General features: G+C 50.8%; 4 protein-coding genes across 7 annotated transcripts; 3 read left to right on the top strand and 1 right to left on the bottom strand.

Annotated features, from left to right (window-relative positions):
• Positions 1-229: 229 nt before the first annotated feature.
• On the top strand, positions 230-9268 carry ANXA4 (annexin A4). Its single transcript, XM_088537863.1, has 13 exons — positions 230-376; positions 3709-3765; positions 4691-4766; positions 5508-5602; positions 5889-6002; positions 6145-6235; positions 6689-6768; positions 7176-7232; positions 7391-7484; positions 7908-8003; positions 8425-8483; positions 8795-8917; positions 9184-9268. Exons 2-13 carry the CDS (start codon positions 3763-3765, stop codon positions 9241-9243), a joined length of 948 nt encoding a protein of 315 aa, XP_088393989.1. The 5' UTR covers positions 230-376; positions 3709-3762; the 3' UTR covers positions 9244-9268.
• A 1546-nt stretch (positions 9269-10814) lies between these two features.
• On the top strand, positions 10815-28853 carry GMCL1 (germ cell-less 1, spermatogenesis associated). 3 transcript variants are annotated; one of them, XM_010212327.2, is made up of 14 exons: positions 10815-11029; positions 11137-11260; positions 14026-14122; positions 14593-14690; positions 15572-15684; positions 16387-16452; positions 16618-16702; positions 16914-17004; positions 17449-17589; positions 21797-21866; positions 26102-26177; positions 27016-27161; positions 27370-27457; positions 28716-28853. In XM_010212327.2, the coding sequence occupies exons 1-14, from the start codon at positions 10830-10832 to the stop codon at positions 28842-28844; spliced, it is 1524 nt and encodes a 507-aa protein (XP_010210629.2). In that variant the 5' UTR covers positions 10815-10829; the 3' UTR covers positions 28845-28853. The 3 variants fall into 3 exon arrangements, with proteins under 3 accessions (XP_010210629.2, XP_088393979.1, XP_088393980.1); XM_088537853.1 differs by lacking the exon at positions 16387-16452; XM_088537854.1 differs by lacking the exons at positions 10815-11029; positions 11137-11260 and adding an exon at positions 13453-13560.
• A 3819-nt stretch (positions 28854-32672) lies between these two features.
• On the bottom strand, positions 32673-50818 carry LOC104565631 (hexokinase-2). 2 transcript variants are annotated; one of them, XM_088537811.1, is made up of 18 exons: positions 50738-50818; positions 44699-44861; positions 41347-41495; positions 41115-41234; positions 40086-40181; positions 39855-39954; positions 39186-39369; positions 38278-38433; positions 37877-38110; positions 37347-37651; positions 36731-36879; positions 35854-35973; positions 35504-35599; positions 34928-35027; positions 34632-34815; positions 34167-34322; positions 33691-33924; positions 32673-32888 (listed from the first exon to the last, which is right to left on the bottom strand). In XM_088537811.1, exons 1-18 carry the CDS (start codon positions 50798-50800, stop codon positions 32744-32746), a joined length of 2754 nt encoding a protein of 917 aa, XP_088393937.1. In that variant the 5' UTR covers positions 50801-50818; the 3' UTR covers positions 32673-32743. The 2 variants fall into 2 exon arrangements, with proteins under 2 accessions (XP_088393937.1, XP_088393938.1); XM_088537812.1 differs by lacking the exons at positions 36731-36879; positions 37347-37651; positions 37877-38110; ... (3 more) ...; positions 40086-40181; positions 41115-41234 and having other exon boundaries at positions 50738-50812.
• A 4550-nt stretch (positions 50819-55368) lies between these two features.
• On the top strand, positions 55369-56620 carry FIGLA (folliculogenesis specific bHLH transcription factor). The gene is made up of 4 exons (XM_010212325.2): positions 55369-55575; positions 55661-55813; positions 56344-56451; positions 56600-56620. Exons 1-4 carry the CDS (start codon positions 55369-55371, stop codon positions 56618-56620), a joined length of 489 nt encoding a protein of 162 aa, XP_010210627.2.
• Positions 56621-58617: the final 1997 nt, after the last annotated feature.

The raw sequence follows: 58617 nt of genomic DNA, 5'->3' as shown, positions 1-58617 counted from the left end.
ATGCCCAGTGCTGCACAGTCAGGAGCCCCAGGGACTCTCTGTGCCTGTGGATTTTGCAGACAATACTGGAGAACAGAAGCCATCCCAGCTTTCCAGGCCACCTTTACTGTGCAGGGCCTTGGTGGAGCCCCACGTGCCTGTGCCCTAAACGTGCCTGTTGGGGCGGCTGCCTAGGGAATTCCTCGGTGCTCTGGACTACATCCAAACGTTTGCGGAAGGGCAGAGAGGGGATTGGCAATGGACTGACTTCCTGCGAGCTGTGCGAAAGCAGCTTTGCTCCCAGAGAGTCCCACCCCACTCCAGGGCGGGGACTCTCTGCTTAAGAGCAGAGCAGAGCTGTCCCCATCACTGCCGTGGCCCCTGCCTGGGACAGCAGGTGAGTGCCAGTTAACCGCAGGGTCCTCCTTGGCGTGGGGAGGGGGTTGTGTCACTAGCGCTGCTGGGGGCAGCGCCAAGTCCTAGCTCGGCTCGTCACCGCACAGGCGGCCACTCCCAGTGCGGCTGTGCGGGAGCGCGGCAGCCTCCGGCTGCGTGGACACCCCGTTGGGTGGCGATGCCAAGGCCTGGCATGCGGGGTGGGTCTGGGCTGAGGGAAGACAGGGAATGGGCAGTGGGAAGGAAGAATATGGCTGACTCTTTCCAGGCAGGAGGATGCAGTGTTTGCTTTCCCTTTCTGCTTGTGCTGTGCCCCATGGCAAGGCTGGCATCCCCCCTGCTCGCTGGCAGTGGGAGGGCATGGAAGTGCTTTACGGTGGCTCTGGTGTGTGCACAGGGAGAAGTGAGCAGTACAAGGCTCCAGCTCTAACTCGGGATTAGGTTTAATTCCTTTTGGAGCAGCAGCAAGACCCAAGTGTGGGAGGTGCTAGGGCACTTCAGCTGCCCTGGGGCTCCTATGCAAAAGGAAGAGCTGCAAACTCCGGGCTGGGGGGCTGGGATCGGTGTCACCCAGCCCGCGTGAGGCAGAGGCCTCCAGCAGGCCCTGCTGCCTTCCCAACACGCAGCTCGCAAAGGAGGGAGCCGCCTGCATCCAGCTGGCAGTGCGGGAGCTGTGGAAAAGCTGACTTAGCGCAGGGTGTGGGTTTGTGTTCTAGCAAACGTGCGCTGAGGAAGGAACTAGTTGAACAAGTCTAGTGCCTGCTGTCCCGGGAGGTAGGTCCCAAATTAGTCTTTTCCCTTTCAGATTCTGGGACCATCACAGTGTTTGTATGTTCAGGGAACTTGAGGCAAAGCTTCTGTTGAAATGCAGCTTATTGAGAGCTATGTGTGCTCCGAGTATGGTCGGGGAGGCTATGGTCAAAGTAAGCCCATATTGAAATGGCTGGAACACAGGATATAGTTTATGTTGCTTCCTGACAGCCGATCCAGGATCAGCTCAGTTTGAGGACACCACTGAGTACATAACTACCCGATTTACCCGAGAAAGCCAAATAGGAGGAGATAAATCATAGAAAAAATGGCTAGCGGGAGGAGATGCCCACTATACCTGCACTCTACTCTCTTGACAGAGTGTTTAGAGCCTGCTCTCAGCCAGGGCATGGAGCTTATTGCATTAGTGAGCCCAGGCCTTTGCAACTGTTTGAACCAAATATAATCAAAGCAGGTTTATCCAGGGCACTGCAGCACAGGCTAGCTGGCTTTCTGCATGCATATTTTAATTCCTCAAATAGTTGTTTTTGTCCTGAAGCTATTTTCTTTCCTGTTGGAGCTGCAGGCAGGGAATTCTGTTAAAAAGCAGAGCTCTGTCAAATCTGAGTGAGCTCTCGCACTCCGAGCAAGGTTTGTCTCTATCATCAAACAGGGTGGTTAAAGTCTTTAACAGCATAAAGTCCCAGCCTGAGCTGTCCATGGAGACCCTTTCCCCTGTGACTGGGGGAAATAGTGCTAAGCAGCAGGGACTATTGCTAGAGAACCTAGTCAAAGTGCCATGTGCTTCTAATTCCGCTGTTATGACCACTGCCAGCTTCCTCAGTGGGACCACATGCATGGCAATATACTGGGAGCAAAACAGCACATTTGCCCACAATTTGCAGATTGTGGGGTGGGCTAAGCATTGCTGCTTCCTGTTGTGCACTACTCTCCATGTTAGCAGTGACTCTTAAGCTGGATGAAGAAATTGGAATCTTACAAATGTCATACTCTAACTAGACTGTGTTTAATGGCTCTAATTTCATGTTCAGTGCCATTTGCCCTTAGTCCCATAGGCATATTCTTTCCTCATGTTATTCTGCTGCCTCATTTGCATTCAAAATTTTTCCTGCCTGCCTCCCTCTTGTTTTGTTTTGCCCTCTAATCCCCTTGCAAGCCAGCTCCTCCAATATCCTGCTTCTGTGTACAAACAAACTGAACAGTGAAACCCACATGAGAAACTCTGAAATTCTAAGCCATTACCCATTGTCTAGCTAAATCAAATAATAAAGCTGATTATTTGTGTAAAAAGCTAGGCTAGATCTTTTCGCTGAGGGTCTAGGCCAGATTTGTCCCACTAAAATCTATATCCTCTGAAAAAAATAACTCCACACTGACTTTAGCATGTGCTACTGAACTGCACGTATTGCAGATATTAACTGGGGAGTACTTGGGAGTGCCTGAGTGCCACAGAACGACCTGTGGTCAATGTGATGCTGAGAGCAGCTTGCCCCAACAGCACACTGAGGTGTTTGGAGTTCACAGGAGTCATGTGAAGCATGAGTAAAACTCCTGCTGCTGTTGCACAACTGGCTGGGCTCACAGCAGCCTCTGAACAGCATGAGTAAGTCTAGGGGGAACATCTGTCAGTCATCAAGTGCTCTATAATGCAAGAACACTTGTATTAACTTCAGTTGCAAGGAAATAAAGATTAATCTAAAACTTAGTACTTTTCCTCTCTTTTCTACTGTGGACTGACTATGAAAAAGACTTGGCTGGGGGATGGAGGTGAGAAATAGAGAGGTGTTTGTAGGGGAAGACCCTTTGCATGAAAACAAATGTATGGGCAGAAAAAAATATACACCTGGGAGATGACAAATAAGCTCTCTTTTTGAGAGGTTAACAGTCAATCTGCAATCCTACAAGCAATTACATATTGCATCAAACCAAGCAGATGCTGAATACTGCACATCTTAAGGAAGAAGGAAGTTAAAAGCTTACTATCCCATAGTGAGGATGGCCTCTGCGTGCTTGTCTGTGCCCTGCTGTTGTCCCTGCCTCCCAGGGAAAGCTGGAATTGCAGCTGGAGCTGTGCAGGTGTCCTCCCTGCCTGACCTCCAGGCTCTGACCAGCACAAAGTTAGCCATGAGATGTGGAGAGGATGGCCACTGAGTTCATCTTCTCGGGCTCCTGTGGTGATGATATTTGCTTCTCCTTGCAGCCTCAGCTAAGCTATACTGCTAAAAACAGAAGTTTCTTAAATACCAGTGATAATCATCTGCTTGTGCATCACATCCCTTTTTCAAACAGAGCCTTTGTGGAGCAAATCCTGGACCTCTCCCATTATAAACCAGGCTTTGTTAGTACGGTTCAAAGCAGGACTGGGAATTCTGAGCTGCAGTCAGTGTGAGTGTTCAGTAGGGCTGTCAGTGCAGCATTATTATCCTTAAGCCTCAGAAATGAGGCGGATATAATCCTGCTCTACAGTATCGGTTACTTAGCCAGCCCCATTAACTGACAAGGGTAGGTATATTCTGTTAATTATTTGCTAGAAAGCTAATAGTCCCTGTGTTTTTATTACAGTTGTCTAACTGCCTCAAGACTTGGGTAATAACAGATTGACCAAATACTGCAGGGATGGTGAGTGTGGTTGTTTCCTGTACCATGTTGTGCCACTTGCTCTGATCAGATAAATGGGAGCGTAGCTCAGATAACGATACAGACTGTCATTGTCTGTGGGGGACAAGTTTCTCTCTCCTCTCCGTTTCCTCATACTGGGCAGAAGGACTCACACTTCTGGGTTGCTCCCCTTTGGGAGTTAATGTAAAATCCAATCAGATATTGGTTCATGAGGGACAGTTTTCTCCCGACAAGCTCACTGGATATATTATTCTCTACAGGTTCAACCTGCAAATTCATCTTCACAGCAGTTATCTCTGTATATGTTATTGAAAGCTTACCCAGCACTAGCATTAACTGCTATTAGTATTATTACTATTACTATTATTAACTACTGTTACGTTCTTCAGAATGCAGACTGATACATAAGAGATGGTGTAGTCCAGCAGGAGTGGCTCAGGACAGGAGAAACTTGTCTGTGAAATACTGCTGTGAGCAAAATGCTGTATTTGATGTCACACAATTTTTTTTTTTTTTTTACAGAATAATGATTCTTGTCTGCCACTAGTGAGGTCAGGAGTAGGGTTTTGTGATCAGCAGCTTCTATGATTAATGTGGAGCTGGGAAGAAGTGACAGCTGGCCTGAACAGAGATGTCAGGTTGTCAGCCTTTATTTAATTGAAAAACAGATGTTACACAGGTGGCAATGAGGGGGTATTTTTTCCTTTTAGTCATGCTACTGTGGCTTACTTGTGTAACAGAGAAGTCTCTTTAGAACAGACTGTTTCTCTTCAGGGTAGAATGGAAGCTTCATCTAAAATCACTCAAGTTTGATGGGTAGTTTTTATTTTGTTTTGCTCTTGCTATGCTTTTTTGTTATTCAACTGTACCATATACTTGCATAGCTCTGAGTCTGCATTTGATAACTCTTCTCTTGTGAATCCAGGCAACAATCAAGGGGGTCTCAAGTTTTAATGCTGAGCAAGAAGCACACGCTCTAAGGAAAGCAATGAAGGGGCTTGGTAAGTTGTTCTTCCCTCTTAGCCTCTCATTTTTCAGACTATTGGGAGACTGTTCACTCTGGTAATTTGCTGAGAGGCAAGTCTGGCCATAAGCATTTGCCCCACTGCATCTCCAACAAGATCTGTGCAAAGTGAAAATGGGGATCATGCTTCCCACCTGCTGAAATGCAGCCTCTTGCTGGTGTGGATCCTGCCATCTTCTGTGTTGTAAAATGCAAGGAGCTGCCTGATCAGAAATCAGGGGTCACTTCAGAACAGAGGTGGAAGCAGAGGAAGGAGTGTAAGGAGAAGGAAGGTGAAGAGCTGAAGAGACAGGACTGATTACTGTAGTGAGAATGACTTCCACACCCACTTCCATTCATGTAATCTATGTCAGTGTGGTCTCCAGGCTGTTTATAGATATTAGAATATTAACACAAGAAAACTGGGACACGATGTATTCTGAAGTGCTGCACCATCTTTGCTGATGCAGCATGAGGGTTCAGTTTCAGATTATCAGTTTCAGATTATGCTGAAATCTCAACCCAACCTGGAATCCAAATCTTGGCTCTTTCCTTCTCTCCTGCAATCTGGTGCTCCCATCCTGATGGGTAGAAGTACTTTTGTGCATTGATTTAGTCCCCTGTCAAGAACCAGGTTGTGGAAGGGACAGAAAATAGCTAATGGCACATCCACACAATGCCAGAGCACACTTCTGGTTTCCTGCAAGCAGTCTGACTGGCTTGTGTTTGTTTCTCATAGGCACGGATGAAGATGCCATCATCGAGACCTTGACCAAACTGAATGTTTCCCAACGGCAGCAAGTTCTGATCACCTATAAATCTACTATTGGCAGGGTGGGTAGGTGGTCTCAGAGAAAAGTCACTGTGTCTTTAACATGTTGAAGTTATAGCACTTAGGTGAGAAGTGAACGGCACTCCAGCTGCCACTACAGTGAGGTTAGCACAGGTTTTGGTTATTTTTCTGGCTATGCAGCAAAGCTTATCTTGATCTTGTTCACTTCAAAGATACCTTTCATTAGGGAGAGTTGAAGCACGTGAAAATGTGGTGAATGAGTCAGTTCTTTCTGTTCTCAAGGGCTGTTTCTTCTCCCAGTTCATTCATTCTCTGCTGGCCTTTTAGGATCTGATTGCTGACCTGAAGTCTGAGCTGAGTGGGAATTTCGAAAGGGTGATCGTGGGGATGATGACTCCCACCACCTTGTACGACGTGCATGAACTGAGGAGGGCTGTGAAGGTTTGGATGACTTCCTGTTTACATCGCTAAAGTTCTGGTCAAGTTAATATGATGTGGCCTAATTAATTAAAAAAAAATGCTTGATAGCACATTAGAAACAGTTGTCATCAGCATCTTGGTTCTTTTCTTGACAATTCCACAGGGTGCAGGAACAGATGAGGGTTGCCTGATTGAAATTCTGGCTTCTCGCACAAATCAAGAGATCCGGTGGATTAATGAGAACTACAAACGTCGTATGTAGCGCAGCCTGCAAGCGGCTGCAATGTTACTGCCTGGAAAGTAACTCGTGTGTGTGCATGATGTGGAGGAATGAGAGGGGCTGTTGGTCTTTGGCTTAGCTGGGCCAAATCTAGCAATTCAACTAATACTGGCTGCCTAGAGAGAACCTCTGAGTGAAATGGCTGCCAACAGCAGTCTCAAAAACTAGAATGTCCCCCAGAAACATGGGGGCAAGGGGACTATATCAGTTGCATGTGCACCCATGTATGGATCTAGTACTAGTTTTATGCCGATTGTACTTAATGTGGATGAGTAGCACTAGTTATGATGGCTGGGTTACAATAATTATGTCTAGTGTGCTGAGCGCTTTCTTATGTTCACCTGGCTACAGCTAACACATATGGACAAACAATTGTCCAAGTGTTGGAGCTGTTGCAGATGCCAAATGTGTGTGTTTCCCCTGCTAGAATATGGCTGTACCCTCGAAGAGGACATTGTCTCCGATACATCTTCCATGTTTCGAAGAGTTCTCGTGTCCCTCGCGACGGTAAGCCCCAGTCCAAGGAAAATCCCTTGCTTTTGCCTTGCCCTTCCTCTCAGTGATGGGGTCCCTGAGGCTGGTTTTCAATTTGCCCCCTACCTTCCGTGCCACCTTGCCTGCATTTCCTTCAGGAAGGGGAATCTGTGCATGTGTTCATGCTTTGTGTTCTTTTAAAATGGTCCAATTCAAGTTTGCCATTAAGTTCAGGAGGAGGCATAAATCATGCTCAAGGCAGTTTTACTGATTTTTTTTTTGTCTTTTATATATTTGCCAGTTTCTGTTAAATTTTAAAGACTCTTCAAAGTGGGCCTCATCACAAGCCACCCGTAGTTTGTTTTAAATGGGGAATTTCCAGGCCTTGTTTCCATTGGTTGCTTTGGTGGGCTGAGTGTTTCATCCTTCTATCTCTGCAGGGAAACAGAGATGAGGGAACGTACGTGGATGGTGCCCTTGCACACCAAGATGCTCAGGTGTGTAGTAATTTTCATCCTGTAAGAACAGTCTGTTTGGAAATAGCTGTGATCTAGAGCAACCACAGGCCATCAGTGCTCAGGTATCAAGGAAACAAAAATCTCATATACACTTGAGCTTCTCAATAAGCCTTGCTTTGCCTACTAATGTTTTTAAGAAACTGTATGAAGCTGGGGAGAAGAAATGGGGAACAGATGAGGCCCAATTTATCTCCATCCTCTGTACACGGAACAGAAGTCACCTACTAAGAGGTAGGGCTCTACAATGTCCTATATTCTTTGTTTTCTTTACTTGAGGGCAAGACTTTTGTAGGTGCTTTGTGCTTCCTCAGTGACTGATCATGAACTTGGCCAGAGACAGGCAGATATGTAGAATCAGTCACAAATACTTCTTTCAGATGGTTTCATTCCATTCCGAGTTAAAAGGAGACTTGAGACATTAGAACAGTTCTCTGCTGCTTGTCTCTAAATCAGAGATAGTGTGACTCCTGCTGGGGGAAAGAGGAAGTTGTTACCTGCTTCAGCTTCCTAACAAGACAGTTGAAAATATTCTTTCTGGGGGACAACCCCAATTCAGCATGCAACACAGTGATAGCAGAACAGTATTCATGAAGAGAATGAAAAGCTTGATTTTTGGAAACTTTTTTTCTCACTATCACTGATTTTTCTCCTTAGTTTTTGATGAATACAGAAGGATTGCTAATAAGGATATAGTAGACAGCATTAAATCTGAGATGTCAGGAGACCTTGAAGACGCTTTACTAGCTGTGGGTGAGTGTCCTGCTTTTAAACTTTGTCCCCAAAGTAGGGAAAAAGACAGAATAGTTAGTAAACAGCAGCCCTGCCCTGCTGTTTATACAGCTTCGGAAGGCAGATGTGATATACATCCTGCTGCAAACTATACTGTTTTATTCTCTTAAATGTCAGGTAAGAAAGCTCTGTGCTTTATCTCATTGTTTACTTTGTCAATAAATCCTTTGACTGACGACTGCAGAAAGGGAGCATTAAACAAAAGTGCTGAACATGGAGAAAGGGGACAGCAGTTCACGGCGGGTCGCTGTGGTTGTCTGTGTTGTACTTGCTGTTGGTCAGCCCTCAAGCTCTTCATCGCAGAAGAGACAACTACACCAGGAGAAAACCTCCTCCTGTAGTTTCCATCAGCCTTAATTCTCTTGTTCTTGCCTCTTTACAGTAAAGTGCACACGGAATAAACCTGCATATTTTGCTGAAAGATTGTATAAATCCATGAAGGTAAAGAGCTTTCAGTATGAGATTGCTTTTTCTTTCCTTGCCTTTCCATGCTGGAGTCTGTAATGTGCCAGCAGTTATTGCATAGAGAGGAACTCCACTGTTAACTTGGGAAAAAAAGAGTCTGAGCTTTTCCTTCAGGAGGCTCAGAGCAATATTCTTTTCAGCAGCAAGATGCTAGTGGATCACTGTTAGTGTGAGATTGCTCTAAAGGGGAGCTGATCCCTTGTGAGACCCAGCAATAAAACCTTTGTCTACAGCAAATGATTTATTCCAAATTCCTCATAAACACACCTGGCTGGTTGCTTCCTTAGGGCTTGGGAACAGATGACAATACGCTGATCCGAGTGATGGTTTCCCGCTCTGAAATAGATATGCTGGATATCAGAAGGGAATTCCTGATCATGTATGGGAAATCCCTCTACTCCTTCATTAAGGTAAGCTTTTCCACATTAGAAACAGAGCAGGATTTGCTAAGTGGCTTAAAGAGAGAGATTCCCACTTGGCACCTCTAATACACAAGTTAGAGAAGCTGAAATTAATTAGACATTCATGTACTAAAAACACTCCTGAATGTTCTTAATTCATAAGCTGCCAGAAAGGATACAAACCCTAAAACAAATTATTTGTGCTGGAAATGACCCAGCCTTTTTGTATTTTTAGCTGTAAAACTAATAATGTGTTCCTTTGTTCTTCTCTGCAGGGAGACACCTCAGGAGATTATAAGAAAGTTCTGCTCAAACTCTGTGGTGGGGAGGATTAAAGGATGCCTGTTGTACTGCCTGGGTGATGGGAATCAGATCATAAGGATTTCTCTAGATAGCTTTGCTTATTGCTATGAGTATTGACTTAATTCATGCTCTGATTAGATAACAACAATCAATTTGACCCTTATGATATGCTTTTATGCTTGGCACAGCCACTTTTTTCTATAAGTTTGGCTGTTAAAACCTGACTGAATAATCATATTGAGCTCTGCAAGAGCTAAACATGTTTCCTGACAAGCTGCCCCTCCATCGCTGCATTTGCTAGCAAAGCTTGTTGAGCAGCTGAAGCAAAATTAGATGCAGAACATGGGAAAAATTAACCTAATCACTATAGGGAGGGTGCGCAGTGCAGGCTTCCTTCAGGCTGGCAAGATGATTCTAATGCAAAATCACCCCTTTAAAATCTAAGAGTTTAAACCTGCCCTCTGTTAATGTGGAGCATTAACAAGCCTGATATGCTTGGGTATATATATGTGTATATGTATATAAATGTTGCCTATAGATCAGCAGGTAAGGGAGATGTCACTGGTGACACTACAAGAAATAGGTCAGCCCTGTACTCTGGGTCCTACCAACTCAACACATGGGAGCAGGACTTTTCCTGGAGTTACTGGGATTGCCAGCCTTTGCTCCAGATAAAGCCGTATCCCTGGAATGGTGCCTTTTCGGGACAGGACCTGTCCCCTGTGGCCTTATCCCATCCCTGGTGCCTTACACGGAGCGGCCTGCTGTGTCTCAGCAGCGCTGGCTGCTTGCAGGCCTTGGTGACACGGTGGGGCTGCAATTCCTGCAGGGATTTCCAGGCTGTTCCTGGGTGATCCTGCGGCAAAGGTTAGGAGTTCGTACGCCCAGGCCCCCTTCTGCTGCCTGCTTTGCTCAGAACCAGGCTCCTCTCAAACAGCAGATGTGGCAGTGCCTTCTGCTGCGGATCACTGTGTTTCTCTCCTGCGTTAACGGCTGGAGATGGGAGCTTGGGAAACCCTCAGCAGCCTGCTCCAAGGAGAAGTCTGATCCACGCTGGGGCTTTGCGTCCAATAGCTTTGTTTTACCTTGCTGACTTTTAAAAATCCAATAAACGAGCTCTTTCTCTACCTCCTGCTGCCGAGACCAAATCCATGGGGAAAGTATCCCTGTTTTATCTCCGCTCCCGGCATCCCGGGGCTGCATCCCAGGGGCGGGAGCACAACCCGTGTGGCGGCATGCGCATGCGCGGTGCGGCGGCTCGGGCTTCCCCACCGCGCAGGCGCAGCTGGCCCCCTCGCCCCCCCACCGCGCAGGCGCAGCTGCTCTCGGCCCTCCGCCCCCCCACCCTTCCCCACCGCGCAGGCGCAGCTGGGCCCACTCCGCCGCACCCCTCCCATCCCCGCCGCGCAGGCGCAGCTGGTTCTCCCTCCGCCGGTGCCGCGACCCGCCGCGCACGCGCAGCTGGCGCCGCTCCGCCCCCCCCGCCGCGCAGGCGCAGCGGCGCCGTGACAATGGCCGCCCGCGGCCGTTGCTGAGGCACCGCCGCCGTCCCCGCTGCCGCCCCGCTCCGCTCCGCGCGGCCCCATGAGGAGGCGGCGGCGACCGGGCGGCGGCGGCGATGGGAACGCTGAGCAGCCGCGTGCTGAGGCGGCGAGGGGGCGGCTCCCCGCGCGGCAACGGGGCGGCTGGGGATGGCGGCGGTGGCGGCGGGGAGGGCCGGGGCGGCAAGAGGAAGCGCGGCAGCGGCGAGGGGCTCGGTGACAGCGACAGCGACGGCGAGGCCGAGCGCGAGGAGCGGCTGCTCAACACGCCCCGCAGGTGCGGGGCCGGTAACCGGGAGAACCGGGGGGCGCGGGGGGAACCCCGGTGTCTGCCGCCGTCGTGGCCGTGACGCGGCCCGCGCCGCCTGTCTCCCCGCGCCGCAGGAAGAAGCTCAAGAGCACGTCCAAGTACATCTACCAGACCCTGTTCCTCAACGGCGAGAACAGCGACGTGCGCATCTGCGCCCTGGGCGAGGAGTGGAACCTGCACAAGATCTACCTGTGCCAGGTACGAGCCTCCTTTTCCGTTCATTTTCTTATTTTCCTCACTCGCAGCCAGCACTAAATTTAATGGCTAGATAAGGAACTAGTGTGTAGGTGTCAAGTGTGAGATCGTATTTTTCTCTTATCCTCCTCCTTTTATTTTTCTGCTGCGCAGTGGGCACTTCATGGTTCAGTTCCTCTGGTTCTGCTTCCCTGCCCAGCTTTAGAGCCGGCTTCCTTTAACTTCAGCTTATCTTTTGTAAAAGTGATCCTGGAAGCCACCTTCGGATGGCCCCGGGACACCTCGGGGAGCCTCCTGTGACATGAACATTATTGCAGAGCAAAGAGAGAGCTTTGGGAATGGCCTTGGGAAGCTCGTGCCAGACTCGCTCAGAGTTGCTCTCCACAGAGACCCAGGAACCTGAGTTTGTTGTTGGTTTGTTCTTCGCTGATACAAATAGCTGTGGTCTTCTCTGTGCCCTGGTTCTGTGCTGACCTTCACAGTGTTACTTTATTTACTTTATTTATTTTTGGCCTGAATAGATACCGTTATCTTAACAGTCTGTTATCAGGCGTAATGCCCTGAGCCAGTCACAGTACTTTATCTCTGAGCTATCATAGATTGCTTATTGCTGCCTCCTTATATTTGCTTTGTAAATATAACCCAAAAATGTTTCAGAAACCATAGACATTATGGAAGTGTCCCTAGAACAAAGTATGGGATTAGGAGACTTGGATCCTTAAGTTTTCTCCAAGCACATGCAGGAACTGATGTTGTATGATCAGTAGTTACGGAGGCGTCTGGTAAAGTCAAACCATGTCTATGTGTCAAATAGTTCGTATTTGTCTGGCTTGTCCAGCAAGATATCATTTAGATCCATCCAAAAAAGCTTTCAGGGTCATCAGAAATGGATGTAAATGCAGCAAGTAACTTCAGATGCTAGACCTGGAATGATGTGCACTTCTTAGTTAGTTTTAGTCTAATGCAAAGTGTAGTTTTATGAGCCCTAAGATGCAAATGCCAATGCAAAATGCTCAAGCAACTGGTTGAATGTGGTATCCAACATCACAAATGACAGCAGAAGTTAATATTTGCCTTTTTTAATTGTTATTTGTATAAAGTTGCTGTTGTCTTTAGTGTAGGTTAAAAACTCTTGTACTAGCCATGGTGGGGGAACACTCACTACTTTATTCTAGGACGAAAAGGCCTTTTATTTGACTGACCTTAAAGCATTTTAAAGAATTTAAAGGCAGAATAGTCATTCATATAGTAACAATTTCTAGCCAGACATCAGTGCATCTGGCTCAAAGTGGGTGGGTTTTATGAGGAGAGAGAGCTGGCAGATGCAGTTATAATTATCCCTTCATCCTTGACTCTGTATCCAGCAATGGGAGGATGCGACTGAGTTGGACGGTTGGACTTGTATTATACAACTTAAATAAAGCAGGGAAAAAAATGGTTATTCCCTAGATTGCTGATGATGACAACATTTTTAATTTTCATGGTGATTTTATTGTTGCTACATAACCAGTTTATGAAGCCAGTGGGTCGATGATTGAATTTAATATTAAAGTGCTTCTGTGGGTGCTTTTTAACATGGTTTGAAATTTTTAATTTTGTTATGCAGCGGCTTCCTTGTATAATTATGTTCACGTGCGATGAAATTTCTTAGTTAAGATGCTTATTGTTAGAAGTCAGATTTTTGTTTCACTGATATTATGTAGTTATAACTAAAATATTGCCAGGCATTAAGAAAAAAGCCTCTATCCCCAGATTACTTTAGTAATTCTCTGAAATCTCTAAAGTTCCTGTGATTATTTTGCTAAATGAAGGAAAGTGCTACAGTACATGTGCATGGCAGCTGGGAGAAATGGAGGATTAAGGATGTTTATTAAAATATTAAACTCATCAAATAGAGGAGCTCATCTACGAGTATATGGGTGATGACAAAACTAGTAGCCTCGTGAGGTAAAATTAATAAGGTCCTGGTGTTGAGGGTAGCGTGATATATTTGGTCACAGCGAAGGAAAGTGTTGAAGGAATAGATTTCTTTAAATAATCAATTAAATCAAAATTGGATTTTGTACTTGCTGTTGCCCTGAGTTGAAATGCTGAGTTAAGAGGTTAGGGAGTGTGGTACTGTACAAATAGACTTTATTTTTTTGATCTCTCAGGTAAACTTCAGTGAGTGATAGCATCTCAGAAAGCGCGCATCCTCTGCTGAGATGGAAACTCATGGTCCTAATAGAGCAGTGTATTTCACTCCCTTTGGATGGAAACCTATCAAATTCTAGTTTTATATGCCTTTCACTTTATTATCAAAGGTATATTTACATAAATGGTGTATGTGTATGTGTCCTTGGTATGAGACCACAACTTTGTACATTAATTTGTATGTCTTGCATGCATTTTTATTATCCAAAATGGCATTTTCCTGTGCCTGCAGGATTTGTTGTCAGTAACATTAAGAACTTCATTCTTGGACTAATTATATCCCATAGGTGGTGTGGTTTGTAGGAAAAGAGCTTGTGCAGCTATTTTGGTCATTTAAATCTCTTTACTTAATCTGATTATAAACAGGTAGTCTAAATTTTTATGTGTAGTTCTAGTTTCAGAAATAAAGTATGTCAGAATATTTAAGTTTATGAAAAGTTACCACTCCCCTAATAATTTTGTTCTACAATAAAGGTAAATATTAACAATCCTGGATTCCATGTGCTTCTTTGGGTAGTCTTTGTTTGAATTAAATCACTTACAGGAGTTCTTTCCCCTCCTCTTCCCTTATACAGTCAGGCTACTTTTCCAGTATGTTCAGTGGTTCTTGGAAAGAATCCAGCATGAACATCATTGAGTTGGAGATTCCTGACCAGAATATTGATATAGAAGGTAAGTGGGAACCTTTTATTTGAACATAAACTCTGAAGGCAAAGGCAAAGCCTAATCTGGCATAACCAATTCAATATAAAATGGTTTATTAAAAGAAAACAAAAGTTCTATTTTCAAACTAGTAAATAAGAAACTGAAGAGAATGAGTTCTGTGTAAAGTTTATTTTCTTTTCATCTGGTTTTATTGATCTCCACATTGCTTTGTGGAACAACTTTGCAGCTTTTTTGGGATGAACATTTTGTTCATTTCCATTCAGTGAAATGATCTGTATTTTACTAGTTAATGTTGTGTTCTGTGTTTATTGTGTGTGTATTCTTGGGCTGATTAACGTTAGCGTTTCCTGCCAAGATCAAACAGGTATGATTGTAGAGAATGCATGCACTGAAATGGTTTAGTTGTATTTAAGAATTCTTTTGGTCATCCAAACTCAGTCCCAGCTTCTCTGCTTGACACTAGTGCTTCTGTTCAGCTCTACAGGTGGCTTTTGGCTCCCTGTACAGAGATGATGTGCTAATAAAACCCAGTCGAGTCGTTGCACTTCTAGCAGCAGCCTGCATGCTGCAGCTCGTAAGTATTAAACACAAAATATTTAGATATACATCTGTCTATTTGTATAGATGTGTACATAGTTGTATAGTTTAATTTGCATAATTCTGTATTTACTGCATATTTCTATCAGTGTATATTCATTAAATATATATATATGTATAAATATTACAGTGCATGCATGTTCCGACACTATGAACTATTTCAGCTAGATAAATGAATCTTCTTTCTATAGGAAAGTGTGACAAGAACCCAACATAATGCAGTGGTTTTATCTGAAAATGCTATGATTAAGATTCTGTTCTAATACCAAGCGATGTGTTGGGATTTATGTCTAGAAGTGCATTAAAATATGTTGTAACAATCTGTACTTTACTGTTAAATCCTCAAGCTGTACCATTTGTTCTACCCAAAGGTATTGGCTGTTTTTCTTGAGTGTGATAGATGACAGGAATGACCTAGATAACTTTTTAAAGAATGTTCATTTAATTTTTCTAGATAGGAGTTTGCTGAACTTTGCTCTTTCCCCTGAAATACTTTATATAATACAATCTCCTGGATCAGAGTAGATTACATTTAATGTCCTTTTAAATTCATTTCTGGACGTCCTTGGAAATATGCAGGACGTTCCAAAGAGACGGTTGTGCTTTTGTGGTGGTGGCAGTGGACTGCATCATGCAGCATGAGATCATCTTGTTCTTTGCACTCCAAGTATCTCTATACTTTTGACTCCCTGCTTGCTAAATACTCTGCAAAAAAGATATTGGCAAATTTAACAGCGTGTGTAACCTCACTTATTGTTCAGACATTGGAATTTGTTTGTATGAACTGCGCTATCTTTTACACAATACTGTTTAGAAATGAAAATATTAAATGTTTGTGGTATTTTTTTTCCCCCACAGGATGGCTTAATTCAGCAATGCGGTGAAACAATGAAGGAAACCATTAATGCAAAAACTGTGTGTGGTTATTACAATTCAGCGGGGACGTATGGGTTAGATTCTGTGAAGAAAAAGTAAGAATTACTCTCTCCAAACTGCTTTGTATATTGTTAGTAAAAAATCTGAATTTACAAGCAGTAAAAAATGAACAGGTTGATTACATTTTTAATTTGGTTTGATTTGTGTTTTGCCTGACTTGAACTCTGCTCATGATACTATTTAGTTTTCCTGTTTCTACTGTAATCATGTATCTTAAAATAGATGTAGATTATAGTAGATATTGCTTATGCTGTAAAGAACTGTTAACAGAGTGTATTGATAACAACAGCGTATTTGGTCTTCAGCATGACAGTGACATAAATGTTGTAGTTATTGTATAGCTCTAGGCTATAACTATTTAAGCTGAACATTCCTTTAAGTGGAAGGAATAAATACACTATTGAGAGCAGAGAGTTAAGGTTAGTATTGACTGCTTCCATCTGCTGCACATGAGTGCACTGAGCTTTTCTATGGCATTAATTGGAATCTGAGCTTAGTTTTTCATTGCAGATTAGAGAGAATATAAATGCAACTTTAGCCTAGAACTTTACGAAACTTTAAAGTAAACTTCATGTTTTTGAAATAGTGCATAAAAATATTAAAACAGTTCATGTCAGTTTAAAGCAGTATTTCACAATGATATTTGACATATGATTGACAGAGGAGCTTGAGCAACTGCTGCAGAAATGTTGAAATATGCAGAAAACTGAGGTATTAATTCCTTGCTTTTAACCTAGGTGCCTTGAGTGGCTTTTGAATAACCTAATGACCCATCAGAGTGTTGAACTCTTCAAAGAACTCAGGTATTCAGGCTTCAGTTGGCTTTAGTGGCAGAGAGGTGAAGTACAACTTCTCCCAAAGTGTGTAGCTTACCACAAATGAGCTTCTAGGCTGTGGATGTCTGCTTGCTGCTTGTGGGTGTCTCTGTCTGTGCTGTCTCACAGAACTCTTCTGTGTTTTTCTTTCAGCATAAACCTCATGAAGCAGCTGATCAGCTCTTCTAACCTGTTTGTAATGCAAGTGGAAATGGATGTGTACACTGCTCTTAAAAAGGTACTTGAAGAGGGTCTAGCTGTTGCTTTGTAAAGTTGTACTGTTGAGTAGTATGTGGTTTGTAAAAGGATGAGAATTGTAGGCATTTTGGTATTGCTTGCAAATATTTAATAGAACATCAGAAATTTTGTAGGAGTGACTGCGTTATTAAAATAGCAGTATGAACATACTATTTGCATAGTCTTTTAATAATGTTATTGCCTTTACCTAGTGGATGTTCCTTCAGCTCGTGCCTTCTTGGAATGGGTCTCTGAAACAACTTTTAACTGAAGCTGATGCCTGGTTTGCCAAGCGCCGGAAAGGTAGGATTACTGGCATGGCCTTGGACTGTGGAGGGTGCAGGCTGGCAATACAACGTGGATGCCTTCCCCAAAACTCTGCCCCATTTTCTCTGTAAAGACTTGCTTCAGCTTCATGTTCCTCTGGCATTGATTTAACTATTTTGTCTACCTGCTCTGAAGTGATCAGGTTATCTTCACTGAACAGCTTTTGCATGGTTAGATTAAACTGTTTTTTGTCCTCTCATGAGAAGACACGATGCATTTCAAAAAAAGGTAAGTTTAGTCTAACATTTCTGCTGAAACGGTTTGAACGTAAGTAAGTTTGAGATTTAAACAAAATCTATCAGTTATTTTAAGCTGCAAAATGTAATTTTCCTGTCCATAATAACTTCCCCCAATGAACAAGGGGAAGTTCTGGAAAATATTTAGGAAAATAAATTGTGACACAAGTATGCTGTCTTGCAGATTTTGAGGGCGACATTGCCTTTCTGGAATCAGAACAAGGGAGTGCGTTCCTGCCGGTGTTCAAACACTTGAGATTGCAGTACATCATCAGTGACTTGGCATCGGCCAGAATTGTTGAGCGAGATTATCTAATACCCTCAGGTGAGCAAATATGCAAACACTCAAATTTTATGTGTTTTCCTAGTCTGATTTATCCTAGAGTAACTGGGAGGAAAACACCCAGGTATGTATAGCAGCTGTACAGCTACCTGATCACTCACATACTCATCTCTAAAGTCTGACTGGTGGCTGAAATTCCAAGAGGAACTGAATATTAAATTTACACATGTAAAACGCTTAGCACATGCACACAGCTATTTCTCCAAATACTCTATAATCAACACATAGTATGTTACCAGTGTTTAAATAACTCCGCAGACCCAGACACGCAAAAACCTATCCTTTTAGGAGAACAGAACATTGTGTGATTCAACTTGTATCCTACCTCTTACCATTTTTTAAAGAAAAAGGTAATTCTAAATAAAATTTGGAAGATACCTGATAACGTAAGCAAAAGCACAAGATGCTGTGAACTCTTTTCCATATTGAAAAAGAAGTGTCTACTTTGATATTTAGGATATTTTTGGAGGTGACTGGATAGTTAAATAATCTGCTTGTGTACCTTTTATTTGCATTTCACATTGTATAAAATACATTTTCCTCATTCTAGGTCCTGGTATTTTTTCCCCATAGAGTAAGATGCAGCTTAATTTTGCCATTGATTACTGTTATTAAAGAAATAAAAAGCCCTGCTCTCATCTTGATCCTTGTGGTCCTTGTGCTCTGTGTGCTGACCTCTTGTGCCCTGCCTTGGTTCCTTTAGGATTTGGCTCCTGTTATCTTTGCTCCATACCTCACTAAGGATGCCCTTATCGTGGCTGAATCTTGGCTTTAAGAATAGAAGTTGTGTAAATGAAAGGTAGACAAACCACTCTGAGAGAGTCTGGATGAAAAATTCAATGCTATCACAGTTGAACTATCCCTTCATCTGCATCTCCAAGCCCCTTATTCATAGGTGTAATTGCCAAATGTCAATTAAGGTGACTGTTACCGAGCTCTTTATTCATTATTTATATCTTCTTGATATCTGTCTTCCTCCCTTTGTCCATCCCTCTAGCTTTGGGCTTTGATTTGGACTCTTGCTATACGTAAATATTTAAAACTGATTTTGATTTCCACGACATTCTTTCTGTAGAGCTAAAATTACTTTTCATTTCACACTTTTTTCCCCCCAATGCCTTCCAAGCCATTAACATCATGATACTGTAATGACAAAGCAGACTTGTCAGGATCTTTTCTTTGAAGCTTGCTAGTCTGATCAGCTTGTTTGATCATTTTTAAAACCATTTCCTTGCCATTTTGATTACATAAGAAGTGTTGTTTTATTTGGCTTCCTCCTTTTTCTGCCAGAAATAATGGTTTAGCTGCTCAGCAAGTTGCACCCTGAATAGCCTTGAGCAATTCTCCCTCCCAAAGAATGCAGCTGATGAGAGCTGAATTATGGTTATGATAAGGATCATGAGTACATGTAGATGGGTAGGGTCTTTCCCTCCCTTTCTATAAGGACTCCAATTTGTAAGTTAGTATAGACAGTTACTACTGTTTAAGTGCCTTGGCTATCTTTATTTGTAGATGTGATATGAATTAATATCTAAATAGACTGAGGCAATATGAAGGAAATTTGATTCTCCTGTGCCCTAAATGTCTCTTGAAGTGTTCTTTGAACAGCAGATGGAGCCAGGACATAATAGACTGAGTGCCTGAGCAAGAGGCACAACTGACTCTTGCCTGTGGCTTGGTCAGTTATATCCAGTAGGTGGAGCAGGTTGGGACAGAGAGTGAGGATATTGTTTTATTTTACATAATAATGCTTGAAGAATAGGTCTGTTTTGTGACATGTGATATCTGATATACCTAAGTGATTTAAAATGTCAATATAACCAATTTTAGTAAATGCCTTTAAGTTAGATTTTTGGTACAAATGTAAGTGCAAAGGTGCTTTAATTTTATAATAGAAAATAAGTTAGCTTTGGGAAAGGACAGTTTAAATTCTTACCTGATTTAATGACAGGATACATGAGAATCTCAATCATTTCTGTATCAGCAAGTGAATAAGATATTGCAAAATGGCAATTTGCCAGTACTAGACTTGAATTACTCTTCTGCACATTGCTGCTACTGTTTTTCAGGACTGTACTGAGTAGACTTTCTTTAACATCCTACTGTGAATAAACAGCACATAGGCACGAAATCAAAACCCACGTATCTCTGCACATACAATAAAGGACAACTTCTTAAATCATTAAGGAATGATTGCAACTTTGAGGCTGATATATTTATGCTTAATGGCAAAGAGTGAGTAATTTCCACAGAGTTCAAAAGAGCAGAGAGCAAAACTTTCATGCTTAAGCATTTCATAAGCTGTGAAAAAGCTGAAGTAGAGGCATGGACACTTTGCAGTGATAGAGGGTGAGTAGATTTACAGGAATTGTTGCACATGTGACTGATGTGGGTGACTAGAGTGTCTGAGGTTTCAGCTCCACTTGTTGCTGCTGCTTTAAAAAAAAGAAATAAAAGCTTTTAATTAAGAGAACTGCAGTAGCAGAGAGAGAAGAGAAACACAACATGGAGATCTTTGAATGTTTAATGACATTGTGCTGTTAGGCTTCAACACTTGATCGCTTTTGTAATCTGCTGATTTGTGTTTGTAGCCAAGAGCTGTAGTAAGATCAGGAGCCTGCCTTGTCATGTAGAAGGAGGTGTAGATAAATGGTAACAGTGTGTTTTTTGAATGGATTGCTTGTTTGCCAGCTTCAAAAATCTGAGAGTACTGTGTAGTAAATGTAGGAGTCTGTGGGCATGGAAATTTCTGGGTAGCTTGTGTGGTAGCTTAAACCTTTTTGATTAATTTAAATGAAATTATTCTCTAACAGGATAGAAAGAAAGTATTTTAAATAATTGAAAGAAAGGATGTTGTTAATATTTTATGTTCTGCATGCACATAGCCCCTGCAGGAGGAGCAGAAAATAGTAGACCAGAGGTTCCCACTGGAATATTTTTTCTTTTTTGTAAGTATGTAAAAGATGCATGGGGCATCCATAACATGTCTGTAAGTGAAAAGTTCATTATTCTTCTTCACCTGATAACCTGTGGACATTTCCAAACACTCTTTCCCTTCTGGTGCTTCCAGCTTAAGAGGTGAAATACAACTGAAATGTGAAATGAAGAAAAAAAAAGTGCATGTGTGTTTGTGTACGTGTATGTATACATGCACACATTTATTTTATGCATACATACATATATAAATATATATGTATACAAAATGAAAGGTACTTGACCGCCTGTTTTCCCCTCACAGCACATCTGGTCTCTATGCCTTGTGTAACTTTCCTTAAGTCTTATTGCATAGCTTTACTTATATTCTGCCTATTTTTTGTTTTTGTCTTATGGACACCTGAATCTTACTCCAGAAATGAGCAGCGCAAGCGTCAGTTTTACATTCTGTGTTTAGAACTGCCAAGGACATCTCCATACTGTGTCCTCCCTTCTCCCCCCTTCTACCATCCTCTCTGACTCCCTGCTTAGTTTCCACTGTGATAGAGCTTCTCCTCCTCTCTGTCATCCCAAACCATCTCTTCATAAAGTTTCTTCTTGTATGCCCTTGCATACTTGCCTTTTTTTTAGATGAAGAGGAACATCCCACTGTGCTTTGGCTGCTTCTGAGTTGTTCTTGTTTTGAATTTCACCTGTTGGCTGCAACTGTGTAATTTTTGTAGCAGGTCAAAGCTTCATGCTGTACTCAAAGGCAAACCTGATATACGTTTTCTTCTAGTAGAAGACACCTCCCCTTTGTTATTAGAGGACCTCTGATAAGTCCTGGTTGCTTTTCCCCATCCTTTGATTTAATTTACTTCTTACTTTGCTCGTACAGAGTTTTACTGGAGATGCAGAAAACAGGATCTTCTTCTAAGGGCTGCTTGCCAGCTCTTAGTTAACTGAGTTTTGTGTGCAGACAAAATAATCTCTTGAGTTGCATCGTTTGGAGGAATCATGAAGGCTTCATGAGATGAATATAGTGCCGGGTCAGTGCTGGCTGTTCAGTTTTATCTGTGTTGCCTCTGTGGTTGAGGCTCAAAGGTGAATTAACCTTCAGCCTTCTAGATGGGTTTGCATAGGCTTTTCAGTTAAAAAGTATGAACTCGTTACTACAATGTAACTTTATTTCTGCATTTCAAATGTTTATAAACATCGCTGTTCCCAGCTCCAAAGAAAACATCAAGCTTATTTATTTATTTGTTTTTAATTTTAGAATGGCTGTCCTCTGTTTACAAACAGCAGTGGTTTGCCATGCTCAGAGCAGAACAAGACAATGATATTGGGTAGGTATATTACAGGCTTTCCTTTATTTCTTTCTTTAAGTAGAAACCTTCCTCTGACATGAACTCCAAATGTTAAATACAGAGTTTACATTAGAATAGGACGGGGGAAGCAAATCTCTGTGGTTTTAAACTTTGTTGTTCTCTGTGGGGCCGCCTTCCCTTGGGCTGGCTGAGCTCCTGTCTTTTAAACCATAAAACTCTAGAAGTCATCACTTTTATAATGTGACAAGAGGTAAATGTTGTTTGTTTGTTTGTATATATGCTTTTATATTGGCTAATTCTTACTTCTGGAACATTGATGTGTTAAGGCTGTGAAATAGTAACTTATTAACCTTTTATTATAAAGAGCGTATTAGAAAAGGCTTATTGTTGGTCTGTAGTGCTTTTTTTTTATCCTGCTTTCTTCCTGTTTGGAAGGGGTAGGCAAAAGATTGTGGTGTGGGCAACTGTTGTGTTATAAAAGGCAATTTGCCATTTTGGTTTCTGCAGATAACTGTGCACCAACCTTTGCCCCTGCCTCTCCCATGCTTGGGGCAGCACCTGGAGCTTTTCCGATGCTGCGGATGCTTCCACTGCTACCACCTCGTTCCCTCCATAATCCTCTTATTTTACATCCCATCTTTATATCCCATTGCACAGCTACCCGGGAGATTCCAAGGCAGCTACCAGCACGTGTGCTTTGGCTTTGCACCCTCCTGAACATCTCCACAGGCCTCTATGTCACACAGCAGCCTGGCATATATATATATATATATATATATATATATATATATATATATATATATATATATGGCACGTTAGGGCTTCCTGAGCACGTTCCAGACAGGGCTGCAGTGATGGTGGCTGCCCTGGGTGCGGTGTTTACTCAATGCATGCTCTAGGCACATGATCAGAAACCGTTTCGCTTCCTTCCTCTTGCTTTTTGCCCCTTCTGAGTACCGAAACCAAGGCAAAATGTGGCTGAGGAAGCTGCTGCCTCGTTTGCCTTAATGTTTTAGCATGCTTTGTGGGAGATACATGGCAGGTTAGAAAGCTGTGTTCTTTTTATTGCCTCTAAAGAATTCCATAAAGTCATTCCTCGATTTTCTTCGATCAATTCTGTTAGTCCAATATCTGGCATTCGGGGAGGAGCAGGCTCCATTGCAGTGGTGTGCTTAATTTACTAAATGCAACCTGAAAAGCCTAAGAGTTGCTGCCCTGAACTGGACCAAAGGGCATGCAGTCTATGACAATGCCTAATGGTAAATAATTATATATGTCCTATCGCCTTTATGTGTAATAGAAGGGAGGATGTTCTCTCTGTGTATTCTTCTGGCATTAAGTAGTTCAGGATTTTTCCATGTGGAGATTTTAGCTGGATCATTATTAAACAACCAGCACCAATAGACCTGTTTTTGTATATGTCCAGTTCTCTTTTGAAACAATTTGTATTAATCATGAGCATCCTTTAGCAGCATCCCCTATAGTTTAATTGTGGATTATGTTCCCTAGTTACTTTTGATGGTTTTCATATATCAGTCCAATAAAACCCCCCAAATTCTAATGTTTCTCAGAATAATAAAGTTCTTTAGCAGTGGTTGTCTTTGGCCATAGCAGTGCTTTAGGAAATGGTAAAGGCGAAGAACATAATCTTAAATCTCTTAATCTCTTCTAAAGTTTAATGTAGGATGATCATAGCTTGTTTTTGGTAGTTTTCTTTTTGGGGTAAACTGTAATGCTACTGTCAATGTGTCTAACAGCAGATGATCATATGTTGCACCTTCTGGCTCTTAGGTTCTGGCTTACAACATGAGAATCCCAGGTAATATAAAAGTGAGCTTCACAAAGCCCTGACACAAGACAAGACTGTATATTTGTTTGGTTTTATTCTCTTCAGTAGCTCACTGTAAGCAGTGAGAGTATTTTAATTGCCAACCATCTGCTTTATGTGCTGCTGAAACGTGCGGCCCTGTACCAAACTGAAGATAACAGGCAAAAAACGAGCTTCAAAATCCAACACTCGTGTGTTCGACCACAGTAACGATGATTTTGCTGACGCCTGAAATGAGCAGCGCCGTTTTCACGGCCTTTTCTCTTGTATTTTTCTTTTTCTGGGGTGTGTGTGTGTATATAGATATATATAGATATCTATCTATATATATACACTCCTGTGAACACGTTCTCTGGAGTTATGTGGAAGCAAGATGCTCTATAAAGATACTTCCCTTTAATTTCTGTGTAAGCAGCTCTGTTGCAATGCTGCTCTGTATTAGGTAATATCTGAATGTTACTTGTATTTCTGAGATAACATCTCTCTTCTGCTTGCAAGAAGTAGTGATGCCCAGTAGCGAGGTGCTCCTAACTGTATCTTAGAGGGGGAGAGAGGCAACTGTTCCTTTGTGCTAGAGCAAGTATTTGGGGTATTTAATTAACCTGTAGCTAGAAGAAAAAAAAGAAGGGTCTCTAGGACCATTTTCTTACCAGCTCTGCTGTCCTTGCTCTCACACGTGGTACCTGTGTCAATGTATTGTCTGAGTTTTTCTCCTTAGACTCGAGGATGGACGTTTATAAGCTGGGCAGGACGTGAAGTGTGAGTGCCCCAGAGTGCAGCTCTGTTTCCACGTCTCACCTGGCGCACGACCGCGCCGGCGGATGCCAACACTGCTAAAGCGGGAGTTAATTTGCTTTAGGGTGTGCAGTGCACTTCACTCCGTGGACAGCTTTACAGAGGGGAGAAAAATGACTCCCTTCTCCTTTAAGTAGTCTGCATTTAAAAGGATTAAATGTGTTGTTCACTCTTCAAACTTTGAGACTTTGTTTTTGCTATAATGCCGGAGTCTGTGACTTTGAAATGTAGCTGCTTAGGGTGTACATGTTTGCACTCAAGTGGATCGTTTATTTTTCCACAATTAAACATTTGTTCCTATGACAGGTGGGCGACAAATCTTTTAAGCCCATGACTGGAACTGTTCCCTCTCCGACTGCCTCTTTGGCAGCGCTTAAGAACGAAACAGAATAACTTGCCTGTTCGCTGGGCGTGCGGGAGGCTCGTGCAAGTGGTGAAGGCAGAAAGTTTTGCATCTCCTGAAGCTCCTCAAGGAACTAAGGAGGGGAGAATACTAAAGTCTGCCTCGATCGTGTGCTCGTGTTTTTGTAATTTATTAAACAGAAATAAATCTTTTATCACTGTTGCTGAATGTAGGTCAGTTACGTAACCAGGTTGGTTTGAAGATGTGGAAGAAACGTGCAGGAGCTTCCTGGGCCAATGTGGTTAGCACGATTAGCTTATTTGCTTAACCTGCTCATAAAGTATGTAATCTTCCAGGTTTAGTTTTTACAGAAATGGGGGGAAAAACAACACAGCTGGGTTTGTTCATAAAAGCTGTAGCCATGAGTTCCCATGGTGTATTTGGAGCAGGAGGAGAAGAGATGCTGCATTTCTTCTTGCTCATATAGCTAAAAGTATGCTTTTTAGTGTTGTGGGGTTTTAATGTAATTTGTGAAGGATTATTACCCTTTACTGTGATTTATAATACCCAATTTAAACATTTGTCCTCGGTGTAATTTGAAGACTTTCTGGCAATGGTTGCTTATGTGGTTAGTGATGTAACCATTATTAAAATGAAGTGAGTAACGTAACCTCTCGAAAACTGGGCCTGACTTGAGCTGCGCTGGGGCTGCAAGATTTCCCTGCTGGTTGGAGCTCCGGTGGAAGCCGTCGCGTGTAGGAATCTTGTGCTGCTGTAGTTTGCAGAACCCAGGGGCTGGTGTCGCTTCGTGCTCACCGAGGGCTGACATTTCTAGGCAAGTTGCATAACCAGCAACTTGAGAAACCTTCCACCCGGCTCCTGGGGGTGCTTCTGCCCAGCGCAGAGCCCCAGAGCTGCTCTGGAGCAGCAAGTAAGTCCCAGCGCCGCATTTGGAAAGGCTGTTCTTTCCTAGGACGATTGCAGAACGTAGCTTGTTGCAACAGCTGAGCACAAAAATAAAAAGTGTCCTCCTACCCTGGAAGGAGGCCTGTGTTACGCCTTGGTTAAGCAGGACTTTTACAGTCTGGTTTATATTGCAGTTTTGTGGAGCTTCCTCATAATCATAGGGTACTTCAGGGCAGAAGGGATCCGGGGAGGTCACCTAGCCCAGCCTCTGCTCAGAACAGGGTCAGACCAGGTTACTTGGGACTGTTGGTCATTCCCACTTGAAAGCAGCATAGAAAGGTGTTTAAGTGTCCTTAAAAGTTGCACCTTTTGTTTTTGTAGGCCTCAAGAAATAAATAAAGAAGACCTGGAAGGAAACAGCATGAGGTGTGGTAGAAAGCTTGCAAAGGATGGTGATGTAAGTACAGCATGTGGCTTGCTTTTTGCATAGCTGACATGTCTTGGGCATGTTAGGTATTTTCAAAACACACAGGTCTTAATTGTCAAACTGCATCAAAAAGATGTAATGGAGGTGATGCATTAGAGAAACTGCTTTGTTCTCTCTAAAAGAGTAAAAAAGCCTGCTGTTTTGGTGATGAGTAAGAAATTACTGTTTTAGTTTTGCTCTTGCACTACAAACAAGCCCATGTTTGGGGGGGAAAAAAAAACTTCTAGAGTGCAAAAGGAGGAAATACAGACATGGTTTGTCATTCAAGATCTCTGAAATACGTGCAGTTAAAATGTAGTTCCCCGATGACTGGCTTTCCAAAGCAGAAAAAGGAAGCTTTTCTAGCTATGTGGTTTACTAGCCCCAGTCTGAACCCCACGTGGTCCCTGTGTGCGTGTCTTGGGTGACAGGCTTTATGGAAAAGCTAAGAAGCAGCATCTTGTTCCCACTGAAGTCACTGGGCATGAGGATGCCTCCCTCAAGGGAGCGCGTTGCACGTGGATGGGGCCCGTGGTTAAACACTGCTCAGAAATACTGCACTGATTGCCAGAACACAGAGGTATTTTGTGTGCACGTACATGAAATGTGTTCTGTCAGCAGTGGATGTTAAGGTCGTGTTTTCTAACCAACTGAAGGGATAGCAGCTGAAGTGAATGCCTACATAGATGTGTTTAAATTAGGCCTTGGCAAGAAGCCGCGTACCCCTCAGTAGCCAAGAATCCTCTCCCCAAGTGCCTCCACGTTGCTTCTTGAAGTGACATTTCTTATTCCTCCTTGTGGCTCACTTGTTTTTCACCTGTGTTCTTAGTACTGCTGGCGATGGACTGGCTTCAACTTCGGCTTTGACCTTCTTGTGACTTACACGAATCGTTATATCATTTTCAAACGAAACACGCTGAATCAGCCGTGCAGCGGATCCGTCAGCCTGCAGCCTCGGAGAAACATAGCCTTCAGGTACCAAATCACCAAGGATTCAGGCTCTGTGGCGTGTGCTCAAATCTGTTGCCCCAACAAAGTCTTTTTTTTTCCTTGCAATTGATTTTGTTGCCACAAAGATATTTACGTTTGAAAATGTTATTCTCCCTCCTTGGGAGAAGCTTTTTGTTCTGAAAAAAAAGTAGTTGTGGGAGATGAAGTCATTTAACTGTTGTTAAACCCTTAGGTTACGCCTGGCCTCTTTTGATAGCAGTGGGAAAGTCATTTGCAGTAGAACAACAGGATATCAGATCCTAACCCTTGAAAAGGACCAGGTACGTCTGGATTTTTGATTCATTGAATTTGGAATTACTTGGAGTCAAAGCTTTTAAAAAATGCTAGGAAGTTAGCAGCGCATCTGAAAAGCTTTTCTTCCTTGTTGTTGCTTATGGAATTTCATGAGCTTCCTTTATAGGTAGTGGAGGTTGGAGTGAATTTATGAAGTCTAATTAGAGCAGGACACTTCAGACTTTCTTAGGGTTGGTTTTACTTGTGTTAGTGAAATTGGTTCCCATGGTGCTGCTTGAGACTGCTGATAATTTACCCTTCCTCTAAACAACTGCTTCCTCTCCCAGACTTCCCACACTGGTGAGTTACTTTCCATTTGGCAATATTTTGGGTATAAAAAATATTTTCTTAGTCATGGTTATCCATAAATGATAAAGAGCGGGTTGTTCTGCTAAAGCATGTAGTTAAAACTTGCGCCGTTTTTGAAAAAGTAGTTTTTAGTAAATGGGAACTCCTCAGGTTTCCTTTTTAATCATTATGTTACAATGTAGTAGTCAGTATTGAGTAACTACTCTGTGCAATTTGCACTTCTCCTTGTTTGGAACTGGCATTTATTTGAAGAAGGTGCAGGTTGAAGGCTTAGTGCCTGCGTATTGTTCAAGGCTGGTGTTTACTACTGTAAAGTTTATTGCCATATTGTTACTGGTCATCAAGCCCCTTAAATCCAGCAGTGGCATGCAGATGGCAAGGGCATGGAAATGCTCTCTTTGGAAATACTGTCCATACATAGGACTATTTTACTCTTCCAGAACCAGTTCCTAAAGTAACAAGCAAAAAAATCTTGCCAAGAAACTATGATTTGCCTTAAAATCCTGTTATGGAGTGCACAATTTGTTAAATGTGGTGAAACTGGTAGTGATAGAAAAGTCTCCTTTCCACCCCAGCTTGCTTTGGAAGGTGAAGGTTGCACAGTCCCTTTTTACAGTTGGTTATCCTTGACGCGGAGGGATGGAGACCGTGAGACAAAGGGTTTAATTTACTGGTGTGAGAACACCTTATCAGTGTGGGTGTTGTAAAACACCTGCTTAAGGTAAAGCAGAATGATTATCTGGAGCTTGCTCTGGCCTATTATTTTATATGTACATAGTAGATGCATATGTACATAGTAACTGGAATTTAGAGAATGACTCTGTCGATCATGTGTGGCCAATATCCCGCTCCGTGGATTGCCCGTTTCCCTGTTGGGCTTCCCGTAAATTGGAACATTATCGCTTGCTCCAAGAACCTCCCCTGTTTGCTTTGCAGGAGCAAGTGGTCATGAATTTGGACAGCAGACTTCTCCTCTTCCCACTCTACATCTGCTGTAACTTCTTGTACACGTCGCCGGAGAAGAAAACGGAGAGCGAGGCGCCGCTGGAGAATGCGGAAACCTGAGACCTCCTCGGGGGATGTAGTAGCACCTCTCTACCTTCCTATGCCTGCTTTAAATTAAATGCCCTGCTGACGCACACAGCTCTGATGAGAGAGAAAAAAATAAGGCCTTACACTGTAGCAAATACATATGGCTGTTCTCCAGCCTTGGTATACTCCTATGCATATCTGAAATGATATAGGCCAAAACTCGTTATCTTATATTTGTTCTTTTATTTTTTAATCTTTCTGTCTGTCTTGCATTTTCAGACAGTAGCCATTCCATGTTTCCTTTGTATTTTTCTGGGTAAAATCCGAGCCAAATTGGAAAAGAGGAATTTGTGCGAATGGCATTACTGGCTTACGTTGTAAAATTCTGAGCACACATTGTAGTGTGTGTTTAGTGTTTTGGGCTCAGTTGGTTTAGGTTGTTCTGGTTTTAATAACTGATCTGTAAATACCAGAAGCATCTTTTGCTTATTTCTCTGGTCCTTTTTCATCAGGGCCAAATACATCTGTGTAAATATTGCCTGTCAACTTTTGTTAGTCATTTAAGTGTTTGTACAGATTTTCAGACTTGCTTGTTTTTTAAGCCTTTGTTACATCTCATATATACATTTCTTTATTGCTCTTAGGCCTTTTATTTTTAATGTTGTGGGGAAAAAATCTTTTTTTTTCCTTAGCAAATGATTTTTCAGATGAGGATATTCAGAAGTGATTTTTTTTCCATGTACTGAGAATTCTCTAATGTACTAACTGTCATTTAAGTCCATTATACAGCAGCAGCTTTCACCAAGGATTCTACTGAATCCTTAATATACTCATGTAAACCAAATACCAGTTTTTAAACTTTTTTTTGGTGACTTCTTTTAAGTGTTATATTGGGAAATTATCCTGCTTTAGCTCAGGAATCTGTGACCTTTGAGTGCCTTTAGAGTTGTATGTGTTAACACACACTTCACATCAGTTAAGCAAGGTCACAGGATCCAAAAGGAGAGCTGGGAACAAGGGATTCATTTTTAGTTGGTTTAATGAACCAGTCAAGAGTAAGAGGTACATTGTAGTAGACTTTTTTGTATGTATTGGTTGATTTTTATGTTTGTCTACTGCTATTTTGAATTCTTACATGAGGATTTTTGGATTCCAAGTGGGAATTTTGCCTCTTTAGTAGCCTATTTTTTTAACGTTATCAGAAAAGTATAAAAACCCTTTGTACTTTATAACAAGGATTAAAAAAAGAAAGTGTTAGATAAGATGGAAAAAGGTGGCAACTTGCGAATAAATGATTTCAAGTGTAATAATTATGAGTGTCTATCGTTTTCTGCCTTAAATGGTGTTTTGTGGTGGATGCTGCCAGTAAATGCAGGTGGGACAGGAGCACGAAGCCCCCAAGCACATCACAACTCGCCCAGAAACCGTGTTGCTTTTTGCTCTGTTTTATTTGTCACTGACTAGGAGCAGCAATCGTGGCGAAGGGGAGCTGAGAAATACAATACCACACTCGAGAAAACAGTATGTAAAATACAAAAATAAGGAAGCCTATATATATAGATATATAATTGCAGTCAATTACTAAAAATAAATACTGTAAACACTGAATTACAGAACATCGGATGAAACTACAGTCACTCATTTCTGCTAGCAGCGAACAGTCTTTGGCTTTATTGAACTCCCCCTGCCCCGCACGGAGCCGGTGGTGCTGTTAAGATGCAGTTTCTGTGTTTGGGGCCGGCGTCTCGCTGGCCTCATTCCCTTTACCCTGGTGAAATCCCTGGCAGGTTGGTCAAGGGCTTTTTTTCCCTCTACCTCACGCCCAGGAATTGCCTCTTTTTGCCCTCGGAAGCCAAACGAATGGAACGACCCCAGATCACAGCTCGGATGCTCCCCAAAGCCCTCGGCTGCCGAAGATGTTCCAGTTTCCACATGGCCTTGGACTTCTGCAAGGACAGAGGCAAGTTCCTCGCGAGGGGCCTCCAATTTTGTTGCTCATACCAAAGACCCACAGTAACAACACAACCCCGTCCAAAGCAGCGGCCGGGAGCAGCGTTTCGAGGGAGGAAGGGGCATCACAGGGGGAGAAAATGCATCGTAACAGCTCGACTCCGCAAGCCCAAAGCCGTCCTGCGCCCGCAGAGCAGCGCTCCTCGCCGGAGGAAGGAGGTGGGTTGAGGGGCAGGAGCATCAGCCCGTCCCTCTCCCTCTCGCTACACCTCTAGGTTTGTTCTTCCCTTCATAGCAATAGTCATGATTGATTCTTCCCTTCTTTATTTCAACCGCGTGCGCGTGACATCCCGTGGCTCCTCCTCACCGCCGGACCCAAGGCAGGTAAAAGCATTTCTGTTTCAGCTCTGAAGCAGGCAAAATGCTGCTCTTCCCCAGAAAGCATCACGCACAACTGCTTGGTATCAGATTAGAGGATTTCTACATCATCTCTTTTTTTTAAAAAAAAAAAAAACAATTATTTAACATCTACACCTTCCACTAAATTTCTTACATCGTTGCTACACACAGCCAGGCTTTGATTGTTAGAATTGCTCCGAGGCTTATTTAAAAAAAAAAAAATAAGCATTTGAAATGCCGAAAGAGGAATTTTCCTTTAAAATTGTGCTACTGAACTTGACCCCTCCCAACGCAGAGACTTTGGGGAAGGAAGTTTCCCCGAGCAGTATAAAAATAGACATCAGATAAATCAATAAAACCTCTATCCTCTGAAGGTCTGGTCGTGGGATTTTTTTTTTTTTCTATTTCTTCGTACATTGCTAAAATTTTGTTATTAGCCACTAAAGCTTGAGAGGAGCGTGTCCCCCCCAGCAGCAGCGAGGGGAGGGCACTGGAGGTGCCTGTGGGGACCGCAGGGACCCGGCGCGCCGGATGCGGCTCCTGCGACCCCGGCTCCGGCGCATCCCTTGGGGTTTCCCTTTTGTTGGGATGGAGAAAGCCAAACGCTTCCTCTGCCTGTCACCTCTCGAGAACTTGGGTCTATTTCTCCAGTCTACCCCAAGAAAAGAATTAAATTAAAAAAATAAAACTAACAAGAACAAAACAAAAAAAAGGAGTACTCCATACCGCTCTCAAACGCTGTTCCAAGTCAAAACGAAGCCCTAAGACCCCCCTTCCGGAGACTATATACATAAAAAGAAGACACACGAGCTCCTGAAACACGAAATACGCAGCGTGTAAATGCAGACGTCACCTACGGGGCTCACAGCACAGGGCTCCGCCGAGGACGGGGGTGCGAGGTCGGGAAATGGGAGCAGACCCTGAGTCCCCAATTATTTCCAGGCACGTTCCGCCCCGGAGCCCCGTGCGGGCGCCCGGCTGCGTCCCGGCTCTCGCTCCGGACAGAGATACGCGGTATCTCTCGCTCCTGCCGCCGCGCCCGGCGCTTGTACGAGTTACCATGACTTTCATGGAAATAATACAGCCTTGATCAGGGTCAAAGACGAGCGGAGGTCTTTAGCCCCATCTCAAAGAGGTTTGACTTCTAGAGCACGGACACACCACCGCGACAACGCTAACACACATAAATAGGTACTGGTTTTCTGTAAAGTGACGTTGCAGTATCTTAATAATTCTAGCGTTATCCTTGCTGCCGTCGGGGACCACGTGGGGAGGTTACGGGATGGAGAGCTGGTGCGTTGGGTGGGCTGTGAGCGGAACGGGTCCCGCTCCGGGGGGAGATGCAGGGACGCAGGCGGGAGACGCGTGGAGCGTTCCCGGAGCCCCGCTTTTATGGCGGGCGGGCAAACTCCGAAGGGAACCCAGCATCTCGGGCCCCGCGTCGCGGGAGAACCGGGGAAGCCAAGAGGCTGCTTGCAGGGGGTGAGGGTGCGTGTGTGTACTGAGAAGGGGGAACTGGGCACGGGAAGGGGAAACGTCCTCTGCTCTGCCGAGACCAAACCCTTGGGCCAACCTCCTTGCTTCTACCGCTGGCCGGCCTCGCGGATGCGGCAGGCGACGGCCGTGATGAGCGCTGCGCCCTTGCCGCTGCCGTCCTCCGACTGCAGGAAGGTCACTTCGCACTTGGGGGACAGCTGCTTCACTGTTTCGTGCATGACCGTGGAGAAGCTGCGGAGGGAGAGCAAGAAGAGGAGCTGATCGGAGCTGGCAGCGCTCGCAGGTGCCGGCCCCACAGCAATGAGCCCCTCGGCCCTTGCGGTCGCTGTCAACGGGCTCCAGCGCGCCCGGCTTGGTTGCTCTCTTGTACTCTGGTGCTATGCCCAGATACCTCCAAATCTGCCACCTGCTCTGGACCCCCAGGTGGAGCTTGTCAGGGCCCTAATTAAAGCATCAATTAAGGCACTAATAAGCATTAATTAAAGCCCATGGATCCAGCAGCCCTATTTAAGCTCAGTCCCAGGCCCTCAGTCCCTGCCTGCATGTTGTCCTGCAAGCAGTGGTCTCTAGCACGCTTGTGCCTGGTGATGGAACCTGTTGAGCCAGACCTTGACCTACAGGGTAACTTTCCACCTTGGCTCTTCAGACCTACCGTATCACCATGGACCTGCCTGGCAGGCCCCAGACCTGCCCCTGGCCTGCGGCTTGACTTAGCTGGGGCTTGGACCAGCCTCATCACTCGCCTGATGATCTGGGCTCTTGGTTGAACCCGATTTCCAGCTCTGTCCTGCTCGTCCCGCTCCAGGATGGTGGGACAGGACCTGCTGGTTGTGTTACCTCCTCGGCTCCGGCCTCCCGTCCCTCAGGGAGCAGCCAGTCCTCGTGGCACCTGGCACAGCTCAGCTTGGGGAGCTTGTGGCACTGACACCCCTTGGTACCTTCAATGCCCTCCTGTCCTCTCCGACTGCACCAACCCTCCCCTGGGCTCCTCAGGGGACACCCTCGGCCACCTGCATGCAGGGACGGGACTCACTGGGGGTGCAGCTTGTAGAGCGTGCCGTCCACGCCGACCGTGACCTTGAGGAAGTCCAGGCCGCGGTTCTCCCGGATCTTGTCCACCACGGCGGCCATGCCGGCGCCGCAGAGCTGGGCTGCCCGCCGGGCCACCACGGTGCACACCTCCTTCACGATGATGCTGTCGTCGCACGTGCTCTCCAGGCCCAGGTGCTGCAGGATGGAGCGCACTTGGAGCAGGGCCAGGCGGTCGCTGCGGGGGACACAAGGCGGATGCAGCATGAGCAGACAGGGCAGCTCAGCCCATGGCTTGGATGACACCAAGACTCTGCTGTCTTCCTCTGCACCATCTTGCAACATCTTTGGCTCCAGAAGGAGCCGAGCACTTGAGACTGTTCCCCCAGGCCTGGAGATACGTTCCCCAAGCTCTTGCTCTGCTTTGGTCTGCAGCAACAAGGCCAGAAACCAGTGCTCGACCAGCCTGCTTGAGCTCACCTTTCTATCTGGGACAGGAACTTGGTCTCAAAGATGCCCCTGGTCTTCAGCCTCTCTGAGATGCGTCCTCGGAAGAGCAGCCCTCGCTTGGTAAAATCCATCAGGATGTTTCGGACAATCTCCCCCAGGTACATTCCGCTGATCATCTTCTCAAATCTGGAGAGAGGAGAGCAGGGCTGAACATCAGCGCAGAGGAGGACAGAGCAGCAAGCGCGACCCAGGAGATACGTGCTAATTCCCAAAAGCTGGACACCGTGGAGAAAACACAGTGAGCAGGAAAGGAGCGGGGCCGAGAGCAAGGATGGGAACCTCACAGCAGGGCCAGACCACCCTGCTGACACCCACGGTCCACCAAGAGGTTGACAGGGAGCTCAGAGCTGCTCCCAAACACCCAAGACCCTTCGCATCTTGCCCCAGCCACCCAAGAGGGTGATGGGTCTCCTGCCCCACAAAGCCACCACGCACCGTTGCTTCCCAGGGTTGAGGGACAGCTCGTCCACCGCCAGGTCGAACTCCGTCCGCACGTCGTCCAAGCAGCCGTTGTCGCCGAACGCCCCCCACTCCATGTTCACGCACATCCTGCCCTCCTCCCCTTCCACCAGCTCCACGTTCCTCATCTCCTCCATGTAGCAGGCGTTGCTGCCCGTGCCTGCCAAGGGAAAACCGTCCCTCAGCAGCGGGCATGGAAGAGATGCCCGCATGGGCAGCTGAGTGTCCATGGACAGGATGGGTGAGGACCCTCTGTAAGCTTCAGTTCTTACCAACTATGAGGCCAACTTCACAATAGGGATCTTCATACCCGCAGGTCATCATGGTGCCGACGGTGTCGTTTACCAGGGCGACCACATCCAGGTCGAATTCCTGAGGAGGGAAGGGGTTCCAGGGGTTGTCCCTCGTGGAAGACAGCCCAGCAGAGCTGTCCTCTCCAGAGTGGGGAAAGGAGCTGGGTGCTGGAGACCTCGAGGCGCTTGCAGGCTACCACAGCCCCGTGCAACTTCAGGTGGCCACGCTGCAGACACCTCCAGCGAGGCAGGAAGGGACATGGTGGGACAGCCCCACTGAGGCAGCCCTCGCAGTGGGAGATTTGTGGGGGCTGCAGCGAGGAAGAGGGCAGCAGTGCCTCCCAAACTCGTAGGAGAGACAAAAGTCTGGCCAGATACAAGCTCCTAGCTCCAGGGTCTGAAAATCCAACCTGCAGCGATGACTAAGCGCGGCTGTTTAAATCCAGGTGCTCATTAACCCTGCGCTCAGCCCATTAATTTGCTGCTGCAGCCCAATTAGAGATCCCAAAGAGAGCTGGGATGCAGGAGCAGGCAGCCGCTCTCGCGGACGCTCACCTCCCTCCTGTGAATCGCCTCCTTGAGCAGCCCCACCACATCCTCTCCTTCACAGCCGGTGGCCTTGAAGCCCTTGGTCCACTTGAGAAGAATCCCCTGTGATGGGAGGAAAAAACTCGGGAAGTCATCGGGCAGCTGGGCAGGAGGAACAGCCCCTGCATCTCCACCAGCTTTTGGTGGGCACTGCCAGCCACACGGAGGTCAGATCCTCACGCATGCAGGTGCCTTCGCCCTCTGTTTGATCCCAGTCTGATCTGCTCCATGGTCATTATTTGGGAACCTGGACTTTTTTGGATGCTCAGCGCTGGGGGCTGGATGTGCATGATCCAAATGAGGTGGGTTGCACTTACCTCATCCAGGTTGGTCTGCTGGCAAGGGAAGGAGAAGGTAAATCCAAGGGGGAGCGATACACCCTTCATTCCCATGTACTCCAGGAAGTCGGAGATGCAGTGGACGATGTGGTCAAAGAGCTGGGCACAGAGGAGGTGGTTACAGTCACAGCGGGAGCTCAGCTTGGTTTTAGCCGGCTCGCTGTCCTGGGAACAGCGATCCATTCCCAAGCCCCCAGGGCTCTGACCGGACGAGGATGCCACCCAGCTGCCCCATATGAGGTGAGCAAAACCAGAATAACTCCCTTTTGCCTCTCCCCCACCAACAACGTGGAGATATCACTGCGATAGCTTCATCTTGCAGGCCCCACGCTGCTCCAGGAGCGATGGAGGGGCTGGTGACACCTTCACATGGGTGATCCTTCCCAAGGCAGCCCCGGAGCCCATCCGCCCCGGCTCCTCTAGAATCCCTCCTGTTCTCCAGGCCCTGTTTGAAGTGGTTTGTGAAACTCTCTCAGTCTGCAAATGTGGCTCTGGAGATATCTCTGGGTGCCTGTGTTGTGGTTTCCCTATCTGGAAAATGGGGCTGATGTTTATCTGCCCTTGTGGAGAGCGTGGGATACAGGGAGGTTCAGCAATGCCTGGGAATAAGAGTTTCTAACCTAAAACCAGTTTTGCACTTACTAAAGCACATTTCAAACAGCAGTGCCATGTACAGAACATCTCTGAGGGCTTTGCAACAGTGTCCTCCACACTCTTCATTTTGTACCATGGAGACCAGGCAAAACCTGTCCAAGGGCCAACACTGGCCCTCTGGGTGGGCTACACTGCTTGCCACTTCTGCAGCCCCCATAGGAAAGATGCTTTTCCCTTCCAATCTCCAGCTGCTCATCCTTACCTCCTCTCCGGTCCCCTGCATGATCTCCAGCGGGATGGAGTAGATCTTGTTGTGCATCTCCACGCCGCGCCGCATCCCGTTGCGCACACGGACCAGCAGCACACGGAAATTTGTCCCTCCCAGGTCCAGGGCCAGGAAATCTCCTTTTTCTGAAAGCCAAGGGAGAGTCATCAAGAGGGAGATCCCAACATGGAGCCTTGTGAGCGTGGCCCAAAGGCTAATGCGGATCTGCTTCCTTCCTGGGAGAACCTGAAACTCGAGAAGTGGCAGAGAACAGGGAACAGAAGGCAGGAAGGCAATGCAGATGTTGGCTCCAGCCTCGGGGAGACACCAGGGCATTAAGTCATGGAGAAGTAGACACCTGAGCCAAGGCATGGAACTGGGAGCAGAGCTCAAGGCAAGAGTGAGAGTGAGAAACCTACAGCTGTAAAAGCAAAGCTTGGTGTTTAATGCATGGAGTGTCCTGGAGTGCCAGCATTGCACCAAGAGGACAAAACCCTTGTGTTGCTCACACCATGAGGAGGGAACTGACCACAACAACAGGCCCAAAAAGCAGAGCCGCTGGGAGCTCACACGCTGGCTCTGTGCCCTATGCAGCAGCCGTGAGGTACATCACCTGTGCCGTCCGGGGTTGAGCACACGTAGGTGGGCAGCATCTTCACCGTGGCCTCCGTGTGCGTCCCGTTGCCCAGCCCCTTCTCCATCTCCAGCCTCATCCTTTGCTTCACCTCCAGGAGCTGCTCGTGGCTTAGCTTGAGGGCTTCCAGAGTCTTCTGCCGTGCCTTGTGCTGGGCGGCCAGCCGGTAGGCCACGGCCGTCACCATGGCCGCCCCTTTGCCGCTCCCGTCTTCCGAGCGCACGAAGCGGATGTCGCAGTCGGGCAGCAGCTTCCGCACCGTCTTGTGGAGGCGCCGGGCAAAGCTAGGTGGGAGCAGGAGGAGAAAAGGGCTTGAACACTTGGGCATGTGGTCTTGGGCAGCACAAAGCCCTTGGGGATCCCAACGGAGAGGTCCTGGGGACGCTCAGAGACGCTCTCCTCATGCCAAGCTTGGATTTATTGCTGGCAGGAGATTTGGTTCTGAGACTTTCTCTCTCACCAGGCCCCTTCTCGCTCCCCACCGGCCTTGCCCGAGCTCCCGGACTTACTGAGGATGCTTCTTGTAGACGGAGCCATCCACGGCGACGGTGGAGCGCAGCCGCTCCACCCCCTTGTTCTCCTTGATGCGCCGCAGCACGGCCGCCAAGGTGGCCCCGCACAGGTTGGCCGAGCGGGTGGACACGATCTGGCAGATGCGGTGGGTGGCCACGCAGTCTTCGTGAGACGGCTCCAAGCCCAGCTTGGTGAGGATCTCATGGGCTTTGAAGAGCCCTTCTTTCTCCCTACACAGATCAAGGAACAAAAGGGATTTGTGCCTGGCAATGTCGCTTCCGTGATATGAAGTGTTTCTCTTTCGCCCAAGGAACAGCTCTGCGATGGGTCCTGTTCCAGCAGCACAAATATCCAGAATGGGGCTGGCACCCCAAAAAAGCACCTAGATCCTACTCACTTCTCAATAGCAGAGACGTATCTGGTCTCAAAGTGGCCAGTAGTGAGCAGATCTGGCGTGAGCCTCCCACCAAACAAGAGCCCTTCCTTAGCCATCTTCACCAGGATGAGTCTGACCAGCTCGCCCATGTACATACCGCTGATCATCTTCTCAAACCTGCCGAGGGAAGCACAAGATGCATTTGCTTCACTGTGGATGCACCATGAACTGGCCACCAATGGCATGAGCAGTTTTCTAGCACATAAGTGTGCAAAAATTAGCCGATGCCCCCAAAAGAGGGCAGATGCTTGCACCATCCACAGGACTTGTTCAAATCAACAACATGCCTGTACCTCTGCAAGAACAGAGGTGGCCAGGACTACCTTAAAAACCCTTGTATCTAGTGACAGAGTGGCCTTCCAGGCACAGATGCAACCTAGGTGCTCTCTTTCCAAAGCAGTTTGTTCTGTCCCATCTCCAGGAAAGCAAAGCCATGATGACAGGCGCCCTTCTGCAAGGGGTGTCTTTCAGATTAGAGATGTGCCCCATATCCCACCCACGCTGCCAGAAGCGAGCAGACAGGATGCCCGCTATGAAACCAGGAGGTCTGTAGGACTCGGATGCGAACATTAGGTGGTGGTGTTTGCTTCTGCTTGCAGATTATTCCATGGGAAGGGGCGAGAAATGGAAATGGCCACGTTATCCAAGCAAAGGGCTCCCAGGGGAGCGGGCGTCGGGATGTTCACTTGGATGCACCAACCCCAACTGGTGACGCGGCCCCTCTTTGCGCCAGTGCAGCCAACACCCTGAGGACACTGTGACCCAGTTAACTAGGATGACCCCTTCGGTCCTGCTAGCGCCAGCACAATGGGAGGACAGAAAACGCAGAGCAAACCCCAAGTCCGAGCTGAGGCCAGGAATGTGCTTACAGCTGCTTGCCAGGGTTGAGCGAGCCCATGTCTATCTCGCGGTCGAACTCGGTCCTGATGTCGTTGAGCACGCCGTCGTCGCCGAAGGCCCCCCACTCCATGTTGATGCACATGCGGCCTTCGTCCCCTTCCACCAGGTCGATGTGTCTCATCTCCTCCATGTAGCAGGCATTAGTCCCGGTACCTGCACCAAGCACAGAGGCTCCATCACTTAGGTGAGACGACAAAGCATCCTGCGTTTCCCTTTTTTTCTTTTTACATAATTAGCAATAGGCAAATGCAAGACATAAAACCTTTTGGCAGATCATTTGAGCATCTATCTCTTACCACAGCATTTTGTAATGTGTTTGAGCTGACAATACGTGTTTCCTCTATGGCCCTTCAGAGAGGAAATTCTTAAAACTAGGGAACTGCTATTATCTAAAGCAAAACCATGTGTTGCAACTCACTGCTGTGAGTCAAGTATTTCACTAAGTAAAGGCATAGTCCCAGGCCTGAGCTTCTGCTTGGCTCCAGTTGAAGGAAGCGCATCTCGGGCAATGCAATTGAAAGCTACAACCATCTTTCTCCTTCAAAGACCCTAAAATCTGCAGGAAACCTGTGCACAAACAGCACTACCAGCCAAGGTGGACCCAGATTTGCCCTCGCCTGGGCCCTGCTGCAGCTCACCCACGATGAGGCCGACTTCGCAGTTATGATCATCATAACCACAGGTCATCATGGTCCCAACCGTGTCGTTCACCACAGCGACGATGTCTATGTCAAAGTCCTGAAACGGCAGAGAGGAGACCGAGCGAGTGAGTACGGTCAGAACCACCCGAACCATGTCCGCTCCGATGCCGCGTTCCGAGGGTCCCCATCCTCTCGCCTCGGCAGGTGAAGACCTGCAGAAGTCCTTACCCCTCGCTTCTTGATGGCCTTGCGCAGCATGGAGACTACGTCCTTCCCCTCCACCCCGCTGCACTTGAAGCCCTTCGTCCACGTCGCGAGGATGCTCTATGGGAGGAATGGCAAGAACTGACCCTCAGGGTGGACCACCAAGCCAGCATGTCCAGCGCTTGCCCTCCCAGCTCCACTGGCCAGGTCTACTCTTCCACTCCAAGCATGGACCGGCTGCACAGAAGCTGCTGTAGCAGCAAGGATTTCTGTGCGTGAGTATGGCCAAGCCTTCAAACCCAACGTGTCCACAAGAGTGGATCAAGGATCCACTCTTTCAGTGGTGGCCACCGACAGAACTAGAGGAAACAGCCAGAAACTGAAAGCATCAAAAGTTCCACAGGAATTTCTTAACAGTGAGGGTGACAAAGGACTGGAACAGGTTGCCAAGAGAGGTTGTGGGGTCTCCTTCTCTGGAGATCTTCCAAACCCGCTTGGACGCAGCCCTGTGCCACGTGCTCTAGGTGACCCTGCGTGTGCAGGTGTTGGACTGGATGATCCCTAGAGGTCCCTTCCAACCTTAAGCATTCTGTGAAGGATCTGCCCCAGGTTGCAGATGAGGGACCTGAAGTATGGAGACCACTGGGTTGGACAAGGTCCCCTGGGGGCAAGTGCTACCTCCCCGTCTTTCTATCAGCCCTCGGCATTGCGCTGAAGAACGTGGCCATCTCCTTCATCTTGGTCGCACGCGACAGCCTCACGGGTCCCGCAGAGCCGCGGCGAGGACGTGCCAGCTCCCCGGCGCGCCATGGAGCCCGGCAAGGTGACGCGAGGGCGAGCGAGGCTGCGCGAGGCTGCCGAGCCCCGGGGAGGCGGGAGGCTCCGCCGCCCCCCGCGCGCGTGACCGGCGGGAGGAGGCCACGTGTCCCCGCTTGCTGAGACGCTGAGCGGAGCTGACAGCCCATCGAGCGTGGCGCCAGGCCCCCCGGCCATCCGCTCCGCCTGCTGACGGGAGAAGCGGCCGCTCTCCGCGGAGCGGAGACCTTCACCCACCTCGTCCAGCTTGGTCTGGCGGCAGGGGAAGGAGAAGGTGAAGCCCAGGGGCAGCTTCTTGTCCTTGATGTTCAGCCTCTCCATGAAGTTGGCCAGGCACTCGGCAATGTGGTCAAAGAGCTGCAAGGCACCGCTCCCGTTACAGGCCCCGCCGCGGCACTCCTCACCCTCCTCCTCCGGCGTGGAGGAAGAGCGTGGCCGAGAAGGGACGGGGACGGAGGAGCAGACCCACCTGCATGCCGCTGCCCCGCATGAGCTCCTCGGGGATGGCGTAGATCTGGTTCTCCATCTCCACCTTCTGCAGCCCGTTGTCCGACACCCTCACGTGCAGCACGCGGAAGTTGGTGCCGCCCAGGTCCAGGGCCAAGAAGTCCCCGCTCTCTGCAGGACAGGGACAACTATGTGACTAAACGGGTCCGTAGCCGTGGACCAGCACCCACCAGATCCCCCCGAGCTGGGACCCCATGGAGCAGGCACGGTGGCGGCTGTGTCCCCTGTCCCCTTCCATCCCCCTTGCAACTCGTGGCTCAACCACAACGTATTTTCCCCCCCTGCACAGAGATTTTTTGGCAAGGGGGAGAAAAAGAAAGTCAAAGCATCTGCTGGGACTCTCCCTTTCCAAGGAACTCTCCAGCCTGGCCAGCACAAGCTCATTTCCCGTGTTGGGGCCCAGGCGTCCTGCACATTCCTGCCCTGTGACCTCACCTCGCACTGGGAGCGGGTTGCTGCGGGGCCAGGGTTCCTTGGAAAAATGGAAAATGGAAGGGGAGAAACTGGGAAGACCTTGGCGGACATTCCCCACCCCTGGAGCACGTCAAGACCTCCTGGCTGCACCGGCAGCACCAGCTCCCTGTTTTCGTTAATTTACCCAATACCAGGGCAGCCCGGGGGTGCATTTAGGACCAGCCGCGTGCCGGGAGGTGGGAAAACCGCCAGCGTAGCTGTTTGGGACGCCGGGGCCGGGGGAAAGGCCTCTCTCAGCAGTGCGTGATTGCTGAACGCGGCGAAAAGCGCAGCGCCGACCCCAGCGCGGCGCCCGGCGCCGCTTTGCGCCCGGCCGCGCCGCCACAAAAGGGACCGCGGTGTTAGGATGCGGCGGGACGGCCCAGCCGGCAGCTCCGGGGGCTCCCGGGTGACCTCGAAGCGTGGGAAGGTCGGAGAGTCCCTCCGGTCCCCACCGGAGCTGGCAGGAGGCACCGGCACGGAGCCAGCTCCGGAGGGAGGCGCGTGCACCGAGCAGCCGGAGGGGGGGACGGGCTGCGCGGCCCTTCGGCTTCGGCGGAGGAAGAGGAAGCAACGGCTCTGCTGGAAAATCACAAGACCAGGGTGGCTGGGGCCACGCCACGAGCAACGCCCGCACATGTCACCCCGGGCGGCCGCCTGCGATTACGGCTCGCCCGGAGCCGGAGATAAGTCGCGGGGCCGGGGCCAAGCGGGAAGGGGAACGCGGCGCTCGGGGCCGCTCGCTCCCCGGCGAGCGGCCGCAGGTGCCAGCGTAAATCCCTGGCGTCAAGCCCTGGCGCGACTCGCAATGACATCTCCAAGGTCACCTCCAAGGGCCCCCCAGCTCCCCACCGGCCCCTCACCTCCCGCCACGGGTTTCCAGCCCACCGGAGCAGCCGAGGGGTGAAAATCAGAGGGAAAGGGAAGAGCAGGAGCGGGCTGTGCTCCATATGGGAACAGTGGTGGGGACGGAGGTGCTGAGGCCACTTCCCTCCAGTGCTGCCTCCAGCTCCCGGAGCTCTGCAGCTTCCAGCCAGAGGAGGCAGGTGAGGGCCCTGATGCGCCCAGCAGCATCCGTACCGGATTAGTGCCGCTCTAATCCCGGCATGGGGGGTGTCCAAGGGCTTGGGATTAACCCAGCAGCCTGTTCCGGACAGAACTGGGGCTGGCGAGTGGCAGGTCCTGCCCGGCACCACAAGCAGCAGTTTTTCCCACAAACATCTGGACTTGGGCGTTCAACTCCCATCTTGGAGAAGGCACTGGGCAGGACATGACTTTTCCAAGAGACTGGAGGGAATAAAAGTGCCTTTGGGAATCGAGGGGCTGCCGCCGCCTCATTCCCACAGGATCTCCGTCCAGGAACGCGCGAGGGCAGCCGGGTTGCGCCGCCTGCGTGCGCATCCCGCCCCGAGCCGCCGCCGCCGATGTGACCTTGCGCTTATGTAAGCGGCTGCCGGGAGCCGCCGCCTGCGCACGAGGCCGGGCATCCGCCGGCGTAATCCCAAAGCAGCAGCAGCTGGAGCGGGAGGAGGGAGGGCCAGGATGAGCCCGGAGCGCCGTGGTCCGGAAGGAGCCCGTTGGGGACAACGCTGCTCACGGGAGGTGACTCCACGCGCGCCGGGTGGGCGCCGGACATTGGCAAAACGCTCCCATCCTGCATCATCCCAACACCCTCCTGCCCTGGATTCGGGATCAGCCTCCCACGCGGGAGCAGGTTGCAGGGCGGGAAGCCCCGGGTGGCAGCGCCGGCCCCGGGGCCGGTCACGCGCCGGGATGGGGGGTGACGCGGCGCCGCTCCCCTCACCTTTAGCTGGGATTGTTCACGCGCCCCGGGGGCAGAGCCCGGGCCGCCCCTGTAATTAGGAATACGCTCAAATATTTCCACAGATCTCAATCTCCATCGCGGGGCAGGCAGCCAGCGGCAGCCTACGTGTGCCGGGGAGCACCCGGCCGGGAGGTCACAGCGGGGTCCCTGCTGCTGGGGCTCGCTCCGGCCGCACGGGGATGGAGCAGCCTGGGATGCATCGCCCCGGATGCTGCTCTCTCCTGAACACGGACAGGGAAGGATGGACAAGTCTTTCCAGCGTCCTCCTCCATCCACAGAGGTTTTATGAGGCCGCTCCCCCGCTCCCAGAAAAGTGCCAGGGCTGGGAATGAGGAGCAACAACTGAGCAGCTCTGGGCAACAGGATCTACCAGCCCAGAGGCTGCTGCCACCCACAGAGCGTGGACGCAGCTCCACGTAGTTCTCGCTGCCCTGGCCACGAGAAGCAGCATTGCTGGGAGTGCAGAGGGCATGGGGAGACACCTGGGTGTACCCTGCCATGGACCACCCCATGTAGGGTCCTGGTTTTCGGTGCAGATGGTTTCCTGAAGGAGGAGAAACCACAGCAGGCCAAAAGATAGAGGGGAGGGTCACACACAGGTCTTCAGGGAAGTGTGTTGCACGGAGCTAAGTGCATTGGATGCAGATAAATGCACCGGATGGAGATAAGCGCGTCGCATGGAGATAAGCGCGTCGGATGCAGATAAGCTCCCAGCGCCGAGGGCGGCCAGGCGACGCCAGGATGTCCCAAGCGTCCCCGCTGTGCGCAGGGGCCTCTCGTCACCTCGAGGGCTGCTGGCAGCGCGGCGGCCGCAGCGCTGGTGAAACCCGATGAGCGACACCCCGTGACTGTCCCTGCCGTGCCAGGAAGGGCATGTGAGGCTGCTCCTCGCCCCGCTCCGCGCCAGCGTCCCGCCTGCCAAGACTCGCGGCGGGTGACGTCCCCAGGCCGCAGGAAGGGACCTCCCTCTGCAGGCAATGCCACCCTCCACGAGAGCGGGTGGCCCCCACTGCCCCCCATCAGCGCAGGCTGGTACCTGTCCCGTCCGGAGTGGACCTCACAAAGGTGGGCAGCATCTTCACCGAGGCGGTGGGGTTGGTGTCCGCCTCCAGGCCCTTCTCCATCTCCTTCCGGAAGCGTTGGGACACCTCTTGAAGGGTCTCCTCAGACAGCCGCATGTGGTAGAGATATTTGTCAATCTGAAAGGTACAGAGAAGCACCAGAAGGTCAGTGGAAGGGTTGGGACATAGGTGCAACCACCGCAACATGGTGAGGATGGCATTAACAGGATGCCACAGGAGCAGAAGCAGGTAAAGGCCACTCAGAGGGATCAGTGTTTCTGTAGGACACACTTTTAGCAAGGTTGGCCACCCTCCAGGCCCGCAACAAGGCGGGCCACCCCTTTGGCCTCCCAACGAGGTTGGCCACCTCTTCAGCCTCTCTATGAGGTCTGTCACCTCTTTGGCCTCCCGGTGAGGCCGGTCACTTGGCCACCCCCAGCGCAGACGAGGGAAGCCAAACCCCAAGGAAGTCCCGACGCTCTGCAGCATCCTCGCCGGTCCTGCGCCCGCAGGCACCCAAACACCTTGCGAAAGCAGCAGGAACCAAACCCGGCCACCTTCACTGCCCGCGCCGTGACTCACCGGGTCAGCGGCGGAGGCTCCGAGCCGCCCCGCGCGGGCAGCGGCGGCGCCAACGGGCCACGACCGCGACCCGCCGGGTCTCGCCCGCCGCAGACGGCACTCGCGGGGACGCGCTGCCCTTTGGGTTGGCGCCTGCTGCGCTCACCCTCGCTCGGCTCTTGTGACAGGGGTGGCTACCACGGAACGGGAAGAAATGCCCCCTGCTCCCAGAAATCGCTCATGTGCTAATGACAATAATGATAATAATGATAACCAGCTCCCCCTGCAGATGCATGTTGTCCTTGAGATGCAGGGGGAAACCCATCCCCAAGCAAATTCCCATGGCCACTCTGGAGCGGGCAGCATTTCTGAGCTGGGCAGGGAAGGGAAACAGCGAGGCGGCCGGCCTGCCAGCTCCCCAGCTGTGCCCTGTTTCAATTAACTTCACTTAACATTAATTAAAGGGCAGCTGCCAGCCCTGTCAAGTCAAAGGGAAACTCCACCCGGCCGGCTCACCTGTCTGCAGGCACGTAACATACGGTCATCGGGAATCAAGCGCGAGGCTTTTTTTTTTTTTTTCTCTCTCCCCTTCTTTAATAGAGCTGCCCTAAAGTCGGAAATGGGCATTTTGCGGGTTGCTAATAGCCGCCCGGCTGAGCGGTGACCTGGCGCACGGACGCGGCCTCGGGGACCCGGCCGGGAGGGCAGAGGCTGGTGCCCCCGCCTGGTTTCGGAGGCTCTGACGTGCTCGTGGCTCCCCTGCACGTCGGGGACCAAAGCTGCAGCTGATGATGCTGCAAGGAGCTCGGCTTGGCCTTGTTTTACACCATCCTAGCTGAGATGGGCTAAGGAACTGCATCCTTGCTTGGGCCATGGGGAAAAAACCTCCTCGCGAGCCTCTCCTTGGTGGTTTCTGGCCAGCCTCCCTGGGAGGCCTTTCCCACGGAGGGAAGCGCGAGCGAGCCGAGGCCGACGGGGAAGGAGGCGGCCCCAGACAGGCTGCGCCGGCCGCGTTTGCCAGACCCTCCTCGCCCGGTGGAGCGGCGGGAAGGCAAACAGTTCCGTGCGGCCTCCCGTTGCTTCCGCTCGCTGGCGATACCATCGCGGCGCCCGCTCGCCTCCGCCCTCGCGGCCAGACGCGCGTCCCGAGCGGCTCCGAGAGCGCCCAGGGGCTGCCACCCCTCGCGGATCCAGCCTGACCTTCCCTCTCCAGCAAGCTCAGAGCAAACAGCCGGGAACTGCGGTGCTTTCCCAAAGCCGAGCGCCCCGGCACGGTTCCTTATCTCGCAGTTCGGAGAGCTGGACGCGTTCTTCCTGTGTCCTCCACCCCTGCTTTCCCGGGATCACCTGCAAGCTGGTGCTAGAGAACATTCCCCTTTTCCAACTCGGTCCCTTGCCCATCCCCAGGGACCACGGCCCAGCCTTGGAGAAGGAAAGCGACGGTGGTTTCACCTCCTTCCTCGCGGCAGCCCCATGCTCAGAACCGCTGCCCTCCTCTGCCCCCGCGCTGGCACTAAGTGCAGGGTGACCTTCTCCTAATTCCTCAAAGCCCTTTAAGACCTGGATCATCTTCTCCAGCGAGCGCAGGCGCTGCCCCACTTCCCGGCTCAGCATGGATGCCGTGAGCTCCGGGACGGCGCCCGCTCCAAATCCCCCCGGGAAAGGCTGCTGTGGCACCTACCCAGCCCATGGCAGAAGGTCTGGATGGGTCTCACCCAGCTAGGGGCCCTGAATTTAGCCAAATTAACCTAATTATTGCATGTAGCTCCATATGTCCTGATGAATGACCCCCAATGTTGGCTGAGACCAATGTCCCTTCCTCGAGTGACGTGGGTCCCGCTAGAGACCAGGGCCTGCAGGTCTAACCGATTTGGTGCAAAATCTGATTTGAAAGGAAAGGGGCCAAATGGCTTTTTGCTCAAGATTTCGGATCCTGGAGCACCTCTGGGGGCTCGTTTGGTTCGCCCTATGCAGCACTGGCTGCAAGGCTGCTGTTGGGCAAGGTCCGGCCATCCGGGCTCCGTGTGCTCCAGCAGCTCCACTGGTGCTTGCAAGATCTCCCCAAGGAAGGAGGAAAAGCCCCGAGTTTCTGATCCAGTCCTGGATAACCCTCACTCAGTCTTGGTGCAACCACTCAGGTGGCAAAAGAAGTTAATTCCCTGGCTTATGCACCTGCCAAACCGGCCCCATTCGTGCAGCTCCTCACGCGCACGGGGAGGAAAAAAAGTCCCTAACGTTACTGAATCAGCCCTGGGGACGATGCACGCTGGGGGGGACAGGACCCGCACGTGGCGGGTGACAACACGGTCACAGTTTCCAGCACCAGCTCCCAGCCCGCAGGGGAGCAGCTTTGCCATGAGCTGTTCAGTTGCCACTGGGCTTCCCAAAGCCGCGTTTTGGGAAGCACTTGAGCTCGGAGCAAACTTCGCAAGCTCCGCTTTCCTTTCCCGGGATACTTTTGGGGCTGGATGTGGCCGTTTCAGAAGTGTTTGGGCAGTGAGTGCAATGCAGCCAGAGGCTGGTTACTGGGATGGGGCTGGGGATTTTTTCTCCTTTTTGGCAAAGAAGAGGTCCAGGACGGTTGTGCATGAGAAACTCGGGCATAAGGCCAAGCTGGGGAGCTTGGAGCGGGCTCGGAGCCAGCGATGGGCAGCGTTTGAGCCGCGCAGGTGCAGGTTGGTGCCTCTCCTTAGAGCAACCTCTCCCCGAACGGACTTTTTGGCTGAAATCCCACATTTTTTCCTGCTCAAAGCCGGTGCCTCAACCCGTGCATCCCCCTCCGGAACGTGGCGCCGGATCGGAGCAGCCGAGCCCGGCCGCGCGGCCAAGCCCACCCCGGCTCCGGCTGCTCCCGAAATCCAACCCCGCGTGACCCCGGCGCGCGGCCTGCGCTGACACACGCCCCGCGCGCCGCGCCGAGGAGCCGGCGTGAGTCAGGCGCTTTCCTGCTCGGCCGGTTCCCGGCAATGCGGCCGCGGGGGCCCGGCCCCCATTACTCAGCGGTGGCGGCCGCCCGCGGGACGGCCCCCGGCGGCGCCCGCTCCCCTTTCCGGCTCCATCCTGCAGCCCGGCTTGGAGCACATGGGAGCAGAGAGCCCGTTCCCGGGAAGCCGCGATCCCCGCGGCTCTCCCACGGTCGGGGCCGGATGGGAAAAAGGCGCTGCGGGACATTAACCCCCAAGGAAAAGGCCAGGGAGAAACTGAGCGTCCAGAAATGCTGCGCAGGCGGGCAAAATAACCAAATAGCCCATTTTTGCTCCATCCTTTCTAAGGAAAAGCGCAGCGAGGAGGAAGGGCCACCGGTCCCGTGTCTCTGAGTCACTCCGCTCGCTCCGGGCCACGACCCGGAAAGCCGGCAGGGCAGCACATCCGATGGGAACGTGCCGGCAGCCTGGCATTGCGGGGGACGCCGCTGACACTAATGACGCTTTGCACAACGCCGGTGACTGAGATACGTCGCTCCTCAGGGCCGGAGCCCGGGCCACGCTGCCTCTGCGTCAGGGCTTCTCTTGACAAAAAGAGAAGAAAAGTCCCATTTTGGGGCCTTTTCAAGTCTTTTGTCCTGACGTGGAAACAAATCACGGCTCCTGCAAAGGCCACTTTCTTCCCAAGGGACAGATCCATGACCCTTTTTTGCCCAACGCAGGGCAAGAAAAAGAAACATGTGACTCAAACACATCTCAGCTTCCCTAAAACCTTTCCCCGAATATCTCGGAGCAACTTCCCCTTGTTCCTGCTGAGGCTCCGCGGTGGCTCCCGCCGGGTGCTTTCCCTCCGTCCCCGCCACCGACTTTGTTTGGGCTTCGGCAGCGGCAGAAGCGAGCGCGGGGCCGAGCCCGGAACGCCGCGTTCCCCGCTCCGCTGGTGCTGCTCCCGATAAGACCTGGGACGCCGCGCTGGGAGCCGGGCTCGGCCTCCTTCCCTTGCGCTCACCCTTGCACAACCCCGGCCAACAGCAGGTGCGGGCAGCAGCCAAGCCCAGATTTCCCCCACGCGCCGGCTCGAGACAGATATTTCTCCTCCGTTTTTTTTTTCCCTTTGTTGTTGGTATAATCTTTTGTTTTACTTCCTATTCACCCCTGCCAGCGTGGCGAGCTCCCTCGCTCGCCGCCGCCTTCCTGCGCGGGAGGGATGCAGCGAGCGGCTTCGCACGCGGCGCCTTTTGCTTTTGCTTTCTCGGCGCAGCCCGTTCGCCGCCGTCGCAGCCCCCCCGGCCTCGTGGCCCGCGGCAGGATCTGGCCCGGCAGCGGAGTTTTACCCTCCGCCAAGGGAGTCTCCCAGGCGGCGCTTTCCCAGAAATCATTTATTTCGCCATTGTTGGGAGATTAATAGCCTGTCTCGCGCGGACAAAGAGCGGATGCTTTCAGTGAGGCGCTGGGGAACTTGCTTTTTTCCAGGTCCTGAGCCCAAAATGCCGAGTTGCGGGCGCCAAACGGCCCGTGCGGCACAACAGGGTGCTGCAACTCGTGTTTGTGACCTTATCCCTCGCGGCCTCAACCCGCAAGCCGCCGGAGCGCACGGATTTCAAACAGGAAAAAGGCCACGATGCTTCTAGCTGCGGGCGGTGCCAGAGGGAGCCGGCGTGGCCGAGCGGAAGCTCCGGCCGGTGCCCCGGGCTCCGTGTTTGGGCTCCTCCAGCCCGCTCCGTGCCGGGGCTCCGGATGCTTCGCGGCGGCGAAGGAATCCGGAGATGCCGGCGGACCGGCCGTGACCCGGGATAACCGGAATAACCTGGGATAACCTTGGGACGGGGCGGGCGCGGGCATCGCGCCGCAGCCCCTCGCCCTCCCCGCACGCGCCGCCGCGGGGCTCGGCCCCTCACCGCGGCCTCCGGGCGGGCGCCGCTCCCGCGGGCGCGGATGCCGCGCGCGGCGCCACGTGCGGGGCGGGCGCGGATCCCCCCCCCCGCGCAGGAGCCGCGCGGCCGGCACGTACCGCACGGGCCGCGCTGCTCCCGCTCCCAACTCCCTTTCCCTCCTTTTTCCCTCCTTTTCCACTTGTTCTCCTCTTTCCTAACTTCCCCCCTTTCCCCTCTTCTCTCTCCTCCCCTTTCTTCCCCCCTTCCTCCTCTTTTCCCCCCTTTCTTCTCCCCTTTCCTTTCTCCCTTCCCTCCCTTTCCCTTTTCCCTCTCTTTCCTCCTTCCTTCCTTTTACCTCCTTTCTTCTCCTTTCTCCCCTTTCTTTTCCTCCTCTCCGCTCTCCCCTTCCCCCTTCCCCTTCTTACATCCCCCTCTTTCTCTTCCCCCTTTTGCTGTTCCTCTTTTTCTCCCTCTTTCGCCTTTCCCTCCCTCTCCTCTCCTGTCCTTTCCTTTCCATCCCCCTTTTTCCATCCCCCCCTTCCCTCCTACTTTCTCCCATCTTTTTTTTTTTTTTAAAAAAATCTTTTAAATTTTTTTTAAAAAACTTTTATATCCATAATTCTTTCTAACTTTTCTCCCCGCCGGCTTCTCTCACCTTCTGCGCCTGGTCATGGTTGAGCTCGGTGAAGAAGTAGGCGAGCAGGTGGGAGGCGATCATGGTGCGGAGCGGAGCGCGGCTCGGAGCGCGGTGCGGAGCGGAGCGCGCGCCGCGGTCCCCGCCGCCACAATGCGCCTCATTGAGGAGGTTCCCCGGCCCCCGAGTGACGCGGCGCCGCGCGGCGCTCCCATTGGCTGCGCCGCGAGGGTGTGTGGCCCGCGCCGCCTCCCATTGGGCCGCGCCGCGCGGGGGCGCCCGCGGGCCGGGGGGAAAGGCGCGCGCGCGCGGGAGCGCGTGGCGCGAGCGCGCGCGTGCACGGGGCGCGCGCGCAAGGGCGCATGTGCGCGCGGCGGGTGTGCAAATGTGTATGGGTGTGCGTGCACACGTGTGTGTGAGTGTGAAAATGCATGTATGCATGTACACATGTGCAAATGTGTGTGCATGTGCACATCTGTGCGAATGTGTGTGCATGTGCAAATGTGTATGTGCACATCTGCGCGCGTGTGTGTGCATGTGCAAATACACGTGTGCAAATGTGTGTGTACGCACATGTGCAAATGCATGTGTGCCTGCATATGTGTGCAAATATGTATGGGTTTGTGCACGGATGTGTGCAAATATGTGTGTGCATGTACACGTGTGCAAATGCATGTACATGCGTGCCAATGCATGTGCGTGTGTATGCATGCTCATGTGTGCAAATGTGTGTGCACACATGTGCAAATGCGTGTTTGCATGTGCATGAGTAAGTGTCCGTATGCTTATGGGTGTGCCCACGTGCATATGTGTGACCCTGTGCAAATGCATGGATGCATCTGTGCATGTGCACAGGTGCAAATGTACATGTTCATGGGTATGCATAGGTGTGTGGGTGTGCACGGGTGTGCCTACGTGAATGGGTGTGCATACATGCACTCCTTTGCAAATGCACGTGTGCATGCACATGTGGGTGCGCATGCCTGCACACGTGCAAATGCATGCTTGTGTGATCGTATGTGTATACACAAGTGTGTATAGGCGTGCGTGTGCATGCATGTGCAAGTGCACATGTGCACACACCATTGTATACATGCATGTGCACGGCTGTGTGTACATGTGCATGCATGCACTTATGTGTAGATGGAGGGGGTGCGCAAGTGCATGTGTGCTCGCCCGGGCAAGCCTGTGCAAATGCCTGTGCAACATGTGCAAATGCCTGTGTGCACATGTGCAAGGATGTGCGAGCATGTGAGTGCACCCATGCATGCGCGAGTGCACCTGTGTGCGTGCCCATGCGTGTGCACCCACCGCACATGCACTCTGCCGTGTGTGTGTGCAAGCGCATGCGCTCGCTGGTGTGTGCACACGCATGTCCATGCACCCGCCTGCGGGTGTGCGCTCCTCAGAGCACACTCGGGGCGCAGCCGCTGATCCTGCCCGCTCCGGCTGCCGAGCCGCGCTTCCCGCCCCATTGCAGCTGCTCCAGCTCCGGCTGCTTTGCCCACCCGTTACTATTCCCAATTGGTCATTTGCATCATTTTTCTTAGGAACTGGAGGAGATTTCCAAGGAACAAGATGGGATGAAGCCAGCGGAGCTGCAGAGCTCTGGCCATCCCACTGCTCCTGCTTTTATTTTCCTGGGAAATTCAATCCTTCCCTGCCCTGCAGCATGACTCCGCTTCACTTTTCCCGTATGACTCCGTTTTAATACCCAAAAGCCCAGTGATTCCAGCAAAAATAAAGCATAATCCAGCCTAAAAACCACGCGGGGCACCCGTCACCTTCCCACCCTGGAGGCAACTCCATTTGCCAAACTCAGAGCCTTCTCCCCGCTGGACCTCAGCCTCATCGATGGAAAAATCAGGCTATTTTTGGCTGCCAGAGCAAGACAGATGCTCCCAAGTGAACTCATCCACCGGGAAATGCAGGAGTCAGACCGGAGGATCTGGTCCCTGGCCACCACTAGATTGCAACCAGCATTTTTTTTTTTTTTCCGGGAAACCATGCTTTCCAGGAAGGCTGTTTTATTTTTACTTTCCTTTTTCTTTCTTTTCTTTTTCTTTTCTTTTTTTTTTTTTTTAGGCATTTTGCCTGCTTTCGGCTACACTTACACGTTTTCAAGCCGGCTCCAGCGCCTGCCTCTCCGGGCCTCCCTCCCTCCATCCCTCGGAGCCCAAACCGGTCGGAGAAGTCTGCGGGAGCGCGGAGCACGTGAGCCGGGTGTCGACAGCCGCCGGCGCCTTCGCTTCCCGCCCCGAGCGAGCGGCGAATTCCGGCCCTCCCAACACACCGCTCCGTCCTTACCTGGCCAGAGCCGGTGGCCTCGCCGGCCATGGTGGCGTTCCCGGGTCGGCACCGGGATGCTGGCGGGGAGCGGGCGGCCAGCGGCTTTATGAGCTCCCGTTCCCGGCTATTGGCTGGATGCTGCCGTGATAGCGGGGGATTTGAGCCGCCCAGAGCTAATCCCAGAGCTGGGGAGGGGGATGAGGGGAGGGAAGAGCCGTCGCTCCACTCCGCAGGGGTGAAACAGGGGCGAAAATGCTAAAAAAGGGAGTGACGAAAGGCACAGCTGGGGAGGAGGGGGTTTTACTGGAGCATCACAGCGTCCAGTGGGAGTTGAGGCGGGAGGGATGCAGCATCACAGCTAGAGATGCTCCTGATCCACCTTTTCTCCCTCCAATGCCCCGTCTTAGAGCTTCCCTGCTTTTCCCGGGTATATCCAGCTCCACTCAGGAGCATCCAGGGGGATTTTCTGAACCAAACCAGCCTGCGAGTGCTCGGCCTGGGGAGCATCCCGGCACGGCCCTTGTGCCTCCTCCGGGATCTCGGGGCTGCACATGTGGGATCCGGCTGATCTCAGGGCGGCAGCTGCCTGGCCGGGCATCGCGCTCACGTTACCGCCCTGGCACCGGCTCCCGCATCGACCTTCCTGGCACGGTTAACTAGAGACCTCCGGGGTATTTTCCAGGCTTGTTACCAGAGTGAATGCTGGAACAGCAGCTGCTGCCCATCATTTTATTTTATTTTATTTTATTTTATTTTATTTTATTTTATTTTATTTTATTTTATTTTATTTTATTTTATTTTATATTTATTTACTTTATTTATTTTACTTTATTTTAATTTATTGTATTTTATTGTGAATCCGCAAGCTGGAGCCCGCAGGGAAGGGGAGGGAGGAAGCAGCGGGGGACGTGCCGGGCCGCACGCTTCTCCCCTCCGCTGCCTCTGGAGAATTACGGAGTCAAATCCGAGCGCCCGTCGCCTGCCCGGCCGCCGGCGCTTACATAAGTCACTTATAAAATCCCGGGCGCCGGCGCGTGGGAGCATCCGTGCGGCAGCACGAGCTTTGCCTAGGGTTGCAGTGGCCACTGGTGCCACTTCCCAGTGTCCGGACCCATGGAGTGGCTTCGCTCCCGGGTCCCCCCAGCTGCCACCGCCTGGATCCTGGCGGGCGGCTGGAAAAGCGGGAGCCAGCGGGAGGGGACAGTGCCATCTACCGAACGGTGCCGGGCCATGGCTCTTTTAGGGATCCCTCCGGCAGCAATATTCCATTTTTCCCGCACAGACGGATGATGCTGGGCTGGGATGTTGCGGGGAAGGGGTTATTTTGCAGCGCTTCTGCAACCCCCACATTGCAGCGGTGCTGCGGCCGCATCCCAGGAGCCAGGAGAGCCGTCTGCAAGCTCGGGCCTGGCCTGGCACACCTGTGTGCTTGCAAACACTAGGCTGCATGCTTCCCTGCAGCGGAGCATGCACAAGCACTGCAGGGTGCATAGGTGCAGCAGAGTGTGCACAGGTGCTGCACCAAATGCATGGATGCTGCAGATTTTACATGGGTGCTTCAGAGCATGCACAGGTGCTGCAGAGCATCAGTGGGTGCTACAAGGGCATGCACAGGCACTGCACAGCATGCACGGGTGCTACAGAGCATGCACGGGCACTACAGGGTGTGCTCAGGAGCTGCAGATGGCCCATGGCCACTGCAGAGTGTGCATGGGTGATGCAGAGCATGCATGCATGCTGTAAAGCGTGCAAGGGTGATGCAGAGCATGCATGCATGCTGCAGAGTATGCACAAGTGCGTCACTGCATGCACGGCTGCCGCAGAGGGTGCATGGGTGCAGCAGATCGTGCACAGCCGCTGCAGAGCGCACGCAGGCGCTGCAGAGAGCGCCCACAGCGCCCGCCGCGGCCCTGTCACTTTGCATTTGCCGGATGACTTGCTGCATTTGCCGGATTCGCCCAACGTTCCCGTCCTCTCCTGCCTGCCAGGGGGAGGGATGGGGGACACCGAGGCCCGGCGCACGCGGGGAGTCCGGCAGCGACATCTAGTGTCACCCGGCCCCGCTGCTGGGACGATGCTGTTGGCTGCTTTGGGGTTAAACCCCCCAAATTAGGGGGCCTCCCAACCCCAAAGGGGGTGCACGGTGTGGCCAGCATTGCAAGCCTCCCCATGTCACAAACTGGCACAGTTTCAGCCTTGAGGTGCCCCACACCTTTACCAGGCCTCCCCCATCCTCAGCTGAGGATCGTTAGCCTCGTTAGCAGGGCCCAGCTGCAGGTGCTGGGGTCGGTGGTTATAAGTGGGGCACCGGGTGGTTCCTGGGGGACTTCTGCTGCTTCAGCAGGGTCCCTCTCTGTGTCCCCATGGCTGTGGACCACCCCACAGCGCTGCAGCTCGTGCCAGCCCCCGAGTTGCTGGGCGAGGTGCTGAGCGCCCGTTTCGGCCCCCTGCCTTGCGCCGCTGCCATCACCCGCCTCAAAAAGCAGCCGTCGGGCGGCTACGAGGTGACCGGCGACCCGGCCGAGGTGCTGGAGCGCCGGCGAGTCGCCAACGCCAAGGAGCGCCAGCGGGTGAGGATGCTCCGGGTCCCGCCGGCAATGCTTTGAATCCCTGCAAATGACTCCCCGGGATTTAATTCTGGTGCCTTCCCATCAGATCAAGAACCTCAACAGCGGCTTCTCCAAGCTCAAGGCGCTGGTGCCGCTGGTCCCTCGGGATCGCAAACCCAGCAAGGTGGACACCCTCAAAGCTGCTGCCGAGTACATCCGCCTGCTCCGGCTGGTCCTGGAGGAAACGGGTGGCCTGGAGGTAGGGGAGCCTTTTCCTCCAAAATGGTATGGAAAAATCATCCTCCTAATGGGCCTTCTGTAATGTGTGTGGGTCTGTGTGAGGTTTTTTTCATTTGTTTGTTTTTTCATATCACTGGTTTCATTGCTAGATGCTTGCAGGTGCAGTTAGTTGGGAAATGCCATGGGAAAAGGCGTCGCTCTGGCTTTTGCAATTATTTAGCAGACATGGAGCAGCAGGATGCAGAGCTGCTGTGAACTGCTTAAATTATTTACTCTGGAAGAAACCCCTTTGCTTGGGATGTGGCCTGGTTTTAGCTCTCTGGAGGTGCCAATTCCCCCTTCCCTATGGGAAAGCGGAAGGTGGGAAGGCAGCTCATACTTCCCTCTTCTCCCATGCCATCAGGTGTGTTTTTCCATCCTGGCTTTCAGATGGGAAAAGAGGATGAGGGGGGAATCTGCCTGCTGAAGGCTGCTCCTTAAGGGCAAGAAGAGAGGAAAGAGTCAAAATTCCAGATTTTTCTCTTCCCTTTTCTTCCCCCCTTTTCCCAGTGCCCGGAAGATGCCATCAAGCAGGAGTCCAGTGCAGCACAGCTGCTGGATCCCGGGCATCCATGGGGAGCTGCCGCACCGGGGCAGCCGCCGGAGAGCGGGATTCCGGTGAGCCCCAAAGAAGCAGGTGGGACAGTGCGGGAAGGGGCGACCTTCGGGCCCTCTATAAATGGGGTCTCTTTCCAGCGGGGCTGCATTCCTGGGGATATTCCCACTGGCCAAACAGAGCTGAATTCTTATTCTTTATTTTTTCAAGGTGTTTCAAGCCAGTTCCTAAATCATTGATGTCCCATGCGACTGGGCATGATCCTGCATGGAGTGAGGAACAGCGATTTTTTTATTATTTATTTTTATTATTTATTTTTATTTTTTTCCGTGTCGCAGAGCCTGGGACTGGTTCCTGGTTAAGATGAGTGGATAAACCCCATGTGCTGAGGTGTCACACGGGTTGTGCAGCTCCATCCCACCTGAACAGTCTGCTCTAATTGCTCTATCCGTGTAATTAGCGCTGCCAGGATGGATCCTGTCCTGTGCCAGGCAGTGGGGCTTGTTTAATGCTGCTCCTGGTTAACGATGCCTTAATGAAGCTGCTGCTCAGGTGGCAGCAGCTCAATGCACCTCCCTGCCTGGGCCTTGGCTGGCCCAAAAACGTGGAAAAAGTTGGGTGGAAGAATAAATTAGCCCGAAGTTAAGGGCAATATTGAGTTGTGGTTTTGGAGGGATGCTTGATGGGGAAGGGGAGGGTTTATTGCCTGAGCGGGGGGACACTGTTGGGTTGAGGGATCATATCCCTGTGGTGCTGGGAGCTGGAGCATCCCCCTGCATCCTGCTGTGGAGCTGATGGGAAGAAGGGAATTCTACTGCGGGGGCAGCCGCTTCCCACGGGGAAAAGGTGGCAGGGGGAGGGGAAAGGAGAGGCGGGGGCGGGGGCAGCATCTCTCGCCTTGACGCCGGGGACACGCGTGGGGGGGACACGCGGGCGGGCCCGGCCGCCTTTGTGCGCGGGGCGGCGGCTGCCTCCGCCCTTCCCCGCGGGCGCGGGCGGCTCTGCCCCGCGGCGGCGCGCGCTGCGGAGCGCGCAGGACGAGGATGCTCTGAGGAGGTAGGGGGATGCGGGAGCCGCTGCCCTCGCCCCGCCGCGCTTCCCGCTTCCCCTCGCGGTTGATTTTTTTTTTTTTTTATCCCATTGTGTTTCATCGCGCCGTGTTGTTCTTTTTTCCCCCACCCCGCGCCGGGCTGGCGCATCCCGCTGCCGTCTCCGCGCCGAGGTGGAGCCGCCGCCGCCGCTCCGCTCGGCAGCGCTTCTGCCATCCCCTCCCCGCTCCCGGAGCACCCCCTTTCTCTGCCCGAAATGCAGCCGGGGCGGCTCCGTCTCCCCCGGCGGCCGCCCCGGCCCCGCGGCGCGGCCGCACCGTGACTCAGCCCCGGGCTCCCGGGCGGCCCGAGCCTCCCCCCGGCACCTGCGCCCGCCCCGCGCCGCCTTTTGTCTCGTTCGGAGCCGCTTCTCCCCGTGCACCGGGTCCTGCTTCGCTCCCGGTCCCCCCGGCCTTGCAGCCCTCGGGGCCGCATCCCTCCGTGCCCACCGTGACGACGCTGCTGCTCCGGGAGGTGCCGGGATGCAGCGTCTCCGGAGCACCCACAGATGCTCTCTGGCTTCGGGGATGGAGACCCCCGCTCCAACCGGCAGGACGGGGGGCTTTTTGCTTGTTTGTTTTGCATGTGTGTGGTTTTTTTTTCCCCCACCTCCCATTCCTTGATGGATTCTCGCTCTCCGCAGTGGGCGACGGGCGATGCCCTGACCCTCTGCGGTACCCGCTGGGGTATCAAGGCACTGGTGGGAGATGTCCCATGTCACCACCGGGCCCTGCGTTTCTCCCCAAGCCACCAGCCACCTCACACTCCCGACCTGTGGATGCGTTTTTTCCTGCGGGGAAATTGCCAGGCCCGGGAAGCAGCCACCGCGCGCCCAACCACAGCGTCAGGGCGCTGCGTAAAGTGGGGCACGCGGTGCCACGTCCATCCGATGTTGTTTTTACCCTCGCCCCCATCCCTGTTTCTTTGTTCGAGCCACAGCCGGTTGTGGAAACCAGGACTGTGGGAGCCTTCAGGGTGCCCGGCCCTTCCTCACTCTTGCTGCCTCCTCCTCTTCCTCCCTGCATTGCAATGGGCCATGGCAGGGGCAGCGCTGGGCGCACGGGCACGGTGGCTTCCCCCCTGGTTTGCAGCCGCTTTGCGGAGCTTTAAAAACCATCCCGAATCTGCGTGGCCTGAGGA

Source organism: Tinamus guttatus, unplaced genomic scaffold (assembly GCF_059628265.1).
Source record: "Tinamus guttatus ecotype Peru unplaced genomic scaffold, ASM5962826v1 Tinamus_guttatus_pri_ptg000866l, whole genome shotgun sequence".
In the NCBI taxonomy this organism is placed as follows: Eukaryota; Metazoa; Chordata; class Aves; order Tinamiformes; family Tinamidae; genus Tinamus; species Tinamus guttatus.
The sequence above is the reverse complement of the archived record's forward strand: the minus strand, read 5'-3'. Positions and strand labels throughout refer to the sequence as shown.

What these genes read in the sequence shown, in the direction of transcription:
- ANXA4 (XM_088537863.1), top strand. An exon ending in AGACGCTTTACTAGCTGTGG is followed by an intron (nt 8,004 to 8,424) that starts GTGAGTGTCCTG and finishes GCCTCTTTACAG; the next exon opens with TAAAGTGCACACGGAATAAA. An exon ending in GATTGTATAAATCCATGAAG is followed by an intron (nt 8,484 to 8,794) that starts GTAAAGAGCTTT and finishes TTGCTTCCTTAG; the next exon opens with GGCTTGGGAACAGATGACAA.
- GMCL1 (XM_010212327.2), top strand. Translation starts at nt 10,830, where the DNA reads ATGGGAACGCTGAGCAGCCGCGTGCTGAGGCGGCGAGGGGGCGGCTCC. An exon ending in CAGCCTGCATGCTGCAGCTC is followed by an intron (nt 14,691 to 15,571) that starts GTAAGTATTAAA and finishes TTTCCCCCACAG; the next exon opens with GATGGCTTAATTCAGCAATG. An exon ending in GAACTCTTCAAAGAACTCAG is followed by an intron (nt 16,453 to 16,617) that starts GTATTCAGGCTT and finishes TTTTTCTTTCAG; the next exon opens with CATAAACCTCATGAAGCAGC.
- LOC104565631 (XM_088537811.1), bottom strand. Translation starts at nt 50,800, where the DNA reads ATGATCGCCTCCCACCTGCTCGCCTACTTCTTCACCGAGCTCAACCAT. An exon ending in CGAAGTCGGCCTCATCGTGG is followed by an intron (nt 39,370 to 39,854) that starts GTGAGCTGCAGC and finishes TGCTTGGTGCAG; the next exon opens with GTACCGGGACTAATGCCTGC. An exon ending in TACGTCTCTGCTATTGAGAA is followed by an intron (nt 38,111 to 38,277) that starts GTGAGTAGGATC and finishes TGATCTGTGTAG; the next exon opens with GGAGAAAGAAGGGCTCTTCA.
- FIGLA (XM_010212325.2), top strand. Translation starts at nt 55,369, where the DNA reads ATGGCTGTGGACCACCCCACAGCGCTGCAGCTCGTGCCAGCCCCCGAG. An exon ending in ACGCCAAGGAGCGCCAGCGG is followed by an intron (nt 55,576 to 55,660) that starts GTGAGGATGCTC and finishes CCTTCCCATCAG; the next exon opens with ATCAAGAACCTCAACAGCGG. An exon ending in CGCCGGAGAGCGGGATTCCG is followed by an intron (nt 56,452 to 56,599) that starts GTGAGCCCCAAA and finishes TATTTTTTCAAG; the next exon opens with GTGTTTCAAGCCAGTTCCTA.